The sequence below is a fragment of the Sphaerodactylus townsendi genome, linkage group LG12, assembly GCF_021028975.2.
Source record: "Sphaerodactylus townsendi isolate TG3544 linkage group LG12, MPM_Stown_v2.3, whole genome shotgun sequence".
Classification (NCBI taxonomy): Eukaryota; Metazoa; Chordata; class Lepidosauria; order Squamata; family Sphaerodactylidae; genus Sphaerodactylus; species Sphaerodactylus townsendi.
Window position 1 is genome coordinate 26664307 of NC_059436.1, and position 59292 is coordinate 26723598.

The window sequence follows — 59292 nt, forward strand, 5'->3', positions numbered from 1 at the left end:
AAGAAATTAGCCCTTCCTTCAGGGCTATTAGTTTCAGTACAGGGAGAAGATCGGTACCATACTGATCCCCAGAGGGGGGAAAGCGCCAGGTGCACTGGTGCATCTTCCATCCCTGTCCCACTACACCCCTAGCACATCTCCGGAACATCCTCGCCACACACCCCACAGGGTTGTGCCCAGTGCGTCGTACACCCCCCTGTCCCCTTAGAGCTATGCCTCTGCTGATCCCTCTCTTTTTTTCTCTAGCAAAGCTAACTGCAGTTTCCTATCAGGAACATGGTATAGGAAGGGAAAGATTAAGCCCCTCTTTCCTGCCACACTTACACACACACACTGTAGCCCCAAAACATACTCTAGAAATCTTTTATCTAGAACACAGTTCAGCCCCACATTCACCAGTCTTTCATTTAAGGAATCTAAAATCCGAATTAAAAACAAATCTACATTAAAAATGCAAATTGATGAGATGGAAATGAAATCTGGATGTTGAACATATCTACACATATTTATTAATTCGCAAAGCTAGTTCTGCCTCTTTTAGATAACAAAGAATATTATGCCAGTTCAGGGTTGGGATGGAAATTGGTGAAAGATTGTTGGGGCTCATGGCAAATGGGAGATAGCCATTAGGTATGCAAAGACAAAAAGGGGTCTGGGGAAAGCAGGAAGAGCAATGAAGTGATACCAAGTTATGAATACCAGGCAAAAGTCTCAACCATCCAATTTCCTTTTAATTTCCAAATTTCCAGTTTGGTCATGCTTTCTGCTTCTTCCCAGCAACCATGAGATCCAGAAACCTGATTTTGTTCTAATGTGAAATTTGGAAGCATCCAAGAATTTGCATGAGCTATCATGTTTTGTGTTAAGGTCCTACTGCTAAGAATCATGGTGCCATTGTGGTTAAGTAGACTGAGACCATGAGAACAACAAATCAAAAAGGTACATGAATAGCCTTAAAAGAAAGCAAAATTATATCAGGTAGTTTTTCGTTGAGGCACTGTTAATTTTCAGAAAAACAATATGGGGGTAGGGTAACTGAATTAAGGCACACACTGATAAAAAATGTGGATCTTTGTAATCTCACACTTACCAACAAAAGAACTGGACAAAAAGGAAACAAACTGGAAACAAGAAATTAATATACTTTGAATCTAGAAATCTACTAAAAACAAGTTCTGAAAGTCCTTCTTGCAAAACAACAACAACAAAACCCACACAAAAAGGATTATACACACATATGGCAAGTCAGCCTCTTGGGAAAGAGACCAGACACACAGCAGAGTTAAAGCACTGTTAAAATAGCTCAACATAGTAACTAGAAATATTTCATTAGATTACACTGTTAAGTAAATAACTAGGGCAGGGATTGGCAACTGGGAACCATGGACCAGATCCAGCCCTCGTGGCTGTTTTTTCTGGTTTCCCTGGCAGTACTATCAAAGTTTAATCAAGGTGTAGCAAAAAAAGAAGAAAAAGTTTGATCCATTTCATTTATAAGGAAAAGAAAAAGAAATGTTTACAAATTATGAGAAACAGTCCGCACCTTTAATGTTACACATCTCTTTTGGATTTTGTACACTTCCTGCAAAGATACATAAGCACATGTTCTCTGTCGCTGTGAAGCTATTCATGCTATAGGGAACCATTTCAGAGTCTAACCACTTGGGGGGGGGGGTGACTCGTACAGTGACATACACTTCTTCCTCAATGTCAGAAGAAAAGGGGAGGCTTCTAAGACACAGACGCTGATCCACTCCTCATCTATGATACAAAACTTTCTCTCCCCCACACTGCCATGCTGACCAACAACTCCTATTTCTTTCAGTTTCCCTACCGCTTGCCTTTGCAATGTCTCTTCTAGGAGGCAGGACATAAAGCCACATGGACTTCAAAACCCAATGGCTCTCACTCCCTCCCAATCCCTCTGTTTCTGAACTTCCTCTGCTATTCTGTGAGGGTCCCAACAAAATGGCAATAATTTGTTCCAGAGGAGAGCATGTGGAGATCTTTGTGCATCTCTCACACAAACTCCTTCTGCTGTAATATAAGAGTCAATGAGCTATAGTAAGAGCCCAACTCCACATCTGAAAGGAATAAACAGAATATTTGACTGACCCTTCCAATCCTAGACATAGGGAAATTACAGAAGAACAAAGTAGCTGCTCCTTTCCTCCAGAGTTATGTTTAGGTTGTGGGCCAGCAAAGAGGCCATCACCCTCACAAATCCTATGTGTCTCTGCCAGGGATCAATGAACCCCTGACTTGGATGGTGTAGTAGCAGGGAGCCTCTCCACCTGCCTCATTCCTCCTCAAACTTCATGTTCCCTCCTTTCAAGTATTGTATTGCTCCCCAAGGGGGCAGGGACTGTCTTTTGGAGAACCGCTGTAGCAATACTGGCCTTCACTGAAGGATATGACATTAGTTACTCCTGCTGTCCCAACATCTGCAGAAATTAAGCGTTTTAAGGTTGGGGGGAGGGTTCAAAATGTTTTACCAGTTGAAGTAGAAAGTGGAAATGGTGCTCTCCTTGCACTAGTGGACATGATGGTCACAATCCACCACAGAATTCCCTTCTACAAGCCTCACTGAAATGAATGGGAGCTCATGTTCAGCTCCTGCTCTTTTCAATAGACATTCGTGGTGTCTCACTTCACAGAACTGCACACATGAATGCTCTTGCTGCCTTGCTGACCTCTCCTGATACATATGAATACCTTCTGATGTTCCAAACTACAGGTGAGCCAAAATGGCTTGGTTTTTTTTCCATGAATGGTTCCATCAGCAATTTTCTTGGCACTCCTTCCTAAAAAAAAGTTTATTTATGCTGTCTTTGCTTGTTCCCAGTGACATCATCAAACATCCATATTCGATTGGCTGTGTCATACTGCAATGACATACCATCCCCTGCATGATCCCTGACTAGGTGAGATCATTCAATGTGACTAAACAGGGAAAGGAAGAAGGAGCAGGAGCACCTCATAAACAACTGCGGCAGGGAAGGTGAATATTCACACAATTTCTAAGCTTCTGAGGGATTTCTATTCCACTGAAAATGCTCATTTCTACTGGAAAACTGGACAACAATCAGTGCAGGTCTATTCAAACAAATCCCAGGACAGCCATGTTAGTCTGCTGCAGCCAAAACAATATAAGAATCTTTACTGCACCTTAAATACTAATGAATTTCTTGGGGCAGATGTTTACATGAGCTACAATTTGTTTAGTCACCCTTCATGCATCAGACCAAGTGGCGTGTGGTTCACAGAAGCTTCTGCCTCAATAAATCCATTGATCCTTCAGGTGCCACAAGACTCTTTGTTATTCTATGCAAAGAGTCACTTTGCATATGACCTCAGATGGCAAGACAGTAAACCCCAACCTACCTACATACCTTTGCACAGACTCTTAAAGGGGATGTAATTGGGGCTAAGAAAGGGAAGGGGGGGCACAAGGAAAAGGAAGGTCTATGAACACAAAGAGAAAGAAACACAACAAATTCAATGGAGAGTGTCTGCTATGGCAGAAGGAGCCAAAATGTATAGGCCACCAAGTTAAGATCTGTGCAAGTTCAGGGCCAGCAAGAAGTTCCAAATCTGGCAGCAATCGATCATTTGAAGACTGACTGGAATGTAGGACACTCGGGGGTTTTCATTTTCTTCATGAATTTTTTGAACTCTTTGTTCTTCTTATCCCACTTATGAATAGCCGTCAGCAGGTACTGGGTCTTCACCTTGCGCCCCATGATAAGAAAGTTGTTGTTCAGGTTGTCCAGCTGGTGGCAAGGGCAGTCCGCTCCATTCTTTAAGTACAGCACCAGCTTCTTCAGGTCTTTCTTTTTAATGGTGCCCAACTTCAAAGGCTTCTTCTTCTTCGGGATTATTTTCTTGTCTCCATTTTCTTTTTTTACCTCCTTTATTTTCATCTTTAAAGCTGGAAGACAACAAAAAGAGAAACCCCCAAATGATGAAATTGTTGTTAGTTTCTTGCAGGAAAAACTGGGAAGTGTAACTAACAATGGAACCCTAACCAGAGTTACACTCTTATAAGTCCACTGAAGTCGATGGACTCAGAAGTGTGTAGCTGAACATACAATTGTGCTGCAAAAGACCTCACTGCACCCCCATTCTAAAGAACTAAATATTTAGTCTATATATAAATATGAATTTGTGTCAGTGAGTGAGTATGAGTGTGTGTGCGAGAGAGAGAGAGAGAGAGAGAGAGAGAGAGAGAGAGAGAGAGAGAGAAAATAATCTATTTTAAAATGAAATCTAAATTTAATCCTGACAAGAATGCCAAAGTCTATACTCATAACTTAAAACTTGAATTAATCATCTTTTATCAAATACACTGAGTTAAAGCCAGGTTTTTTTGTATGTAAAAAGGCCAAAAATAGCTGACTTTTGAATTGAAATGTTGTAAATATAACTCAAGAGGTCATGCATTGTATTTATTACTTCACATGTTATGAATATTTATGGCATCAGCCAAAAGGCTTGTATACTTTCCATCTCATGGGAAAATACAATTCTGCTCAGCAACCGTTTGCTCTCACTTGCAGAAAGTTCTTGGCCACTTATCCCAACTGTGTCTTGTGCACTGGGTTGGATCCAGTGATCTGTCAGCAGAAGGAACTGGTGGTCATGGATCTTTCCTGAATTCCCCTTCTCCCAGCAGCCCTTTTTGACCCTAAGAAAGTTTATACCCAGGTTGCAGGAAGCGCATATGGCCACACAAGTCAGGAGTGGGAAAGACATAAAATTGTCCCTTATGCCGCTGCCTTCGGTGCCGTTGAGAGGAAAGGGAAGTTTCCCCTGTCCCCAGTGCAACCTCTCCATTTTCCACATGTGGGTCCTACATATCTAGGAAACCATGAATTACCTCCGGTCCTTACCCCTGAGCAGAAAGGCAAAGAGCATTCCATTAATGTCACTGCTGCCCCTTCTGTAACCCCATTCTAGTGGGCAGCTCGAAAGGCATTGCAGGTTTAAGACGAAAGGTTTTGAATGATGCTCCCCAGTAACACTTTCGTTGCAAACCAATAGTTCTGGACTGTTACAGCAACCAAGCAGAAGGTTCTTTTGGTCAGCCGGGGAATGAATGCAGGCTTAAAACCTAGGTGGAGAAAACTTTTCTGGGGAGTACAAAAAAAACCTTTTCAGTGGAGAAAGTTCCTTCTCTGTACGTTCTACATTTTGGGCATCTGTTGAAAGCATGAGAGCAGATCCAGGAGAATCAGTTGGCAACCTCAGTGCTACTCTTATATCTATATGAAAGGCAGGTGTATTGGTGACAACTCACTTTTTAAAGAGCTGTGCAGGCGTGTGAGCAGAGGAGGTAGGCCACGCTGATACGAGCACATGCAAGGGTTTTGGCGATAGCTCATTTTTCCAGAGCGCATTGTATTGTGTTGCATAACGAGCTTTATTGCTAGTAAGGAATAAATAAGTTCAAACCCCATTTATGTCCCTGCACGGCCTCTCTGCTCAACGGAGGCCAATTTACCGGTGGTCCCTGGCCCCTCGATGATACGGCTGGCCTCCACACGGGCCAGGACCTTCATGGCCCTGGCCCCAGCCTGGTGGAACGCTCTTCCACCAGCTGTCCAGGCCCTGCGGGATCTTACTGAATTCCGCAGGGCCTGTAAGACGGAATTGTTCCGCCGGGCCTTTGGAGGAACCAGCCGTTGATGGTGCCCCCCCACCCCCGGCCCCTTACATCTGTGCCTTCTGCCATCTTGGGGTTTATCGTTCCTCCCTCCTGAAAGAGGATTTAAGAATGGAGCTTCCGGACGCCCCTTCTGCTTATGGTAACTTGTTATTACGTTTAGTTTTATCTGTATCGCTGCTTTTAAATGGTTTTAGTTGTTTTATTCTATATATACTGGTCTGTTGTACACCGCCCAGAGCCCTTCGGGGATGGGGCGGTATAGAAATCGAAAAAATAACTAAATAAATAAATATTCATTACTGACACAAAATGGAGAATGCAGATATTAAGAGGATCACACGTAGCACGCTATCCTGATACACAAGTTTGGAGCACCCAATAACTGTAAAGGGCTCCTCTTTCTTTCAAACCCTTAGTTCCCCACATGTCAGAAACCAAACCATCTATACAAAGCCTCCGTCCCTTCCTCTGACTTCCCTGGGTTGTCTTCCTTCTTTCAAAATATGGATTGTAAATGCCTCAGGGCCGGGATTTGTCTTCACTGTTGCTTGCGTTCTGTAAAGCTTTTAATAACTTGACAGTGCTCTATGACATAAATGATAACAACAAGGAAAAGGCAACAGATTCATGCATTTGGAGCATCCACAAACTGAAAAAAACCTCCTGAAAGACATTAGCATTGGGGGCCATATGTGATTGATCAAGAAAGGAGCCAAGTGGCAAAGAAAGGGATCTTTTAATGTGCACCATATTGTCATCATTTTTACCCCATAAACCAGATTCCACTGTACAGCCACCACAAAAGGAACATTAATTTGGGACTGAAGCTGCAATCAATAACTTGGGGAAAGTACTGAGTCCAAAGAAGGGAATATTTTCCATTGAGGTCACATCAGATTAGCTTTCCTGCTCTCAGGAGGCAAAGCCTGAAACTGCAAACTGTTCCAAACACCTTTGAGAGAGAGAGAGAGAGAGAGTGTGTTTTGGGGGATGGGACTACTTGAGTCTACTAAAGAGACAAGGCCACATCATATATGGCTTTTTCTACAACTGCCCTGCTATGCAGCTGTAAACAAAACCTCTGGAACAATAAGAGGCCCTTTCCGCACACGCAAAATAATGCGGTTTCAAACCACTTTCACAAATGTTTGCAAGTGGATTTTGCTATTCCGCACAGCTTTAAAGAGCACTGAAAGCAGTTTGAAAGTGCATTATTCTGCATGTGCAGAACAAGCCAGAGAGTCTTGTGGTTTGCTGAAAAGTACCTGAATTATTATGGTTCCACTTTGTATGGGCCAAAGCCCTCTTGGTCTAGGAATAGGGTTTTCAATCTCTGGGTCATGGCTGGCAATCTCTCGCTATTACAACAGATCTCCAGGTGACAGAAATCAGTTCACCTGGAGAAAATGGCTGCTTTGGAAGGCAGACTCTATGGCATTGTATCTCATTGAGATCTGTCCTTTCCCCAAATCCCACCTTCCCCTAGCTTTACTCTCAAAATCTCCAGTCATTTCCCAGCCCAGAACTGACAACCCTATTTGAGAAGCCTGTTCCATGGATTCCCTGGGGTGGAAATGCAACTAAAATGGAGAAGATTTAGCAGGCCCCCATTTTAGTATCCTAAGACTGTTCCATTTCATACCACTCTGTGGCTCCAATTCATGTGTATTTTGTAGAGATGTAGCCACAATTTATACCCACTGGGTGCCCCCATCAATAAATCTATATATCTACTTGCAAATTCCTAAACAGAGGCGTGATTCATCTTTTAAGTTATGGCTATATAAATGAGATAAATGAGGTATTACAGTGCATGTAGATTTTCAGAGAGAAAAAAGGGAAATCAATTTTTGTGGTGCTGTTTATCTTCTTGGTAAATTATGACTCAGAAGGTAATTGATAATTTCTTTGTGTTTATTATTATTTATCTGTTACTGTGGGGGGGGGGGGGTTGAGCTAAACTATTGCCTTGTGTTTCATGTGGTTATTTAAAACTGTGACAATTTATGAGGGAAAAGATGAGGCAAATTATGTTTCATGCCTTTTTCTTCTGCCAGTACACACACACACACACACACACACACACACACACACACAGAGAGAGAGAGAGAGAGAGAGAGAGAGAGTTTTAATATATTTTGTCCTTTTTAATTGTAAGTGTCTTATCTACCTTATGCTACTCTATGCCAGTCTATGACCATAATAAAGATTGATTGAGGAAAATTTCGGATTGATTGATGAAAAATTGATTGAGGAAAATGGGGGGGGGGGGACAGAAACAGCCAGTACATTGTCATGGATACAGACTGTGAGATATGGGCCTGCAAGTGATGGAAACTATCAAAGTGTAACCTGTAGATGCGTAGTTGGATCCAGGCTAAATTTTTCCTTCAGCAGAATAGAACACTCTTGCCTTCCCACTGCAACCCACTGATCTCCACAAAATGCTTCTCCTTGGGCAGTGGTAGGATTCAAATAATATAACAACCGGTTCTGAAAGGACTCAGTGGTTGGATTAAAACCATTCTCTGAACTAGACAAAAAATTAGCTATCGGTTCTACCGAATAGGTGCAAATAGGCTGAATCTCACCACTGTCCTTGGGGTTAGAGACCCTGAGGTTCTCTAACAAGAACCCGAAACCTAAAAAATAGTGCTATTCTTGGACTGTGCCCTAGAACTCCACGTAACACTAAGGCAAGTCTGAGCCCCTACCCTTGCCTTAACCCTAACCCTAACTTATTATTTTTGTTTAATTTATTCAGTCATAAATTGTTCCCAAAATTGTAACAAAAACCCGAAACCTAAAACTGACCATAGCACTATTCTTGGACTGTGCCCTAGAACTCAACGTAACACTAAGGCAAGCCCGAGCCCCTGCCCTTGCCTTAACCCTAACCCTAACCCTAACTTATTATTTTTATTTAATTTATTGAGTCATAAATTGTTCCCAAAATTGTAACAAAATGAGTCAGACCTTACACCCTCAGATGCTATGAAGAGGAAATCATATTCTACACCTTTATTGGGAAAATTACCAAAGAGGATTTTTTGACCCGCTACTTAGAGGCTGCGGTGAAATGGTTGAAAGAGAGGCAGCTGAAGTTAAATCTCTTGAGGCCAGAGGTACTGCGGCTAGGCTGGTGAGGTGCGGATGGGATGGCCAACTGCTGACTCTTCAAGGCATGCAATTAACATCTGGACTAGCCATCAAGAGTATTGGTGTTATTCTTGATGCCTCCTTAACAATGGAGTCTCAGGTCACATGTGTTGCTCACCTGGCATTTTATCATCTTCATCAGCTGAGACTACTGTCACCTTACCTACTCCAAACCAACCTGGCTACAGTGATCCATGCAACAGCCACCTCTAGATTGGACCACTGCAACTTGCTCTACACAGGGCTACCCTTGGGTCTACTCTGGAAACTCCAGCTGTGCAAAATGCAGCAGAAAAGATCCAGGCTCATGGTTGAGGGAGGAACGGTTTAACTGTCGTACTATTTTACTGTATAAATGATATGAGTTAAAGTGAGTTTTTAGTTGCCATCTGTTTTAGAATTAGAATTTTTAATGGCTTTTAATCTTTAAACTGTATTGTATTTTTTGATGGATGCCACCCTAAGCCCATAAGGGGAAGGGTGGCATATAAATGTAGTAAATAAATAAATTTTCTGCCAAAGCCAAAAATGTTGAGTTAGGTGCTGCTGTAGCACTGCCTAGCCAAAGGACTGACTGTAACAAGGACTTTGTTGTCATAGTTACAATGATAACATGTGTACTGATTCTGGCATCCACAGAAACCATCAGGCAAACACTTAAAGGAGAAAAGCCGGCTTGGAACTTTCCACTCCCTCTTGGAAAACAATGCCTCCACACACATTCAGCACAGGGGACAGAAAAGTTTCAATACAGCCATTTATCGATACAGAGTGAATCTTGGCTTCCTTTATGTAATGGGGCTGCCAAAGCAAACAGCTCCCCTTCCTTGGAACTCCCTGACTTTTCCATCAACTTGTAAACATCATATCCCAAGTGGGATCTCAAGAGCCCAATGATGGAGAAGCTGGAAATCCATCCAGGTCCAGAGGTGTTTTCCCCTCCTCTCGACCCCCCATCTTTAGCCATTTCCACCCAACTTTTTATTCACCAAAAGAGAGTTCAGCAAGATGCTAATTTGCAACATAGCAAAATAATATCCAGGAATTCTTAGCTAAATGCAGTTGGATACATACATAGAAAGATGATGTGCATATAAATAAGACTGAAAAAGAATGCACTGGGCTGCAGACAATCAACCACAGCAGTAGATGAAGCAGGAATCTAGGCAGGATAGGGACCGGAGGTGGACTGAACAGATCCACTGCAGAGTCAGTCAACTAAAAGGCAGAGTGAAATGTTGGCCACAATCTGAACAGGGAAGGCTGGATGAAGTGAAACATGAATGAAAATCCAGGCAGCGCAATCAAATGGATAGGGAAGGAAGAAATTCTAGGAAGGGAGCAGAAAAGAAGAGCAAGAAGAGAAGGAAGAATAAGATTGACAAGCCAGGATATTTGAAGATGGGAAGCTACCCAAACAAGGCCAGAACCTCAGAGGCAAAGCATGGCCAAATGGCCAATCTGAAAGCCTGGGTAACACAGTAGCTATGAGCTGTGACACCCTTAAGCCAAGCTCTAGTCCTGGTCTAGGAAGCCATGCTTCACCACTAAGCCGAGGGATCAAAATGTCTGTATTATAAAGGTCCAAATTTAATCAGCAGAAAATCTACATTTTCTACAGAGAATAACCCTTTGCAAAAACCAGTTATGCAGAAGATTAGTAATATTGGCTTTTAGGTTTGGGAATGTCAAGATACATGAGAGTAATTGTTGAATAACCTGTGGGGTCTCTTTGACTCCAGGTTTTTATGTGAGACCGTGGAATTCCGAATACAATTTTCATTGTATTGTTATCCCAGGGGGAAAAAAGCTTAACATTTGGAAAGATAGCTCCATATGTTACACACACACACACACACACACACACCCCTTCTGCTTTGGTCAAACAGGCTTTGCAGGGTCTTTTGAAAAATACAAAAACTTATCAAACCTGTTGGCCACAGAGAAAAGCGGGATGAGTGAACCAATTATATGCAATGCTGACACTTTCAAACCAACTTCAACTGCTTGGGGGGAAAATCTGCCTCCAGAGCTGTCCCACCCGCGAAAACACACACGGAGAGATGTTTCGCATACACAGATGTTTCACCAAGGAACTCTCTCTAACATCAGCCAGGCCTCAACAAATGGGAAGTCGTTAGCTCCCTGTGGGGCCAACCATGAAAAGAACAGAATGTAATTGCTGTCCGTTTTTCATGGGCTGCTACGAACAGAGGCATTTTTCAGTTTTTCCCTCTTGCAGCTGAACAAACTATTCTGGCCATTCCTGGGAGATTTTCAACACTTTAGAAGGTCATTGCCAAAAGGATGACAAGGCCCATTCTTCATTGCACTACATGGAATGGAAGACCCTCACACACATGCAAGGCCAGTGTACTACACAGAGAAACTGTAGTTGTTGCACTGTTAACACAACAATATTTTTCCTACAGTGTAATTTTTCTAACCTAAAACTGGAGAAACGCTATACTTTTACAGCCAAAAAGGTTCAGAATGCCAAAATATCGGAATTATTCACCCATGAGAATCCTACCCTTTGTACTGCTGCACAAATCATTTGAGCACACTGGACAAATGCAAACCCAGGGGTACAGTAAAGAAATTAGCCAGTGTTCCATCACCCAAGTTGTTATACTCTTTTCTACCCAAAGATCTAAGAAGAATTATACATTAATCTGCCACTTCTTCCTGGACCTTCTTTGCAGTAGAATGCTCTGTGGGGGTTCTAGTGCCTGCCTTATTCTGTCCCCTTTCCCTGTTTGAATGAAAAAAAATCCCCTTTACCACTTTGTAGACGCTAGAGGATTAGGCCAGCGAGAGGCACACAAAATTACATTTCATTTTTCCTGCTTTCTCCTTGCCTCACCTTAGAGCTCTTACTTCCATTTTTCTAGCTCCCACCATTTTGTGTCAACTTCAGGAGCCTCTGGGCTGCCACAGCCATTTGCAGAATGTTCCTACTGAGTTTCCTCTAGCTTCAGTTCATCTGATGGCCATTTCCCTGTAAAAAGTTGATGAATAAAGTTTGTTCTTCCTGGCAATCCCACACGTGTGTGTGTGTGGGTGCGGGGAGGGGTTTGAATGAGATATCTTCATAGCTTTGAAGACACCATTTGAGAATCGCAGCCGCTTGAAGGGCTGGTCCAACTCCCATTAAGAAGCAATGGGACGACATGTCCAAGATTGACCAGCCCTCCAAGCAATTGTGATTCTGAAATGGTGTCTTCAAAGTTACAAAGATATCTCATTCAAAACAAAAGGAAAGGGAAAAAAACAAGTGCGTGGGATTGCCAGTAAAAAACGAACTTCATTCTTAAACTTTTTACAGTGAAATGGCCATCAGATGAGTTGCAAGCAAAGGAAATTCCTGGGAACATTTTGCAAAGAGACTCCATAGCACAGAGGCTGTTTCCGCACGAGTGGAATACAGCATCCCAGGGATGCTAAAAACAGCGTCCCTGGGGAGGGGTTTGCACGGCCGCTGCTGCTGCATCGCAGCAGCAGCAGCCTCACAACCCTGAGCAGCGCAAAGCCGCTGTTTCCGAACCTCCCTCCCTGAGTGAGGTTTTTCAGAAACAGCGGCTTCCAACCACTGCCATACGAATGGCAGCGACTGGAAGGGGCCATTTTCCCCCCCTTTCCTGAACACCTTACTATCCCTCTGACCTTCCAGCGCGTCGTCCAGGCCAGGGGACACGCCCCCCCTACGACTCCAGAGCTGTCGCGCAGGGCAGGGGTGTGTGTCCCCTGGCCTGGGGGATGCACTGGAAGGTTGGAGGGACAGTAGGGCATTTGGGGGATGGCGCAGCCTCTGCGCAGGCTGTGCCATCTTCCCCTCCCCTACCAGGACCGCCCATGCGAATGGTCCCGGGGGGTGCGTCGGCCAGATACTCCAGAAGCTGACACAAAATAGCAGGCACTAGAAAAAAGAAAGTAAGAGCTCTTAAGGTTGAGGGAAGGCAAGTTTTGCTGGTAGTCATTCGATCCATGATAAATGCTCTTTTATCAAACTACCATGTTTAATAGTGCACAGAATAATGGTTTTGATGAAGGCTGCACTTAAAATTGATTCTTTGATGCTCATAGACATTTGGGACTATTTTTACCTGTGGAAACAGTACTTTCACTTCCGCCAAACAATGACTGACCGCACTTAGATCTTTTGGTGGAAAAGGGCATATAGTACTACAGCAAGTTATTTTGGAAAACAAAGAATCTCCTGCCTGCTTTTGCTCACCTAGTAAACAGGAGATGTCTTCAATGCAGGTTGGGTGGAAAAAGAATCGATAGCGATTTTTGAAAAACCCAGGTTGAGAGAAATAAAACACCCTGAGGATGCTTTGCAGGATAGAGCTGTACAGCCTTCTTCCCCAAAATGCTTTTTTATAACATCCTCAAGACATTTTATTTCTTCTGTGCAGAAAGGACCACTGCTTGCATAAATGTTTCACTGAGACCATGTTTCCATTTCTGTATTTTGCTTTGCAGTTAGCAATTGCTTGCCATACTGCAAGGCTTTGGAACAGGAACTTCCTGGGGAGCTATGCTACTGGTGAATTAGCAGGAGGGGAGATGACAACTGGATATTCTTGTCTGGTGTTAGCAATAATTTAAAAAATCCCTAAAAACTGCTCATCTCCAAGCCAAACTACACATTATATGGAGTTCCAGATAACTTTCACCCATTATTTTGAATGAAAAGCAGCTGCTGGGAGCTGCGACTAGAAGCCAACAAACAGCAGGTGGGGAAGAGTTACTAAATTCTTTCCCTGCAGGCCCTTTTCCCCTCTCAAAATAATACTTCTTCCAAGCTATATAAGTTAGGAGGCCTTCTGCTTTCCCCTGTGAGAAAACAAGCAGCTTGGAGGGGGGGGGGTGGTTGCAGAGGAGGATAGGTCTGCCAAAAAAAAGTTTAAACTATGCTTATCCCAATCGTAGCTTTTTAATGTAGCTTCGCATTAAAAAAACACTGAGGAGAAGTTACATGGGACTTCACATAATGTGCAGCTGGACCCGAAGTGAGCCCCAAGTTGGTTCCCATATTCTTGTTTGATCCAAGTCCGAATCTGCATAAGTATTTAGAGTAGGAAATCTACATCACTGCTCTGTGCTACTGGGGGACTGTCTCTTGTAGGGCGGTCCCCTCCCCAACTCCAGCTTCATCCTGAACTTTGTGTATTTTAGGGAGCAGCTCTTCCACAGGACTGCTCTCCTCCCCTTTAACATTTTGAGACTGAACAAAGCCACACATGTCAAGGAACACCATCACTGTCCACTGATGGTTCTTTTCCTCAGGATTATTATCAGCAGGCCTCAGGCTAGGGTTGAGATGTTCCAGAATTGTGCTGTGTAGTGATCTAAATCCAGGTAACTTTACCATGCAGTTAGAAGGTTACTTGGTTATGTTATGCTGACAGATTCTGGATGACTATGCAAAGGCTCATGAGTGGAGAGGTTTTCAGTTCTGGAAAAAAAGATGAATAAACCATGATAGTGGTTTATAAAATTATGTATGGGTACAGGCAGTGGACAGAGACCTCATTTTTATCTCTGTCTCATAATGCTAGAACTTGGGGGTCACTCCATGAAGTTGACGAGCAATAGATTGAGGACAGAGAAAAGAATATACAAGTAATTAAATTATGGAGTTTACTCCCAATGTACACTGTGATGGCCATGAGCATAGATGGAGGATAGATCCATCAATGGCTTCCAGCCATGATAACTAAAGGGAACCTCCATATCCAAAGACAGCAAACCTCTAAATACCAGATGGACCCCTGCTCTTATGTTCTTATGATGCCACGTGCCTCCTATCTACCCTAACAACTCATTGGTTCTTTCCCATTTGGTAAAAAAACATGAGTCTTGTGGCACAGATTAACAATTGAACAACTTTCACGAGCTGCAGTCTACTTCAGCAGATGCACAAAGTGAATTTTCAATCTGCAGGTAATCTACCTACGTTGAGAAAGAAAAAAATGTTACAAAGAACACCTCTTACACTCCATGCATTTACCCACTGTTCATGTTTTCATTTCCCTTGGTTTTCAATGAATACATCAGTCTGTGGTATGACATTACTCCTTTTTTGTCAGCAAATGGACCAATACAGCTACACCCCAATGGTATTTCTGAACTAGTAGCAACAGCTTCTAGGTCAAGCTGGGACTTTGCTGAGGTAACAGGCACTTGTGGCCATACCTGGCTCTATTGCCTTTCCAAGGGCAGACTATCCAGCTACCCAGGACCCAACACTGCTGACAAATGCAGCTGCTGAATTTTAATTTGGTACTGTGGGTGTCAAAAAATGCCAAAAGAATCCATCCAGCCATAGACAAAGATTTCCACTGTATCTCTGCATATATCAATGCACCATTCGCACCTCTTTCCAATCAGCCTCTGGAAGGGGTGGGGTAGGTAATTCAATCCCTCCTGATGCAAAAGAAACAACAAGACTAGCTTGACCTCATATGAAGCTGCCTTTTGCTTGCCCGAATTATGGAGAAACAGAGGGGGGCGGCTTTTCTGAACGTAGATCATTCTTTCTCTTAGATATGCTAAAACTAAACCTTTTCGAGTCCAAATATGAAGGGTTCCTCAATTTTAATTCAGACTCTTTCAGCAACCAGAAGTAGGGGGAACTCCAGCACAAACTACCTGGCCTGCAAATTAACCATCTTGTTGTTCAGCATTTTGGACCAGGCAACTTTACAGCAGGATTACATGCTAACAGGCTTCAGTTACCTTAAATTAATTAATTACACGAGCATTTCCGGATTTGTGGTCACATGCCGGGTCTTTGGCAGGAAGCACAGTTAAACCTAGCTATGACTCTTGGCCAAAGCTGGAGGGAGGGAAACTCAGCAGGGAGGGAAATTTGTTGTCTGATGCATGGCTTGTTAAGGCTCTCTCTTCCCCTTTCCAAAAATCAATAGCAACTATCAAAAGAAAAACAATGAGCAGAATCGCCAAATAATTCCTAACAGCCATGTCTGCTAAAAGGCCAAGCCAAGTGCAATTAGGACCAGAAGACGGGAGAAGTAGCACCAGAGACCTCTGCCAAACAACAGTAATAATTTGGCTCCAACCCAGAGTACATATGCATCGAAAAAGCCCCACTGCAGGAGGACTATTCCGGGGTAATTCAACAGCAGCCGTTACGGCAGATATTTCAACACTTTCTCTTTGTCAGAATGAGTTAGCACACTTACCTGTGTGGAAGAGCTCTGTATTCAGGAGGGTTTTTTGGCAAAAAGGGTATCACCAAAAACATTTTTATTCATTTTATTTAAACGTTTAAGAACTCAAGAGGCTTACAGACTCATTCCGCACATGCAAAATAATGCACTTTCAAGCTGCTTTCACAACTGTTTTTGCCATTCCGCACAGCTTCAAAGAGCCCTGAAAGCAGCTTGAAAGTGCATTATTCTGCGTGTGCGGAATGAGCCACAGTGTCAATCATCTCTCTGGATCCACAGCAAGATAGTGGCCAAACGTCTTTGAAAGCTTGCCTACTCGTGCCAACCAGCCACTACTATGATAAAGCTGAGAGGGATTGTGAAATGTCTTGTCTAGGGAGCCATTTGCATTCACAAGACATATGGCTCCTAAACCCTTCTGAAATGGTCAGGTACCCTGGAGCAGGTACCCTCTTTCCCTGAAGATGCTTAGAGAGCTCCTGGTCAGAATATTAGTGTGGAAAGAGAATCTGTATTGGGGCTCACTGCTGGGAAGAGGAGTTTTAATTTTTCTCACACACATCCATCTGGTAAGAAATTTGCAGCATTCACTCAAAGCACTCTATGTCCAATCAGAGACCTAAAATAGAGAAGCGTGTTTTCTCTTTTTTCTTACATGGGCCCAAAACAGTTTAGGGGGGCATGTTAACTGTGAAAACAGAACTGGAAGAGGGGAGCTAAAGCCCCTTCCCTAGCACCACAGCAGCCTCAATCCAGACCCCCTATATACACATACCCTGACCCCTGGATGCTTTTTAGGACCCAGTTATATACAGTTGGAGTCGTCATGGAAATCCAGGGGTGTAGGGCTAGCAAAAGCCTCTCCGCCAAAGAGCCAGGGAAGTCACTGCCAGTCACAGTAGAAGGCATTGGGTAAAATGGACCAGAATCTAACGTTTTGTAAGTGAAAGTAACTATTTAAGGACCCCACATAATATTAAAGGCTCAAGCTCTACCCGTCTCCTCCATTTCTAATACTTCCACTCACATTTCCATCTTCCCATGCTCCAGCACCACAAATTCCCACACCAGCCAATTTGCCCATTTGGGTTTGGGGACTCAAAGCACTCATGTTATTAGTTGCAACTTTCTTCAATGTTCATCCATGCTACCAGAAGCCTCTCTGAGGACGTAGCTACACATTACTCAGGCAAATGCCCAGAGTGATTGAAAACAATTATAAACTTCTATAACTTGGTGCCTGATTGTGACATTTATACTGACCAAGTACAAACAGGTGGTTTGATTTATCTAGTTTCAATTTGTATTCTGCAGTTTATCCAACACTAGGTTTTTGTGGCAGCTAACAAATATTTTTTTTAAAAACGTATCATAGAATAAATATATTTAGAACAAGTCAAAAGCTTAGCAAAACAGCAGGTCAGCAAATTATGACAATCCAATCCACCAACCAGTCAACTGCCAACCAAAAGGGTCCTTGACTAAGAAGGGATTTGCAGCATTCACTACAAACCCAGAGGACTAGTCAATTGTGCCTTCCTGGCAGGGAGCTGCAGAGGAAGGGAGTTACCCTGAGAAAACCAGCTGTTGTTCGTTTTACCCAGACAACAAAGGATGATAAGGCTTAGCCTCCTCCAAAGATGTTCAAAGTCAGGGGATGGTCAGAATAGGGATGTTATACATATTTTCATAAACCACAGATAGATATTTACAGCACTCTGTTGCGGAGGTCAGTTGGTTCAGAAATGACAAAATAAAATACTGCTGCACCCTGAGCAACCACTGGAATCCACTGCCAAAGAGTGTGGCCTACACACTCAATGGCTTTTTTAAAGGATTAGGGAACTTCATGGCAGATACATCTATGGGCGGCTATTAGCCATGACCGCTAAGAGGCAGTATAGCTCTGAATGTGAACAGTGAGTGCAAAAAGCCTAGAGTGGCCATCTCACTGAGGATGGCAAACCTCTTAGCTTGTCCTAAGTTAGCATAAGTGCTTTCCCAATGGATCCACAAACATGTTTGTTTCACTGCCTTTAGCTAGTAAACATTACCTTCAAGCCACCAGGCAGCTGGGATTATACGCCGTAAACTCAATAACGGCAGTGACAATGTTTCATCCAACGAAACAGCACTTAAACAAGAGGCCTCTACACAGTTGGAGGAGTGACAATAAATTCAAAGTGGAAACGTGTCATTCTGAATTACTTTTCAAAAGTAAATCTGAGAAGCACTCCTGTTTTCAGTTAGTAGACAGAAGAGTGAGAGGATGGCAGCTGCCAGGCCAAAGAAGAATGTGGTTTTAAAAGTGTATTGTCCAAAATACCTTATTTAGTCCATAAAATGGTTTGGGCTTCCCTTGGGAACTTTAGACCACACTAGAGCCAGCACGCTTGCAGAGATTAGACTGCCTAACAGTGAATCCCTGCTGACTTTGGAAAAATTGGTCCTGCTCTCAGCCTAGAATACACCACAGGATTATTGTTATTATTTTGGTTGTTTAGAGTCTACCTTTCTCACTTAGACTTATCATATTGAACAAGCAAAATCAACAGAAGGGGACATCGAATGAGCAATACAGTTGGGTTTGGACTACAGAAATATGAAAACAAAGAGAAATCTCAAACAGAGCTGAAACAAAGCATGAGCTTTTAAACATGAAAAGAACATAAGAACATAAGAACTAGCCAGCTGGATCAGACCAGAGTCCATCTAGTCCAGCACTCTGATACTCGCAGTGGCCCACCAGGTGCCTTTGGGAGCTCACGTGCAGGATGTGAAAGCAATGGCCTTCTGCTGCTGCTGCTCCTGAGCACCTGGTCTGCTAAGGCATTTGCAATCTGAGATCAAGGAGGATCAAGGCTGGTAGCCATAGATCGACTTCTCCTCCATAAATCTGTCCAAGCCCTTTTTAAAGCTATCCAGGTTAGTGGCCATCACCACCTCCTGTGGCAACATATTCCAAGCACCAATCACAAGTTGCGTGAAGAAGTGTTTCCTTTTATTAGTCCTAATTCTTCCCCCCAGCATTTTCAGTGAATGCCCCCTGGTTCTAGTATTGTGATATATTAAGTCTGCACAATACAATGATATATTAAGTGGTGTAGAAACTACCTAGTCTGAAGTATATTTACAATGTTAGGTAGCAATACAGTAATGTAGATCACCGTTCCTAACCCTTTACCAATGCAACTTTCTGACCATTTAATTATAATACTGTTTCTATATACCTGTGCAAAAAGTAATTCTGTTTTGTATAGTTTATGGAAAGCCAGAGAGTGACCCATTATGTATGGCGAGCTTGCCGTGGTCCCAAATTTGCCACAGAATTTGCCACAGAGTCTTTTGTTTCGGGGTATGTTCGTTATTATTACCCACTGGCCCTTTTCCTCACAGTTTCTCATCCTCTCTTTGCAGTGGGGCAAGCAGGTGAGCTAAAGGGGGAAGGGGATCTGCCATTTTGACAGGTGTCATCTGCATAATGAAGACATCCAGTTTCAAAGTTTTGAATGATTTCGCCAACAGATTTTATATAAAGGTTGAATATTTTGTGTGATAAGACTGCACCCTGAAGAACTCCACAAGATTACTCCCGAACAGAAGATAGGTGGTCTCCAACAGCAAGGCTTTGAGTCTGATTCATGAGGAAAAATTTCAGTGAGTTCAAGGCAGAAACCTGATGCCTCCAAATGCCTCAACAGGATGGTTTGGTCTACTATGTCAAAGGCTGCAGACAGATCCAGAAGGAGCAACAGAGAAGCATGACCTTTTACTTCATTCAGGTGGAGGTCATCAACTAAAGTCACTAGAGCTATCTAAAGCTACAAGGGCCATTTCCTGTAGCCTGGCCAGAAACCAGACTGAAAAAACTCTAGAGCCTGTGAGTTATCTAGGATGTCCTTGAGTTGGTCTACTACTGCTCTCTCAATCACATTGCCTAGAAAGGGAAGATTAGAGACTGGGTGATAATTAGCAACACCATTTTTATCTAGGGATGGGTTTTGGAGTAGTGGACAGATGACTGCCTGAGTGCTTGAGGGAAAGTGCACTGGGTTGGTGACTAATTTATGACGGTCAACAAGAGCTAATTTATGTGTTTTTTGGATGATTTTAGCAGCCAGGATGGGCAACAATCCAGCGCATATGTGGTAGCCTTCATTAATCCCAGGATCCTGTCAACATCCATCACAGTAACTAGGTCAAAATGGTCTATAAACCATAGACCAGATGACGTACAAGGCACTTCCTCTGCCAGCCTATCTTACCAGCAGCATCTATACCAGGGGGTATTCATGTTATTTTATTAGTGAAGGACCTTACAAAGGTGTTATAGCTAACTGTCCATTCCTGAGGCAATAAAGGTTCAGATTTAGGAGACAGCAGAGGATGGGAGTGTCATGACTGGCCTGTAATTTCCTGGTTCCCTCATCCCTTTTAAAAAATTAATGTAACTTTTATAACTCTCCAGTCTTCTGGCCCAGCTGAAAGGCTACATAGTGGTTGCCACATAGTCACTGTGTTATGTCTGCTATATGAGTAAAGTGCTTATCTTTGGCCCCTTCCGCACACGCAAAATAATGCGTTTTCAAACCACTTTCACAACTGTCTGCAAGTGGATTTTGCCATTCCGCACAGCTTCAAAGAGCACTGAAAGCAGTTTGAAAGTGCATTATTCTGCATGTGCGGAATGAGCCTTTGACTCAGTTTTACTTATATTCCCCACAAACATCCCCCCCCCCCTAAATTTAAAAACCATTTTTTCCTTTGCACTCAGAGGTAACGGTTTTCAAGACTGCCATATCATGTTCCTTCTATTTTCTAGCTCTGTACAATGTATTTCTGCAGTGGGAGAACTTTACGGAGTGTAAGTCTCCTAAAGCGTCATGCTTTCCTCGTTCTTTATAAATCTATTGATGAAAATAGGAGCGTGCCAGATGTTATGCACTAGCAAAAAGAAGACATTTGCACCTGTTCTGAGACACAATATTCCTTCATGGATTTGTTGCCTACTGCTCTCGCTTGCTACTATTTACATTACGAGAAAGAAGACACAAACAAGAACAAAGAAAAGGGACAGGACAGGAAGGCAAGGGACAGTGCTGAAAAGCACCAACACAGTTAGCAAGGGTTTAACTGACTCAGGATAGAAGTCATGCTTGAGCTGGCTTGCAGTCTCCCGTTCCACTTTCCTTACAAAGAGGACTAAATACCTTGTACCTATTTCTCCATAAAGAAAAGAGACAGAAACCAGAGAGTAGGGCTGATTCCGCATGGGCCAAAAACAGCAGTGTGAAAACGATGTGAAAACGGTGTGAAAGGGTTTAAAATGGTGTGAAAGGGTTTATACTGTTTTCACACCGTTTTCACACCACTGTTTTTGGCCCATGTGGAATCAGCCTTGGTAAAGAGTATCTTTAAAGGGGGAGGGGGCATACCTCCCCAAGCCCCTTTTAGGCACCAAAAAAAAAAGCTTGCATTCCATGCTTTCAGGCCTTCTGAATGCCTGGCTATGAATAGGCTTTGACTGGAGTAACTGAATGGGCTTAAACTGGAGTAACGGTTCTTCAGATTGCACTGTAAGCCTTCATTGACTGGCTCTCAGCAATCTGGGATGTGGCGTGCAGCAGCACTTATTGCCAAACATCTGGTTATACCAGTATGGAAAGCAAAGAACCTGCCCAAAATCTCAAGCTGGGTGGTGAAAACAGTAAATTCAGCTGAAGACTGGATGTCTTCTTGAAGCAAACAAGCATGACGAAATGTTGGAAAAAGTCTGGAATCCCTTTTAAAAACGTTGCGAATAAGTACTACACTTTTGGTCTGTCTACTCGGGTATCAGAATGCTCTTTCACTCTTCCAGGTACCTCTTGTTTTTTTTTTAAAAAATGTGTTCATTACACCAATTGCGCTGCTGTTATATACAGACATACAAACAGTGCAAAGGTTTATAACTGCTAAAACAATTACTTTTTTGTGATGTTCTGATGCTTTTTTTAACATCAAAGCTCAATGAAATAATGAATAAAAACAAAACAGCAACCCTCAGCACACTTAGAAGGAAGAAGTCCCATTGTGCTCCGTAACAGGAATAACTTGCCAGAAAACATGGTTAGGACTGTGCCACATGACAGGAATGCATGGGCAAGCTAGTACATTTCTTGTCAGCCAGAGCGTTTTTTGTGGAATTATTGACATTCAAGCCTTGGGATGAGGTGTTGGACACAGAGTCTACCCAGAAAACACAACACTCTTGTGATCTTTTATAAAGAGAATGTTCCTCTGCTGCCAAGGCTTTTGGTCCTCACAGGCTCTGCCCCTGTTTAGTCTGTTAGGAGCACAAGTTGGCGTCCTGAATCATTCTGGTTTGGCCCTCCTTTGTGTTTAGCAAATGTCCTGGTGACACATGGAAAAGGAACACCACAAGCATATGGTTCAGCTCTCCCTGTCTTTGTGACAGTCCCTTGCCAGGAAGTCGCCAACGTGCAAACAGAACCAGCATCAGCACTTAACACAACAAATTTTCCTAGCCTTCCAGATGTGTTATGGGTAACAGTGCATCCTTTCTTGGGGGGTTTGTATGTGTGTGTTCTGGCTACTGAACTACTGCACATTCCTGAATGCTGCACCCTCCTAAATTTCCCCTCCAGCTCCTTCACTCCATTTTCATTACTAAGAATTTTTTAATGATTTTCTTGGGACCAGAACAGGATGGAAAATCCAGAAGTTCACCCCTCTGCTCCTTAGAAAGGAGCACGAGTCATCAGGGAAAGCTAGATCAAAACAAACAGGAAATGCACAGCACGGCATAATGCCCCATTAGTCAGCTGAACCCATCTAACTCTCTGTTTGAATTAGCAGCATCCCAAATCGACTACCTCATCTTGCCTCATGGCCAAGCTGCCCCAGAATACTGTTGAGGATCAATTTGCTGCACTGTGGATTCCAGAGACAGTAATCCCAAACTATCTACAGACTACTCCAAGCATACCTACCTACATGAAGATTAACTGAATTAAAAACAGTCTTACCTCTTGGGGAGTTTCAGTTTTTTAGTTTGTTTTTGTTTTTTGGCTTCCTGGTGGGTTCAAAAATTAGGGCTGGCTCTGGAAGTCAGGCTGTGGCCAGGCCTGTAAAACCACGGAAGAACCAATCTCTTTCCCTGACAATACCACCATTCTCCTTTTTAACGGAAACCCACAAGCTAAATCAGAAGCAATGCAAGAATTCTTAGTTTGCATGTCAGTTTACAGATTGAGATGGTCCTCTGAGGGTACTGTACTCAAGAATCCCCACATTATGGACCCAAGTGAGTCAAGAATGGTATGAGAGGGAGGGTCTGACAATCCCACCTCCAGGTGAGGCCTGGAGATCTCCAGGAATTCCAACTGTTTGCCAGACAAGAGATCAGTTCCCTTGGAGAACATGGCTTCTTTTGAGAGTGGCCCTATGCAGAGCTCCTTCCCCAGGCTCCATCCCCAAACTTTCAGGAATGTTCCAACACAGAGCTGACAACCTTATTTCAAGGCCTCATTGAGAAAGGAAAAGGGGATGGAATGCACCCTTAGACCTCTTTCTGCCTCACCTCACATCAGGGAGAAGAGCACAATGTATCCCCTTTAGTTGGTTCCTAACTAATTTTAAATATAGCCACACATGCTCCCTTTCGACTGTTGACCCCTTGTGAGAGAGCTCTCCCCTATGAGTGACAGGGAGTGGCCACCTCAAGCCCCTGTGCTTGGCCAGGATAGATTGATTCTTTCCTTACCCCCTCCCCCAGACTGTTGTCCAATTAGATGGTGGGCCGGGATGCCTCATGTTGCTCTAACCCTAACCCTAACCCTCCCTTCCCTTGCATGCCACCCTCACTTCCTCCCCTCCCTCCCCTTCCCTTGCATGCCACCCCTCCCTCTCTTCCCTCTCCTTCCGTTAGGGTGGGTGGGCCATGTCCAGATGCCGGGCCCCCTTCCCCTGCCTTCCCTTGCATGCCACCCCTCCCTCACTCCTCTTGCATGCCACCCCTCACCCCCTCCCCTTCCCTTGCATGGCTGAGTATTGTGAATTCCCCTGAATTGTCAGGAAGTATTAAACAGGACTGTTAAATGGGCTCATTGTTACACTGTTCCAATGTTACACTGGCTCATTGACTAGAAAAGGAAGTTTTCTTTGGATGCATCCTACAATATCTAATTTCATTACCGGATAGTGAACATGCAACCATATTTATCATTTTGACAGTATGGGACAGCCAACAAGTAATGGTGGCAGGATTTCACAACTGACAGTTGACGAAGTTCTATATATTTACTACCTGTTGAGCGACTAGCAGCTGATTGACACAGCACCTGCTTTGCTTGTGCAGAGTCCCCACTTCAGTGTCATGTTAAATGATCAGGTAATAGATGATTTGAAAGACCTCTGACAAACTCTGGAAAGCCATGGACAGCCACTACAGACAATGCTTACTAAACAGATCAGTGACCTGACTTGATGAAGAGTAGCTTCATACATAACTGCCGAGAGATGCCCACATCCAAATCTGGATGCACAATTTCACAGTCAAATGGCAAATCAAAATTTCACAAGGAAAATTTAAAGTTTTAGGGATTTGCAATTGTATACTTTGGCTCTTCCCTGCAACTCGGAATGGAAAGTTTGCTGCCATTTTAATTCAAAACCTTTTTATTTCCATGCCTGTTTCTCTATCCAGGCTGAACTAGGAATGTTCTTGTGAAGCCAGGACATAGGAGTGGCTGTTTATATTAATTCCCTGGTATAAAAATGTTCCCAGTATCCATCCTGAGCTTGAAGGTATTTGGCAAAGCTGATGTACAGGAACTTCATGTATTCCTTACAAGAGAGGAAAGTCCCGAGCCCTGTCTTGACACAAATATGGCGCACCCAAGTCGTAATTCCCAAGCAATGCACACCTAACCTTTTATATTTGTCCAGGAAAGTTCCATTTGCCAACATGTTGTAAGCATCACTCATTTCTATAAAGTTTCACTGGACATAAATCAGACCTAGCCTCAGCTATGTGGGCATCCTGGATGGGAATCTGCTACTGCACCCCAGCACCACGAAGCCTCATGCTAGATATTTTTTTCTAAAGAATAAGGTGGAGAAAGTGCAAAGAAATGGAAAGGATTTAATTCTTCCTTGAAGTTAAGAGCTGCTGAACCACAACAGCAACAACAAAGAAATTAAATTGGCTAGGGGTTTGTTTGTTTTTTTGCTTTCCACTCAGTTGCCAAAAAAGCAAGGCCGAGGCTGGTTACCATCCCAGATGATCTTTGTTGTTTTCAGCTGTAAACCCTTCTAAGTGAACAGATAGATTTAGAACTAAGTTCTACACATGACTCAGTCTTTTTGGTGGGTTCGCTTTTGCTGATCCAGAGCTCCCAAGCTTCACCCTAGTACTGTAAGGTGACCAGATTGTCACCTTTTTAAACCGGGACCAGGGTGGGCGGGCGCAGGAGGCTGCCGCACTGCCTTCTGGGGCACTCGTGTCACAGGGCGGGAACCGGGAGCACCCCAGAAGGCAGTGCGGCAGCCTTCCAAATATCGGGACAGTAAAAAAAACCGACGGGACACGGGACAAATTGGTTTAAGGCGGGACTGTCCCGCCAAAAGCGGGACGTCTGGTCACCTTGTAGTACTGGGTTATCGATCTTTAGGAATTGGCACTTCAGTGAAGCACTGACAAAATAACCTGCTGGTCCTGCAGAAGGCTTTGATTATTGAATTAATTCTACCATTTTCCAAAGCGCTCTACATTCTTCCCTAAGTAATGTTCTGCATTTTTCAGTCTCTAACAGGGATTTAGTATGAAATCAGGCCATTTGTACACTTGTGTTCTGCCTCATAGCGAGCTTACCTTTCTTTGGCTGTAGACTTTCCTTTGTCCATTTTTTTGTGCTTTCTGAAGCCACCGCAGGGCAGAGCAGAGAAGCTGCACGGTTTCCAAATGCTGGCAAAAACACAACCTTTCCTATTGCTTCGCTTTTCTCCACAAAGCAAAACAACCTAACAGGAAGCAAAATTCTTTATCCTGTTTTGTTGCTCCTTCCTGCCTTCCCTAGCTCACCAAACAGTAGCTTTTACCACTCTTCTGGCCACCATTTTAGAATGATCAGAAGACCTCTAGATTTGTCTGGAGAAATGGACAGGTCTCTGGAGCAAAGGACCAGTCTATTGAGCTACTGGATGCCAGGAAAAAGGGGGGGGGGTGTTGCAGGAAAACAACAAGCCTGCAGAATTTTACTTTTGCCCCTGTTGGACTGGCAGGAGTACTTTAGATAAGAAAAGAACACTTTCAAAATGCAAATGGTGTAGGCAAAAGTGACTCTGCTAGTGTGGTACATTTATTTTGTATATTTGTATAGAATAGAAGCCTCTGCTCCTCCCCTAATATCTGCGTGATTTATTATTATTATTAATTAATTAAATTTCTCTGTTGCTCCCCCCTCGGGGCCTTGGAGCCGCTTCCAACAACAATAGACACATAAGATTAAACAATTTAAAAACATGCAGCATAAAACTTCACAGATGGCAAAACAATTCATATTTTCCGAGGACAGACCAACAATCAAGTGGAGATGGAATATAGAGATTGAATGACATGGAATGGGGGGGGGGGGACCAGATGGAAAAGCCATAGCTGCCTCAACCATATGCCTAGTGGAACAACTCTGTCTTACAGGTCCTGTGAAATTATAACAAATCCCACAGGGCCTGGTTTTCATTAGACAGAGCATTCCACCAGGTTAGAGCCAGAGCCAAAAAAGTTAGGGCCAGTTGGATCTCTCTAGGGTCAGGGACCTACTAGTTTGGTCCTACTGGGTGCAGCTGTTGGTTTCAGCTTCATCTACCAAGCTTGTCACTCTATCAAAAAAAGAGATAAGATTAGTCTGGCATGACTTGTTTTTGAGAAACCCATGTTGACTTTTAGTGAACACAGCATTCCCTTCTAACTGCTTAAAGACTGGGGTGCTGTGTGGTTTCCGGGCTGTATGGCCGTGTTCTAGCAGCATTCTCTCCTGACGTTTCACCTGGCTGGCATCTTCAGAGGCTGGCATCTTCAGAGGATCTGAAAGATCTGCTTAAAGACTATCTGTTTAATGATCTGCTCTAAAATCTTTCCTGGTATTGATGTCAGGCTGACTGGACAGTAATTATTTGGGTCCTCTCCCCCCCCCCTTTTTTTTTTTTTTTTTTGAAGATGGGGACAGCATTAGCCCTTCTCCAGTCTGTTGGGATAGTTCCTTTTCTCCAGGAGTTCCCAAAGATTACAGCAAGTGGTTCTGAGATTACTTCTGCCAGTTCTTATAATATCCTGGGATGTAGTTCATCAGCCCGAGGAGATGAGAATTCATTTAAAGTAGCCAGGTATTCCTGTACTGTATCTTTATTTATTCTGTGCTGAACTTCCCCTACTGTATCTAGTGTTTCATTCCCTCCTGGTTGAGCATTGTTCTCCTGCTGGGAAAACACTGAGGTAAAGAAGGTGTTTTTGAACAGTTCTGCCTTTTCATAATACCAAATGAGATTTTACACTAAATGCACAGGTTCCAATGAAAATCACATCCACTTCCTCACTTCTCTCTATTTCCATGGCATCCAACTTATTAATCATTAGAAAATTCTTAATTTTCCATGCCCACCACATCGAGACCCTTGGAATAGGGCTGGGAAATGCAGAAAATGATAAGCTCTACTAAACACGGAATAAATCCTATTAAACATTATAGAACAGGGAAATATGCACCAGCCTGCCATTTTTGGCAGTAGCTTTGTGCTTAATATAATCTTTAGACATGGTGCTACATTAGTTCTTGATAATAAGCTTCACAAATAAAGGCTCACCAACTGTCAGTTTTCTGGAAAGTCATACCAGAGTTGCCCAAGAGACTCAATGGTACACCCAAGTCTGAGCGACAAGGACTATCAGGACTCCCTTTTGGCATGTGACACAACACTGACATCTAGAGGTGAATCGATGTCATGAGTGACCCATCTGTACGTTAGGAATGAGAACAAGGATCTAAGGGAGGATATCCAAAGCAATCACCACATTAAATGTCATCATGCCTCTCTGAAACGTCAGATTTCTGCATCTTCAAATGGTGGATGAATCAACTTGTTTACCTCCTGGATACAAAAGGAGGATTGTATGCAGGGTCATTGTTACGGATTGTTAATATTAATAAAGCACACAACATTCTGTAGGACACTGTTGAGTGTGTGGGCTTTCCAAAGTTACCACATCATAAACAAACGTTTTCATTTCTCAGAAGAGTTAAGCAATTCATACCACACAAAGACTGTATAACTTTCACAACTCTTAAGGATAACAGATCCATCAAAGTCTGGGGAAGCAGCAGAATGGGAAACCACCCAAGGTCCCTTAAAAAGTCAGTCCAGCCGCGATCATTACAGCATTAACATTCCTTCCTCAGGATTTTAGTTAGAATATCAAACTTTCACGAATGTGTATTGTGTCCAGGCACCATTATGACATACAAAGCCTTAAAATATCAGGGTGTACATTATTTTATGCACTGTTTTCTCCAGTATGGGTCCGCCTGCCATCAGATAAACCACTGAACATGCCATAGCTGCTAAGAACTGTCTTTTGTTTGTTGCCCTGTTACACATGGTTGACTAAGAATTCAGATGGTCCTGTGGCTCAGATCCAGTTTTAGAAGTAACAAGTTCACTTTTCAGTGAAAGAAGCCATGAGTCGTCATGTTACTGTATTGCTTACATGTGTACACTCTTGAAAGGCAAAGGCCCACTGCCAGCTTGGCTCCAGCAAGGATTGTTCAAGAAGCATATTGGTTCATCAACTGGTGATCTAACAGCATCCCCAAGCAATTAAGCTCCATGCATGTGAAACCTTGACTGTCAGTCAAAACCAGGTCCATTCTAGAGCCTGACTAGTTGATTGCCCCAATACCAAGACCTGATTATAGCAGCCAGAGAATCCAGAACTTGTTCATTTTGAGATAGGAAATGTAAAAATCTGAAAGAGGATGTGTTCCTTACCAAATTCACTGGCACACAAGTGCTCAAGGATAGCGTCTGACTTCATCTCGTTGTCACAAGGAGGACAAACAGTCGTGCCTGGAAAGAGAAGAGAGGACAGTTCAGCCCACAACACAAAAGGAAAACTGGTAAGATGGAGAAATCAGGTAGCATCCTCTGAGAAGGCATCTGAAATACAGGTTGGGTGTATATTTAACTTTTTTTGTTTCAAATGAGGGGTTTTACTGCTGTTTTGGCATGTTTCACAGGTAAAATCCATTTGAAGCGCTATTCTGTCATTTATAAGGACAGTGCATCTCTGAAACACACGAAAGTTTGTATCTCATGAAATGGAGAAAAGATTGGGTGTCCACTGGCCAAATTTGACTCTGGGCAAGATAGCCACTTTACTGAAGGGAAGGAGAACTAGGTCCAATTAGTGTCTGGATAGAAGACTGCCCTGGAATTGAAACTTTTTTTCACAGCTCCCTGGAGGAAAAATTGGTTGTGAATATAATAAACAAACACACTTATGGGAGCTGCCTCGTCTCACTTCATGGGAAGACATTCTCCAGTTCAAGGCAAGCACTCCTCTCTCAGTGGCTGTGAGGAATGCAGACATGCCTTGGAAAAGCATCTGCTCATGTTGATTTTCTCATAGGAAATCTTACCAAGGATGCAGGTTGGACTAATTAACCCCCAGGGATCTCTTCCAGTTCTGAGTATGCTCCTTACTGACTTCTGAGTTCACATGTCAGTTTAGAAAAGCAAAATTATACCTTTTGAGTATTAATTTTATGAACTTCAGGCATAAAACAGGCAATTTGTCAATTTTGTCCCCTAGAACAACTCATACACAAGCTAAACTTTCATGTTATTGCCTGTGTTGGTCTTCCCAGGATCTTTACAGCAGTTCAACATTCTCATTTGTTTCTTTTTCATGTTTTATTTGCCTCTTTGCTCAGTCTTTCTCTCCACCCCACCCTAATATGTTGATGTAGCCCTTGAAGTCAGCTATGAAAGAATGTGGGGGAGAGTTATGAGATTTTTCTAAGAGATGCATCCAAAGAAAACTTCCTTTCCTAGTTGAAATCTTAGTATACAAACTAAAATTAAGACACTGGAAGTTCCCAGAATGCAATCAAGGCTTAAGCCCTCTGTAAAAGGGCAGTGCTATCACAAAGCTCTGGAAACTGTTGTTCTCCAACAGAGTTGAGGTTCTCCAACAAAGAATGCATAGAACCATCACCAAATTATGATCCACAGATTTCTTCAGGGAGGATATGGACATTAAGGTTGTTCGAAACCAGATTCAAAGTGATTCACTTTCATAATTGGCCTACAGTGAGATGAAGAAAGGGAGAGTGACTTGTTTTGGGAGTGTGGAGACATTTGTGCTCTGGGTTGCTGCTGTTCTGAGAGGAGAAACTGGATCAAGGTAGATACGCATGTAAGACACAAGGGGTTTCAGGTCTATGTTGTGGTGGGGGTCAAGGAAAGCACAGAGGTCCATGTGTGTCATATTTCTAGCCATCAGGTGTTTGACTTACACTGTCAGTATTTTAGCCTAAGACAAAATATCAGGTATTTTTTTGGACAAACCAGGAATCGGGAGCACTGGGCATTACACTCCCTCCCTCCATTCACGTCACAACTTGATTCACTGAGTTCTATCTGCTGGCATAGCAAACTCACCCCAAACGTTGTCCCTGTGCCTAGCCACTAATACATTTATATCCTGCTAATTGACTAAGTATTTTTAAAATCACAAGTTGGTAACTCTAGGTAGTCATCTTACAGCAGTTCACAACAGCAAAAGCATCAAATACATGAAGCTGTCTCATTCTAAGTCAGACTCTTGTTTCATTTAGCTCGGTGAGGTCAGTTCTGAATGACAAAGACTTTCCAGTGTCTCAGGCTTTTCCCAGGATTGTCAACCTCCATGTGGTGGCTGAAGTTCTCCTGGGATGATAGCTGATCTCCAGACAACAGAAATCAATTCACCCGGAGAAAATGTCTGCTTTGGAAGGTGGACTCTAAGACATCATACCCCAATTGAAGTCCCTCCCCTCTCCAAACCCCACCCTCCTTAGACTCCGCCTCCAAATCACCAGGCGTTTTCCAAAAGCACCAGGCAACCTAGTCTTTCCTAAACTCCTGCCACATGACATCCTTTAACTGGAGATGTCAGGGATTTCGTCATCCAGAAAAGATGGCTTTTAATGCACCAACGAAAGCTATATGCTACAGAGAAGATCTGGACTACCTCCTATAACAGTGGTGGCGAACCTATGGCACTCCAGATGTTCACAAACTACAATTTCCATCAGCCCCTGCTAGCATGGCCAATTGGCCATGCTGACAGGGGCTGATGGGAATTGTAGTTCCTGAACATCTGGAGTGCCATAGGTTCGCCACCACGGTCCTATAAAGTGTATCCATTGAACATTATCAGTAGGCCGGCATAACCCAAAAGGCTAGTCAACTCTACAAACTTTTATCAGCTGTATACTATTTTAACTGTCGTGGATTCCCCAATGAATCCTAGGAACTGCAGTTTGGCAAGAGAGCTGAAAATTCTCAGCTGGAGATTCCAAATCTCTTCTCAAAGAACTACAGTTCCCAGCGTAGAACAGAGTATTATCAAGCCAGTTTAGCAACTCTGTACAGCAGAGAGTGTACCCCCAAGACTTCTTAACTTCTAATAGCCACCTTAACCCAAAAAAGCTGCATTCTGAGTTTTCTCTGGTTTTTTTCCAATCTACTTCCATCTTAATACCTCTGTTGACCCCTTCCAAGCACAAACTTACCCCAGGGCGAGGGAGAGGAATGTGTAACACTCTATTAATTGGCGAGTCCCAATGCATCCAGCAGGTCTGTGGGCTTTGCAGCCCCATGTTTAAGGCCAGAGGAATTTCAGCAGTTCAGCAGTTCAGCGGCAAAAATAAATTCAATTTCTCAGGTGTTAATAGCGGAGGGATGGGGACTGGAATGGAAATGATTTTCTTTTTCAATTGATTTTTGGAGGAACATCAAGATTTGATACTGGTCTCTGACCTCAGTGATTTCAGCACATGAAAACTAGCCAACAGTTGGAACTCTCATCGTGGCTTTAGACAAGTTAGTCTCTGCTTTCCCAAAGCATGCAAATTTCTGCAAGAAATCCCAAGGTTGGAAAATCAAGCAATATATTTTGGCAGACAAGATTAGAGCTCACCATATGCTCCCACTGACCAGTGATAGTCCTTAATTTCTGGCACCCGTGCCTGGAAAATTCACAGATGCTATTTATTTGTTGCCATTCCAAGACTCCCTATTAAAATGTTGTTTGTCTAAGTCCCTAGCATGGTCAATAAGTCTCTGCCCAGAAAACTAAATCACTAAGTGAGAGAAAGATACCGCCTCTAGCTTACATAATTCTCAATGTATGTGTATGAACACTGATGTGCCATGGCATGCACAGTCTACCATTTTCCGCACTTTTCCCTGTGGATGCATGTTTGGAAGTCCTGATAACCTATTAGCTGACCAATTCATTTTTTCTAATACAGGTGCAACCCAAAGAACAAACAGACTTTCTCCTGGATTTATCTTAAAGATTTTTTTAAAATGAGTAAAGGTATATAGTTCCATCCAAGCAATGAGAATTCAGCAATGTATAATGGTGGAAAGGGTGAATTGGGAAGATCCGTTATTTCACCCATCAAAAGCACAGAGGTTTTGGGATAATTACGTAAATGAAATTCACCCCCCATTCCCCCCACTCCCAATAACCTAGCAAATACGTTGCTTAACTGAAAATCTGCCCCGACAAGGAGGTAGGCTTGCCGTGTGGAGAAGCGCTGTGTGTAAATGACCTAAATAAAGTAAACAAACGTTTCCAGATGAACATGTAAGATATTCTGATTGAATACCAAAAAATCTAGATAGTAACATTCTGTCAATTAATAAATGAGAAATATTTCCTCAATTAAAAGGTGCCCTTGAGCAGATTTTTTCAGGGGAGGTGCCGCTGGATAAATCGTATTTCTTCTGAGGGATTGCCTGCTATGCATCATTTCAAAACCTGAGGAACATCCTTCCTCATAAGGTCTGCTTGGCACATTCAGCCTCAGCATTTAAGAGCCAAGCAAAGATCTTTCTGTTCCATCTGGCTTTCAATTAAGTTCTGGTTTTGATTTTGAATGGTGGCAGCTATTATCCACTTGCAGCCATTAGGGATGAGCAAATGGTTGCTATTCCATTTCATCTTCATGCTTGTTTATATTGTTGTCAACAACAATTTCAGTCCTCTGCTTTTTTGCAGTTGGGTTTTTTTAATAAGTTTGCTCATGTTGTAGCATTTTAGACACAATTCATATGGAAGCAATATGCCCAACATACATCATTTATACACAAAATGTACAGAGTATATGATTTATTGACATACATAGCATTAAAATGTGTACAGTGTAAAGGAAAAATTCAATATGTGAAACAGGAAGTTGTGAAAATTATTGTGGTTTAATTTGTAGAAGGAAGAAGTGAAGTTAAAATGGGGGGGTTTAACGTTAAAGCAGCAGAGATGACACATTCAAAATGATTCTTAACTGGTGTTAACCTGCTGTGATATTTTGGCTTACGATTTTATCTGCTGAGTTTAAAACCTGAGGTGGTTCATTTAGTTTATGTGCTACCCAATACATTTAGCTGTATTTTACTATATATTGTTTTATTTTATATTCTAACTCGGTTTTAAGCAAATTTGAAGTGTATTATTTAAGAGAGTTTTTTTTTCTTCAGAACTATTGTGTTATGAATATGAAAATATATGCAGAATGGTTCAATGGAGTAAACCTCATTATGACTGAAAGTGATATCCTATGCAGAATTACTTCATTCTAAATCCATCTGTTTAATATTGCATTGTAAATCTATTAAGTCAAGTGACAGCCCTACTAATAGGAAATTTTGAACACAACACATTCATGTTGCAAACATGTGCAGGTATACTTATTAAGAACTTGCAGCTGACTGAAACTCCTTGTTAGTATAATTTTGGCATCCAACCTGGATTTTCTTCTGTATCATGTGTGATATTACTCTGAACCATCAAAGGAGGTACATGCACATGGGAACCCATCCTAAGCGTACGCAGAGAAGTATACAAGCTGCTCTGTGAAGACCAACATTTCTAACTGATTAAGGAGAATATCAGATTTTCTGAGTATTGCTTGTGCAAAGTGGCACTGATGTACCCAAATTAACATATTTATTTATTGAATTACTTCACATACACCCTGCCTTTCTCCTGAGGGGGACCCAAGTAGCTTACATTGTTTTCCATTTTATCTTCACAACAATTGTGAGGTAGATTAGACTCAGAGTCTATGATTGGGCAAAGGTCATCCCACAAGGTTCACCAGATAAGAGTCTGCTGCTCCTGCGGAGGAGTGGGGAAACAAACTGGTCTTCCAGATTAGAGTCCACCATTCTAACCGCTACATCACTGTGGCGCTCATGCAGGTTGAACATGGAAGAACTTCACGTTTTTGCTCAGGATAAATACACAATCTAAGTACACGATTGAAGCAACCACACACCTGAATCCCTGAATGTCCAGCATTACATGGACTTTCCACATTTCCAACACATTCCCTGAAATGAGTCTCTAGTTAATAGAAGAAGAAAAAATTGGATTTATACCCTGCCTATCTCTCCTGTAAGGAGACCAATGGCAGCTTACAAACTCCCTTCCCTTCCTTGCCCCACAACAGACACCAAGTGAGGTAATTGGGCTGAGAGAGTTCTGAGAGAACTGTGACTAGCCCAAGGTCACTCAGCAGGCATCATGTGTAGAAGCAGGGAAACAAATCCAGTTCACCAAATAAGAGTCCACCGCTCATGTGGAAGAGTGGGAAATCAAACCTGGTTCTCCAGACTGGAGTCCATCTGCTCTTAACCACAATATCATGCTGGCCCTCTAGTTTCTTTATGAACATTAAATTCCCAGTGTGACAAAAAGGGCATATTTATTCATTACAGAATACTAATATTGAATATTTGCATTGCAATAACCATGTTCATAGTATTGAGATTTGTCTTTTAAAGGTCCATGTGGAGAACCTGACCTGAAGAATGCCTATCAATCTACATTAAACATTTTAAAAAGGCAAACCTAATCTATGAGGGAAGTCACCTTCTGGTCCCGCCTCCCCCCCAAAAAACTGTTTGCATGATGTAATGGTCACTGTGAATGCAGAAATTGATTATCCCATCCAATATTGTCAGGACCAGCCTGATCATCAAGCAGGTTAAGATGGCTGCCAATTATCATCTATTTAGTTTCCATAGGAACCTTCTTTACTATTAGGCAGATTTTTGGAGGCCCAGCTCTGTGAGCCACGATGGTACAATAAAAGGATGCTGACAAACGGCAAGGCTTTTTCCGTGATGACAACTCAGTTGTATGACTGAATTAACAATTTATTAACATTGAAGACCAGCCCGCTTTCACAACTATGTAGTTGGTACCTAGTCTGTTAAGTGTTTAGAACCAGCTTAAGACTTTTTGATCTACCCGGGTTCTTACCATAATTTCAGGGAAATGGCTGGCTTCTCTTTTATATCATATTTAATCTGGTGTCAATGAATATCATATTTAATCTGGTGTCAATTTTTCAAAGGAAAACAAAAGACTTATATACTCAATTTATTATTGCATAATTGTTTTGAACTTGTTATTGTTTGGTAACATGCTTTTAATGCTGCTGATTTTCATAAGGTCTTGTTTGTTCTGAAATGGTTTAGTAATTTTGAGCATCCTTGCAAGGGCTTTCAAGTTGAGAGTGTGGCCTAGAAGTAGATTAAAGAAATAAAAACAAACATTATTACATTTTACTTTCATAGGGAGGAGGAGATGTCACTTGGATTTTCTGCCTCAAGGACTAAAAACATATTTATTTTATTTCTGTCTCAGAACATCCAAAACACTCATTTTAGACGCGAAACATTTGTTGTCTCTTAATGATGAATCCAGATCTGCTGCTTCCTATGGCAGGCCAGCTCAAATCTGACATTTAAAATGCCAAACACATAGGTCTGTGTTACTATATGTGAATAGGTGACACATTTTTAAGAAGATGTATACATTATAATGCTAACTATAAAAGTGAATTTTATATAAAATTCTCTATCTGGCTTTGCCTTGGCTTCGTCTCTGATATTTGGTGCACCCCTTTGGAATTCAATTTAAAACATTATTTTAAATATATTAACTATAGAAATCTCGAGCACAAAAACCAGCAAGACACAGGAAGTTATCTTTCAGGGACGGTCCCAGACTAGTCTCTGAATTTTTTGCTTTCATTTTTTTCAAAAAGGAAGTTTCTAGCCCTGTTGCTTTGAAGACATAAGGAAAAGCAACCCTGTCAATTAAAATCATTATTGCTTTGTCAATATACTCCTTTCAAAGCAAAGTTTGCTTGCTCACTTAATAGTAAATTTCTTCTGCCCCACAGTGCTCCAGCCAACTAAGCATACGGTAAGTCAAAGTGGCTATTTATTGTGTATGATTGTTGTTGCCAAATGCTTTGGTTTATCTCATCTTCACCACCACCCTTGAAGATTCTTTTGGTTCTTCATACTGTTTAAATGACACATATATACAACAGAGGCACATTCAAGCACACAATTATACTTTTATACCATTTTCACAACACTCGCACATATTTGATACACACTTAAAAACACATTCATTTTTATGGAGAAAATTCAGCACAAGGAAACAGATGCCGGTGTGAAAAGACAGCCTGGTGAACATATTTTTCACAGGAAGAAGTGAAATAAAAATAGAGATCTTTTAAATCTGTTTATTAAATATGTACATAACCTGGAAGCTAAACAAGGACGTGACTTCCATTGCCAGTGTGTATTTTCCTGATCTGTTGCTGAATTTGTTGACTACGTTATTGTTGGCTGATCTAGGATCATAATGGAATTAAGTATTCAAACAGAACCAGCAAGTTTCCAAAATTCAGCATGGCAGCCAAAGAACACTCGTTCCCTTATTCCCATTTTTCATTGCATAAAATTTAATTTCAGTTATTAATTTTAATTACATCCTAAATAACATTTTTAATACATGCAGGTTTTTAAATTCTGGCTGTTCTGCTCTTATTCCAGCCCCACCACTGCTCTACTGTGATGCACCATAAACACACACACCCCTTCCCTCCATGGAAAGATTTCTTGCTGTGGGGCGGGGTGAAAAGTGGACCTCTCCCAGATTTCAGAGGGTAGAAACAGTGGCAAGTTGTAACAAGATGTAACACCAAAAGTCTGCACTGACGGAGAAATGATATGTCATTTCTCAGAAATAAAGTTTAAAACAAAGCCCACTGCTCAGCCAGTTCACAGCTGGAAGTTGGTAGGTGCTGGGATGCCTCTTGAACTATGTCCGTACTCTTGAAGTTAAAGATATCCCCAGTGGTGGGATCCAAAAATTTTAGTAACAGGTTCCCATGGTAGTGGGATTCAAACTGTGGCATATGGCGTAATGGGGCTAAAGGGCATGACGGGCAGTGACTGGCATTCTCAGCGGGCATCTTCCTGGGCGGGGCTGTGGTGGTAAGGGACACAGCAGCTGGGCGCCATACCGGGTCCTTGGGCGGGAAACGAATTTAACGTAGGGTGAAGGCTGCCACGCACACCGGTGCACCTCCTGCTAGACTGCTTCAAGTTCTGCGCGCTACTGCTGAGAGGAGGGGTGTAACTAAGGCAAAAATCACGGGGCAAAATCACCAATTAGTAACCCCCTCTCAGCACACACAAATAATTAGTAACCTACTCTCGGGAACCTGTGAGAACCTGCTGGATCCCACCTCTGGATATCCCCCATCTCCCTTTGCACAGGAGAGTGTCACTCAAGGCAGACATGAATGCCAAAACCATGAAGGGTGCAGGCCCCTCAGAGAAGTGTGCCCAGTCTCAAAATTTCACTGGCAGAGAGCACTGCAGCCCTCGTGGGTCAGGACTGAGGAACCACATACACACAACACACATACAGAAAGCACATAGAAGGGCTTTGTTTGTTAAAAAGGCAGTTGTGCTTCAGAAGGCTATGCAACGAATGGCATACTTCCCTGTTCAGAGAAATCCTGAAAATGTTGCCTGTAAATCACTTGCTGCCAGGTGCTTTCCACAAAATCCCTGAAGGTTGAGCTCTGCCCCCAACTCAGGGAATCATTGTGTCCAAATAAAAGAGGGAGAGGGGATTTCAGACGTCAGAAAGATCATACATCAAGCACAACGATGCTTTTAATGGGTGAGATAGCTTCTTAAAATTCTGGAAGCGAGTTCTGGGTTTGACAGTTTTCTTCCTCCACATTTTCCACTGTTTAGAACAAAAGAGGCAGAGGCACCATTGCTAGTCAAAGTTCTGATATCTGGGGTCTGTGCAAGATCAGGAATCACTTCTCATCTTCTGTCCATTTCACTTATCACAATGAGAGACTGCCAGATTAATTTCCCCCCACCGCATCCCAGTGCAGCCAATTCCAGCAAGTACCTGTATTGTATGGTTCAGTATACAAATCTAAAGACAACACAACCTGTGAATTGTGTGTCACATGTATTTTCTTACTACTTCTTTACAGTTGAGGACTGAAAAACAATGTAGCTTAAAATAACACTGGGGATCATGTTTCTTAAGTTTTATAAGATAACCAACTAAAATGGTTTAACCTCCCATTACCCTATTTCTGTAAAATGAATGTAAAGATTGTGTTTTGGGGCAGCAGAATTGTACAAGACAGACAATAGCTTTTGAGAGAGAGAGAGAGAGAGAGAGAGAGAGAGAGAGAGAGAGAGAGAGGCAGCTGTGGTCACATGTACATGCACATTTCTTTTGTTCCACTGTCATCCAGAACACTGCAGAACCTGCCAGATCTGTTTGAATGGAGAAAACTCATCCTTAGCAATGCAGGTTGTATCATACCAGACTGTTGATTGTGAGGTATCTGGCGTCAATCGTGCTCTACTATCTGTTCTAGTTTGCCTCCAGTGTCCCCGAAGGTGCAACCATTGGTTAGTATTGGTATCACTTGAGAAGTCCCAGGCTGTAATGGGACACATCTGGATTCAGTGAGATTCCATAGGTCACTCTCTTTTTTCCTGGACCAGTTGAACAGTCTTAGGAGGTTCCTGCACCATTTTCCATCTGCAATCTATAGGTTCCAGTTCAGCCAGCTCTTGTGCCCCTGACTTTCCGCAGGGTGAAGTGTTTTGTGCATTATAAGCCATTAGTAATTGCCGTGAGTCTAGATCTATTTCATGTTCACCTTAGTTTTTCTGGAGTGACTGGTTAAATAAGTCACGTGTTGCAGAGTCCTCTTCTTCAGATGGTGTCCTGGTTGTCATCGCCTGGGACAGATTGCTTGTGAACAGTTCAGCTCCAGAATTGGGTGGTTGGAAAGATGGCTCAATTATTTCCCCTCTGCCTGGTAGATCTGTTGAGCTGTTTGCTGTACTTTCTTGGGACAGTCAGAGGACTTTTCTTAATTTATCCAATCGCAACAGTATCATTTCCTGTTGGTTGGGGGTCAGCATTAGGTAGGAGTCTTTCACTTTGTTATCCAGTGTTTCATAATTTATCACAGGGCATTCACTCGGTTTGCTATTTGAGGTCATTAACAAGCTATCTTGGTTACTTGTTAGGGACTCATTACTTTGCAAGGTGATCTTTTGGAGTGAGCCCTCCACCTCCATGGCTATCTTGGGTGACTTATTACATTTATCTTTGAGCTGTATGATGGCTGTCAGCTCACAGAAATCTCCAGTCCTCAATGATGCTTGCAAATTGTTCCTTAGCGAGAATATTAGCTGTCATGGCCTTACCTTCTGCCATAAGTTCAACTAGGGGACTGTTATTACCATGTTTATGGGTAGGTTCAAGAAGCATTTTGACTCTGTTGTCTTTAAATACTCTAGTTATAATGATGTTAAAGCACTCAAAAAAAACTATACTTCATTTTAAGTAATTGTTTTGGCGCCCTTGGTGATTTAAAAGTAAGCAGGAGCCTGCTATACTTCTTTACTGGGGGAAGTCGCAAATAAGAGACCAATTCAGTATCCTTGGGATTGCATTCCATTAGTCTGCTAATTAAGTTCTTGATAGTGTTGTAGCTGGTCCATCTGTTATGGTTTAAACTGGAATTTCCTACGAGGATGGCCACCTGTTTATTCTGAAGAGACAGAGCTAAGATATTCTGCAATCTTAAACAGGCAGCACTGTTAAGTTCATTTGTAACAGCTGGTATTGGGAGTTTATAGCAGAGGAGTAGCAAGGGGGGAAAGCGCCCAGTGCACTAGTGCGTCCTCCATCCCCATCCCTCCTCATCCTGCCATGCCCCCGGAACGCCCTCGCCACACCCCACAGGGGCACGCGCCCACCACGCCCTTGGAGCTACACCTCTGGTTGATAGTAACTTGATCTGGCCGCAGAAGGCCATTGCTCTCACATCCTGCATGTGAGCTCCCAAAGGCACCTGGTGGGCCACTGCGAGTAGCAGAGAGCTGGACAAGATGGATTCCAGTCTGGCCCAGCAGGCTAGTTCTTATGTTCTTATGATCTGAACTCATCAAATTTGTTAATCAAGGTGGAGATATTTATCAAAAACAATTCAAAAGTTTTTGAGGTCAGAACCTACCAAGTCTAAAGGTAGAAGTGGACTGTTCTGACCATCAGCTTGGCCAGCCTGCTGTGTTGGTAATTCACAGGCCGGGAGTTTGTCAGCACTATCCAAGGAAGCAGTAACACAGCTGCTGAGATCGATTGATAGAGGGGAAATTACAGAGACTGGATTTAAAGAAGTCATAGCCTCAGTACCCAAATCAAGAACTGCGTATTTGTTGGTCTGAGGGAAACTCTCCCAAACACTGTCCACACAAAACTGGTCCATTTTTGTTTGTTTGTGTGTTTTTGAGAAGAATAGACCAGGGAGTTAGCTGAACAACGCAGTTTTCTTGAGCCCATTTCTGCGGGGAGAGTCTTCTCAATGTTGATTTAAGGGATAAGAAGTCCTAGCAGGAAATTCCACTGTGTAATTAGTTTCACAAGAATCGCTAAATAAAATAATGTCCTTGGTCAGGAAAGTCAGCCTGCAGTAGAATTATTCAAGATAATAAAGCAGACTATTCCTTGAGATAAAGGGGAGCGTTAAGAGACGTCCTCGAAACGTTATAGTTGAGGGGGGTTTTTTTTAAGTCTTAAACAACTGGGGGAAAATCATGCAAAAATTATAAATAAGAGAAGTTCAGTAATCTCTTTAAAAGGCAATTTTGAAAAAGGTTAAAAGTTTAAGAGTGGAGCAATCTTACAAGGCTGCTGCACCAGTCGCCATCTTTTTTCCCCTCTCCCTATAAAATAGTATTTTTATGTTCTGCTACAGTCTTTAGTAAAACAGGTTTGGCAGGTTTTTGAAGCACCTCCAATGGAAAGTATACTTCTGAAGTTTAGAAAAAAAAAGTCAGGCTCATGTCTGTCCAAAGATGCTACTCTCTGACCAGGAAACTTTTCTCCCATAAGCTTCCCAGCCTCGGGATTCTCTGTAATTATTTCACAATGAAGGAAATACACTCTGCACTTGCTCAGTGGAACTTCTTACTCTCATTGCTTCACATATTTTGGAGCTGGGCCCTGACAGTGATAACAGTTGCCGGGGGAGGGGGGGGTTCAAGGTCAAACCAATCAAGATGAAGACATTATTTGCATGTTAGACTCATTTACAATAAAGCAGGGAGGTTTGCATTTGACAATAAAAGGTATACATGAGGAAGGGGTACTGGACATTTCCCACCACCACACCTTACCTCCATTCCATCTCAAGGTAATTTTCTCCCTTCCTGCCTGCAAGATCAGAATTGCGCCAGGAACAGAAAAAGGGCAAGAGAAAATAGAGCACATCTCTCTAACAGTCCAATACATATATACACACATGCTCTTTACATGTGAACTTGATGGGCTCACTAAAAGAAATACATGTCCACCAAGTTCACATCTGATTCGTCCCTGCGCCCCAGCATAAATTTGGCCACAGATAAGTCTGATAATAGTACCCCCATCTCTTAAAATATTGTTGTCTCTAATGTCCTCTCTCTTTTTTTGCAAAACCCTTAATTAGAAAACTGGACTAGACTTGTTAAGCATTGGTGTATAACTGAAACAAATAGGTCTTGTTAAAAAGAAAGAGATTTTGGAGCCTGAACTGCTGAGACAGCTACGCTGAAATGACCAGAAACAAATCCCTCCGGTTTTAGACTTTGGAGCAGTTACGAAAATAACTTCTTCCTGTCCAGAGATTAGCCTACTTAATTTTTTTTAAAGAAGTCCACCCTGAAGCATTATGCTAGATGGTTCAGAAATGCTCAGGAATGTGACTGAATGGACCTTTTTAAAACTCTGTGTGTGTGTGTGTGTGTGTGTGTGTGTGTGTGTGTGTGTGTGTGTGTGTGTGAGAGAGAGAGAGAGAGAGAGAGAGAGAGAGAGAGAGAGAGACCACCTCTGTGCTATCGAATTATTTTGTGTATCAGGAGACCGACATCCACTTCAGGAATGGCATTTCAGGCTACACAAATCAGACCCAGGGAAAAATGCATCCTGCACATGTTAAGTGTCTTACCTTTCAAAGGTACACAGGATTCACGTCTTGAAATGGACTGAATGACTGACAGAGGCAAGCTTGCTATCCACGCAAAGCATCCACAGACAGAAATCTGAGCCATGAAATGCAATTCAACAAGAACTTCTCTTGCGTGAGCCTCACTGGAATGAGTGGAAATCACACAAGATTGTTCCTGCGTTTTTTGCTGCTCCCATTCATTGCACTGGTGCTTGACCAGAAGAACTTTCCAAAGTGTTGTACCCTGAACAAATTCGTTAGCAGAAAAGGGCTCCATTTGGATGCTTCTGTCTGCAGAACCTCTTAGGTCAGGGGTGGCCAACCTATGTTCATGGACTACAATTCCCATCAGCCCCTGCCAGAATGGCCAATTGGCTTGCACTTCTGTATCACAGCAAAACGTACATTCTGCCAGGAAAAGACAGGCCTGGAGTGTAACAGAGATCTGTGTGGGGAACCTTTCCTGCAGCAAATCTACAGGTCCCTTAAGACTCTGGTCAGCAGTTAGATTTGCCATGTCTACAGGAGGGAAGGAGCTTGTAGCCAAAGCCCAGTGCCCCAGACCCAAAATGGCTTGATGCCAAGGCCCGTTGCTACCTGTGCTCACCTGCACCATTCATTTCTTGCTAGGACTGGCAACTTGGGGGCTAGAGTGGCACCACTCAACAGGTGATATTCGGCCCAGGTTGCTGTAAGTTGCTGAGCCTATTTGAAAACGACAGCAGATCATCAGAGGCATGATTCCAAAAAGTAAACTTCAATCAATTTTAACTTGCCCAAAGGCACTCAATGTGTCAAAGGCTATCAGGGATTTGAACTTGGCATTTGCTCAGGCAAGGCCAAGCTTGTAGCTAGTACATGTGGGCTTCTGGGCTGCCCTGAGATATTTTGGTGCCTAGGATAGAAAATGCAGCTGGCTCCCCAGTCCCCACTGGTTAGCGACAGGAAACTTTTGTGGACATGTAAGAAGCAGGTAACACTGTGCTAGCTGTTATTCTCAAGATGTATTGCCAATGGGCTTTTAATGTGCTTGGGGGAGTCCTTTAGCTGTGCTAATCCATAGTAGCCACAAGCCAAGGGGATCAACACAAGCCACCAAGGGGGAAAGAGCTGTAGGTACACAATACGCCCCTCTTCCCACTATGCCTGGGAGTATCTACAGTACTCTTCCAAGTGCACTCAAGCTAATATAGCCTAGTTCACACACACAAACACACACACACACACACACACAGTTTCTCTACATAGGCAAGTTCATTGCCAACTTTATCTTCTCGTCATTACAGCTTACTTGAGAAGCAACCCAATGTCTGGCTTTGCTGGAAAGCTCAGTGCTCGGGAGGATGGAAGGTGAAATTAAAAGGCTTAGCAGCAACGGCTTATTGCTGGTCATTACTATGGCAATCCAGTGACGGATGTGCAAACCAGCCCGAAGACACTGAACTAGGCAAGTGCCAAGCCTACCCTCCATCAATAAGTTGACTAAGGAGATAAACAAATAGCCATGCTCCAATTCAACCACAATCTCTCTGGACGGCTCCCAGATGGGTGGCCAGCGTTGTGTCAACCCTCTCCCCATCTTCTGCAGCAAGAGAACAGCAACAATGACCCACCTCTCAGGGTTGTTGTCAAAAGACTGTAGGCAAAGCTGTTCGAACATTTAAAAGTGCTATATAAATGTAGTTGTGTTTAGCTGTTATTAGCTGCCCCTGAGGTAATGGCTTATTTCTAGGTCTGTAGGGCAACCACGAAGCCACATATGTATGGGGAATAGGTTTTAGGTTACTGTGGAGTCAAGGAAAAGCACTTTTCTTGCACTCAGGGGAACAACTGTGTCTTGTGCAATGACTTTCATGTTCCACGGCTGAGCACCATCGCAAGTCAAGTACTGTTCCCTGTGAAAAGAAAAACACCCAGGTACATCTTGTGCCGACAGGCAGTCACCTAAAACTTCTTGATGCTGTGTTTAGGTCCCACCTGTCCTAGAAGGTGCTTAGAGCAGCATTTAAGTTTTCAAAACAACCCTGTGCAACAGGTGAGGAGGAAAGAGAAAGTGATTTGCCTAAGACCACCAACTGAGGTTCAGAGTGGAGGAGGGATATTTACCTTTCATTTCCCAAGCCTGAAACTGCACATAAAATTGGATCCGGAGTGTTTGAGGTTCTTGAGTCGGAAGATCCCAACGACGATGCTAGGACCATGCAGGGCACGATGCAGGAGGACCTTGTCCAGCAAGGGCCTCAGCAACACGAAAGGGAGTTGTGCACAAGCGAATAAATGCACATTGTTCTTTCCAGCGGGATTTATATGGGAGAACTTGATCATATCTGGCATTTATATGTCATGTTCTAGGATTCGAAACGCTACATACGTGACAACAATCTTCTAAGGAAGTATTATCCTCAAACTGCAGATGGGAGAGGATTAAAAACTGTGGAACACATCCCAAACAGATCCCAAGCACATTTTGCTTGGAAGAAAGTTCCGCTGAGAGCCGGCGTATGCATAATTTCTGCAATAGTGAGTTTGGTAGTGAGTTTATAGCAGAAGTGATATTGCCCTGAAATCAGCAGCAAAGTCTCTTAGCCACTACACAACCCCATTCTGCGTCCTAGCTCCCATTTAACCAGTACACCTTTGTATTACCTTTGGCTTAGATCACTTTAAAATTGGATTAGATACGAGGGAAGGGAGATTTATTAAGAAACTACAAAGCACTGCAGATGCACTACCTGTTATTCTTTTATCCCACGCTTCATCAAAGCAGCTCAGGATGGTATACATGGTTCTATGATCCTCATTTTACCTTCATAGCAACCCCGGAAAGCAGACTACGATTGGCCCAAGATCACTCAGTGAGTTTCATGGCAGAGGGGGGATTTGAATTGAGATTGCCAAGATATTAGTCTAACCAGTACGTCACCCTGGCTTCATTGGAACACGGAACAACTATTTACAAGAGGACAAACAATGGAATAGGGGGGTCACCCTCTTGCACTATTGGTGCATTTCCTGGAACCATCTAACATGTCATGTTGAACCACAGGTGTTGGACTAGACGGGCCTTTGATCCAGTATGATCCAGCAGGATTCTTTCTTATGTGTGTGCAAATGACACTATAAGATGTCAGTGGACGATCCCCGATGGATCACATCTGCTACCCTCTTCCATACGTAATGGCAAACAAGTGCACTGCCTGAAGCATCCATCTCACCTTGCTTCAGGGGATGGCCACCTGCCAACATCTCGATCTTGGGATGGACCACAAGATGTCTCGCCTGCCTGAGCTCAGACAGCCAAGGATGCTATGAAATCAGCAAGACTTACCCTGAGGCTTCGAGGCCTCTGTGGCATTGGGGCCCGTCATAGCAATGCACACTTCGTCCTGAGGGAACTGGTCGCATTTGAGCATCTCCGGCCAGTAGAAGCCAAAGAACTGCATGACGGGCTCGCAGGAGTCACGCACAGCCTCGCAGAGCCAGCGGCAAGGGTAGATGGGCCGTTCCAGGCAGACGGGGGCAAAGAGGGAGCACAGGAAGACCTGGGTCCCCTTGTGACAGTTCTTGTTGAGCAGGGGCACCCAGCTGCTGGCTTGCTGCTTCACCTCCGCCATGGTCTCGTGATCCAGCAGGTTGGGCAGGACCATCTTGTCGTAGCCCACGCTGTGGCACAGGCGCAGATCGGCGGGGATAGCCACGCACTGCGGGGGCTTGGTGTAGAACCGTCCACTTTGGTAAGAGCTGATGTCAGACTGGAAGCTCACATAGTCATACTCGTTGGCCCCGGCCGTGCCAGGAGCAAGAAGCACCCCTAAGGCCAACAGAAGCATCCCAGGCACGTGCCGGACAGAGCCTCCTGGGCAGGTGGCAGTGCCCATTCTCAAAGGGCAATCACACCAACTTCCAGGTGCGGGGTCCTTTTTTTGCTCTCCTGCCCTTTGCTTCTGCTCCTGGTTGTGGAGGTCTGCAAAATTAAAATAGAATTTAAAAAACGAACTCCACGTACCAGCCCAAGAAGGGGCAGGCTGGGCAGTCCGCTGTCGCTGCAGCTGCTCCTACCAAGCTTGCCTCCAAGTTGCCTGCAGGAAAACGGGAAACAGCGTCCGGCTGCCCGCCGCTTGAGCCACTCACAAAGCAGCCCGGCCCGAGCGCGGCCACCAAGAGCAATTTCTTTTAAGAGTTTCGGAGCCCTGCCCCGCAGCAGCCAATCAGCGCCGAGCTGCTCCCCCAGACTTCTCTCGCCCCCCCCCCCCCCCCCCAAAAGCATACTTGTCACTCAGGGACTCAAGGAGCCAATCGCGTCCCTGGTGCGGGCTCGTTTCTCTGCTGGGCGGGTCGCCTCCTCTTCAGGGAAGGCAGCGCGCCTTGGCGCTGGGTTGGAGTCCGCACTGGTGCTTGGGGAGGCGAGAGCGCGCTCTCCTTGGCAGGCGGCTCCGAAGCCCATTTACTTGGAAGTCAGCTCACCCCCCACCTCTTGGGCTTGCTTCCCAAATCAGCCTGCTTGCGGTTACCAGGGCTCCAGTCAGATCCCAGGCGGGCTCGCTCGGAGTTGGCTTCACTCCCCGAGTTGCTCCGCACCTGGGTGTTGGGTTTCGCGCCCAGAAGTTTCGCACGCTGAGTTGCGCGGGGCTTTCACGGGGGAAAGCGGGCACGGACTTGACGTGATCTTTAAGGCGCTTGGCTGGGAAGCCAGATTGGTCTCGCAAGCCTGCAGGACAGTCGCTTGAAAGGTCGTCGGGGTTGCATGTGAGAAGCCAGCGCTCTCGCAGCCCGAGCGCCCAGTAGTCTTTTGCGCAGCCCCCTCCAAATCATGGCTTAGCTTTTTTTGGCTCGGAAATGGAGGCGCGGGCTGTGCAAGGAGGAGAATGTGGGGCTGGGTTGCTGTTGCGAGTCCCAGCCTGGTTTTAGCGTGCAGCGCAACCAGGATTATAGTCCCATCGACGCCCCTGAAAAACCCTTACAGGCGGTGCTTTTTTTAATGCATGGTAGTTTGGCCCCAGACGGTTTAGGGCAGTGGTTCTCAACCTTCCTAATGCCTTGACCCTTTAATATAGTTCCTCATGTTGTGTCTCAGTTTCTAAGGCCATCAGAAATATGTGTTTTCCAATGGTCTTAGGCGACCCCTGTGAAAGGGTCGTCCGACCCCCAAAGGGGCCGCAACCCACAGGTTGAGAACCACTGGTTTAGGGCTTTATAGGTTAACACCAAAACCTTAAACCTAATCCAGTACTCAACTGGTTGAATGTGTTCTCACCCAAGGTCCCTGTGAGGACTGTCGCTCTGCATTTTGGACCAGTTGGAGCCTTCAGAGAAGACCCGAGGGTAGCCCTTCATGGAGCAAATTGTAGTCTAATCTGGAGGTGACCATTGCATGAATCACTGTGACTAGATCCGATCGGGGGGGGGGGGCAGCTGTTTCTCCTGGCAAAGATGAAAGAATGCCACACAAGATGTTTGCATCTCTTGACCATTGTGAGAGGCATCAAAGGACACACCTAGGCTCCTGACAGTTGGTGCAGACTTTAGCTGGACATCATCAAGGCCAGGCAGTTGGCACTACCCACCCTGACCCAGCCACAAGACCTCTGCCTTCTCTGGACTTAACTTCAGCCACCACTCCATCCATTCCACTGCAGTTCCCAAACAACTGGCCAAAACATCGAGGGTGCGTGTGTTGGGGTGACTATAACTGGGTATCATCAGCATATTGATGACATCCCAGTCCAAACAAAATTCTTTGCAAACAAAATTCACAATTGATAATTGGAGCCAGAGACATATCTAGGAAAAATTGAGCCCAGGGACAAAATCTGAATTCCCCCTTCCCATGCAGGCGCCCAGGTCTACCGCCTGGAGCCCAGGTCTACCGCCTGAGGCCCACTCCAGAGTCCAGGTCTGCCGCCTGAGGCCCACTCCAGGGTCCAGGTCTACTGCCTGAGGCCCACTTCAGGGTTCAGGTCTACCACCTGGAGCCCAGGTCTACCACCTGGAGCCCACTCTGGAGTCCGTCTGCTGCTGGGAGCCCAAGTCTACAGCCTGAAGCCCACTCCGGAGGTCAGGTCTACCGTCTGGAGTCCAGGTCTACCGACTGAAGCCCACTCCAGAATCCAGGTCTACTGCCGGGAGCCGGAGCTGGCGACAAGGTCTACCGCTCAGAGCTGCCATCAGTGTCCAGGTCTATTGCCCGGAGCTGCTGCTGGCACCCAGGTCTATGTGTGCCCGTGCACATGGGTTACCCCATGTGCCCGTAGGCAGTATGCCCCTGATTGGAGCCATTGATCAGGTCACTATGTCAGGTATTTCAATATTCTCTTTCATTGCTTTCCCCAAGAGAAAAGCAAGACACTGAATTCTCAGAGGGCCACATGTATATCAAATGGTGTTCCATTCTTTCTGTGCAGCATCAGAAGTACTAGTCTCAGGTCCCACAGGTAGCAGGGACTTGCTTTGGCTTCATCACTCAATTTGCCTTGTAGCACTGGCCCAAATGGTGACTTGCAAGAAATTTACTTAGCCCGCAAGAAGCAGAGTGACCAGTTTTGCTTATTCTAGCATTTTACTGAACAAGCACAATGAGAAGCATAGAAAGCAGAAGATGGTGTAATTGCTGGGATACCATAGGCACAGGCAAGTTGCACAGAAAATACAAGAAAATTCAGTTTGTGGCACAAATTTCACACGGTGTGGGGGAGCTCCTCCACAAATCCACCTGTGACTAAGTCAGCTAGTTTTTAGATGGATTCCCCTGTCTCAGCATATATAGGAAATGGATTTTTTGAAAGTTTGTTTACTTTGGAAAATAGGAAGATCTTTTTTAGATTCAATCTGTACCACCTTCCTGAAAACCTCTGTGAGGTCCTGAAACTCAGCCAGGCTGTGGAGCATTATGAATAGGCCCTTGGCCTACAGGGAGGTCGTTCTCCCCCACATACACAGTTCCAGCATTTCTAGTCTCCTCCTGTTCAGAGCGCTCACTGATATAGAACACAGCTGTGAAATGTGCATTCAAAGTCTGAGAACTTGCTCAACTGCAGAACACAGGTCATTGCAGCTGGATGAAAATCGGTGGCTCAGGACAGAAGTGGAACCCCCATGAGACAGCAGAAGGGGGTCTCTCGCTTGCCTCCCACTTACGTTTTGAAATAACCATCACATTTTATCCCTTGATAGAGCCTATTACACATAACGTTGAACCCTCAAAACAGCGGCTTGGATCCAGCATAGTGTTTCTACTGGCTCAAGTATTTCTGCCCAATGAAGAATGACTTTTCCTACCGCTCAGGGCACCCCAAAACACTTCTGGAAATCATGCTCCTGGGGTCCACTTTGCCTCAGAAAAGGGTTTGGGAGGCACTCCAGTGAAGTCGTGACGGGCGACGCAAGGAATAGGTGAGACGCAGCGATATCATCCGGTGGAGAGAAGCCAGTAGCGGGCTAATCTGCCGTACTCTGGTCCCTGGCACCTTTTATTAGGGTTTTCGGGAGGCGGGTTGGGAGGCGGGAGAGCGGGAGAATATTGCGCAATACATGAATCATAGGGGCTGCGTACGTGCGGGAGGAAACGCTCCTGTCTGGGCCTAATCCATACCTGGGGGTATGCACCTTTTGTCCCTTTGTCCAGGACACCTGGTGACCCGTGAGTCATGGGGTCTTGTGATCGGTGAGTCTGCTTGCCCAGAGGGTAATAGATGGCGCAGGCATTCCCGTGCTCTTTCTGAGACCCTACGAGGTTCGCCTGCTTACCCCAACAACTCCAGCTTCCTGTTCTGCAGGTGAAAATGCTAGTCTGCATCCAAGCCAGAGTCTACCTAGCCCACCTTTTCAACTTTCAAACGGTTTTTGGTCAACACACACATCAGATCTTGAAACCAGAGCACAAGGACTGTAAAGCGAGGGATTCAGCCCACTGACTATCATCAAGCTCTGGCTAAATGTCAACGTGGATACCCTAAACAAATGGTAAACCATATAGTAAAGAAGTGTCCACTGATGGCATAACAAACACCTACGTTGGATTTTGCTTTTGTTAACAGAAACAGCACACCAATATTTGGGAAAGCTTGAAATTGATTTATGATTTAAAATTATGTATTCATACTATAATTTTAAAATTGTATTTATATTTTAAGTTGTTGAGATTTTAAATGGACTGATGGATAAGCGTGTGATTGAATTGCTCTGTAATACAAAACAATGCCATACTAATAAATAAATAAATACCCATTTGCTCTTTATCCAATCAGAAATGCAACTACAACACTGCAGTAAGCCCTGATAGAGACGAAGGCAGGTATCCATATATGCTAGGTTTTTTTTCCTACTAAGGCTAAAAACAGCTTCAAGAAAGGGAAATTTTGTCAAGAGCATTGGCATGTTTGATTCTAAAGTAGTGGCTTTTTTTACTTGAGCATTGTTGTGTATGAAAAGGTTTATTTTTTAAAAAAGATGATATTAAAACAAAAGTACACAATATTATGATCTGGTTGGTTATATATATTGAAACACTGTGATTTTGTATCAGTTCCAAATCATTACAACCTGTCCTCAATGTACTCAAATTCTAATATCCAGATATTCAAAACTTCGTAGAATATGCAGAAAGGGAAAATAAGAATGGAGGAAAGACTTGACTAGTTTAGAAAATACATGGGGATTATACAATGTGGTAACATTAACAGCATACTCAACTAATTTGGAATACAATTGACATGGGACTGATTTGTCATTGTATTCTTTAATGCACTGGAATGGCAAATTAGTTTTATTTTAAAAAATCTTTTAATGAGAACTCATTGTGCAATATCTCCTCCGTTTGAATTGCAACTGAGTTGTAGGTTGCAAGGAACGGCCTCTCGAACAAAGTTAATTTTCTAAGCACTCAAAATGTTCTAAATTGTGACCTGTGAATTCTTGCATGGATTTCACACCAGCTGCCTAATTGAACAAATATAGAAAGGGTGGGGTTTTTTTGCTGTTGTTGTCTCAGTCCTACTTGGATTGAGGGATGCTGAATGCCTGATCTTCTGAGTACTTCAAACTTTCCCATTTTCTCCACTGACTTCCAAAACTGAGAAAGTTTGTATTAATTGAGTGTCCTAAATTGAATCACACTTCCAGCCCCATAGGAACTGTAGCTCAATCAAATAACTTATAAACATGTGTCAACATGTTTAATGCTACTGATTGTGAATGTGCAAAAGCAGCACATATATTCAAAATACAGCTGATTTTGAATATTATACGACTTGTCTGTGACGACTGCTGGTCATCCCACCAGTTATCCTAGCATTGTTGTAACCCACCCTGAGCCTTTCCGGATAGGGTGGGATAAAAATGTGACAAAATAAATAAATAAATAATAAAGAAACACATCAACGGTAACTATCCAGTCAGCTGCCACGCTGATCAGTTTCCTTGTTTTGTCTATATTAGGGTGTTTTTCTGTCATTTGTTTGTTATTGCAAGTGTATGATGTGTTCAGTTTGAAAGATCACAGATCCATTGGTCAAGATGTGTCATGCTTCACTTCTCGTTTTTCATGCAAGGATGCTTGAAAAAAAAACCGCTGGAAAATAGGGACAGCTGGTACATATGTTGTCAGTGTGGTTTGAAATTACTGACGCCATGACAGAGGCACCTAACCCAGAAGCCAGGTTTGTCTCGAAATGGCCTTTGAGTTTTGTCAAGGACATCAGAAAATCTGCATGCCAGTCTGAAAGATTTAACGTTGCCTTCTCTCTGAAATGGCAGCTTACTAGACACAGAAATGTTTCTATGGGAAGACATTCAAAAGTATAGCTCCTTATGTGTACTCTGAGGGACAACAATCGAGAATTCAGCCTCCACATTCAAGAGCAAGCATGGTGTAGTAAAAGCCAGCACGGTATAATAGTTAAGACTGACAAACAAACACTCATCTGAAGAACTGGGTTTGATTCCCGGCTCCTACACATGAAGCCTGCTGGGGAGACCTTGGGCTAGTCACAGTTCTCTTAAAACTCTCTCAGCCCCTTCAACCTCTCAGTGCACCTCTTGTGGGTGGAGGGAGGTGATTGTAAGATGCTGTGAGACTCCTAGGTAGATACAAGTGAGCTATAAAAAACAAACTTTTCTCATTCTTCACAGTGTGTAATAGAATAACTCTGAAGTTCCTCTTTCTCTCAGGTCCCTGAATCTACCCAACCAGAACTGATACAAAATGAAATTTTAAAACAAATCCCACCCCCACCCCCACCCCCAAGAGAGAGAAAATGAATATTTACAAACCCAAACAGCATTCAGCATTTGTTTACGGAGCCCAGAGTCCAAATCAGAATTAGCAGAGGTTCTCTCCCACCGTGGAAATAAAATCTGCAGCACAGCAGGTCCATTGAGAGAACTGTTACACCAAATATTACCATTAATATGAAACAGATGAGCCAAAGCCTCATAGACTATGGAGTCAGTATTGCAGAATGACCTGACCTTTGGAACTTGCTGACAGTTGCCTTGAAATCCACCAGAGCACATTGCAACTTCTGTAATGGGTTATTTATTGCAAGCCCATAAATAATATTTGTTATGGATTTTCCCCATCCATCTAGAAAATGCATTAGATTTGGGGTGGGGGGAGGGGAAGGCTGCATATGCCAGTGCTGGGCAGATGTGTCTGAGGAACAAGAGAAGACAAAAAAAATCTTACTGGTGCCTTCTGGATTTTCAGTTCAACCAGATAGATGTAAGATTTATTAAGCGCCCACTGCAGAAAATTTTAATGTCTGTTGTGAGGAAGTGATCTTCAAACCCTTCTCAGCTCTTTCTAGTTAGCATCTGCACAGAGTAAAGAACGATCCCCTCTCGCCACTGCTTGAATAGCACGTTTTAAGTTTTCAAAAATTGCTGATTTATTAATTTGAGCAATTGTTTTATGCTGTGTATTCAGCTTAAACCGAAAAAAAAATGTTTTTCAAAACCTGCTATGGAAGTCTGCAGTTGGGAAGAGACAGGGTTCATGAATTTGCTTTGGGAGTTATTTAAAATAACAAAATTCATGCCCTGAATGTTTTCTCTATGCCTACACAATAAAATTAAATCCAGATTGGACCCCTAGGCTGGGGCATACAACAATGACATCATCACCTTTTGCCAGGAACTAAAAGATGAGATCTGGCTTCAGAAATGGAGTTCTCCTCTCCTTGCCACCCTGCCAATTCCACGTTAAAAATTCCTGGGGATTTGGGGGTGAAACCTGGGGAGGACAGAGTTGGGGGAGCAGAAGCAGCTCAATAGCAATGTGGTGCCATTCAGGTTGTTGACTTCCAGGTGGTACTTGGAGATCACCCGCTATTAAAACTGATCTCCACAGTTCCCCTGGAGAAAATGGATGCTTTAAACTGTGGCCTGTATGGCATTATACCCTGCTGAGGTATCTCTCCTCCCCAAATCCCACCCTCTGCCTCAAAATCTCCAAGTATTTCCCAAACCAGAGGCAGTACCTGTAGATGCCATATAGTCAACACTCTAAAGCTGGCATTTTCTCTAGTGGATCTAATCTCTGTCATCCGGAGATAAGCTGTAATTCTGGGAAAATTCCAGGCCACACTTCTCAGTCTCCGTGTGTCCGTCATACCTGAAGTTCATGGGGTCTTGAGATCACAAGCCCACTGTTTTTTAAACCAGTTACTTCATTTATCAATACAGACCCCTGAAGGTGTGGTTCACTTTGCCTCCCTCAGGGTCATGTTCTCACGTGGATGAAGAACCAAAAAACTGGAACCTGCCTACTTCTTCTCCTGCCATCCTCCTCCTTCCATTCCCCCTTCCTTTCTTTTGACAGCCCCAGCTTCACATATCAAGGTCTGACCTCTTCTTTGCTGTCCCCTGCCCTGTCTCAAAACACCTGGGTCCAGAAAGCCTTTCACCTCGGCAGGCTTACTTCCTCTACACCCATTGAGCTTCCCTGGACCAGACTGCAAAGACTGCCCTTGATCTCAGTCTGCTGAATCCTGGTGAGTTTTGCAGCTGGGCCCATGGTCCTGTTATGTCCTGCCTTATCTTGCTCTGCCAGGCAGTTTGCTTCTGGGTAGGGTACCCCACCTTCATAGTCTCCAGATAGACTTGAGAAGGGCAGTGATAGCTAGTGAGGTGATGCTGCATGTAGGCTTCTGGGGGCAACCAAGGGGCAAAGCAGCCCCCAAGCCCTTACTCCTTATAAGGCTGGGCTGGTGGCTGAAACTGTATGTCTGCATGGTGCAGATCCAGCCAGCTCTGCCTCTGAACACATGAAGTTGCCTTATACTGAGGGTGGAACACCTCCAACAGTGGCAACAGATAATACCCACCATACTGTGTCGCAATCTGTCACCAGTGAGGAACTTCTTGTCTTCCTTCCAAGCTGCATATTACTGCATCTTCTTGCCAAAAGCTGTGGCAGTGTGCCATATTGCACATGGTTCTGTCGTGCCTGTTCATGGGTAAAGGGACGCAGTCATGATTCATGAAAACAGACTCTCTCTGTTTCTCTCTGCTCTCACCCCATCATTCTCACCCCCAGCCACACGTTTGTTTTTCAAGCATTAAGAGGAAATAAAATGAATTCTTTTCCTCCATAGTCAAGTGCACCTCATTCTCGCATTTGTGTTCCTGGAGGTGTTTTAGTCTATTCCAGCACACCTTGGCAACTCAAAGCCGAACTTTTAAAGTGTTGGCACCCAAGTTGATGAGAAGGTGTTTTAAGACATCATTGCCAGCCCTGGAAATCTGGCTATGTTTGTGCATTGTTTTGTTGCGCCGCAGCTGTACGACGCCACTTACCTTCCCCCTCACACACACACACATGTGCAGACACTGCTACCACTGTGCGCAGTTTCAACAAGTGGGAGATAAAATCTGCCTCACTTTGGCCAGATGATACTTCCTTGCTCTTGGAAGAAGGAACAACATGCTGGACAGGAAAGAAATGCAGTCCTCCTCAGTGTGAAGAGTCTGTTACTAGAACCAGGCTGAAATGGCGCACGGTTTTTCACAAGCAACGACAGTGCCGAAAAATACCAATGCTGGGCCCAATAGGTGGCAAGGTTTAGTTCCTGCAGGCTCCAAAATCAGCAAAAACCACCACTGTCAAGGCACTGCATGGTTTATGCAGGAAGCTAAGGTGACACACTGCTGGTGCTTCGCCCAGTGGCCCCCACGTTCTGGAACCGGCACTGAAAAGGTGTCCCACTTTTTGGTTTTTTCTGTTTTAAATATTCTCTGATAAACGGTTAGGGGTTGCTAACTCCAGGCTAGGAAATGTGTGGGGCTTTGGGGGAAGATTCTGAGAAGAGTCGGGCAGGATAGGGTCATCAGCAGAGTATAATGTCGTAGAATTTATTCTCCAAAGCTGCCATGTTTTCCAGGGAAACTGATCTCTAGGAGACCCCCAGTGAGATGTGGGCAACCCTGTAAATGGTTCTTGTTCTCCCTCTCAGATGATTTCACCAGACTTCAGTGACATCATCACATGTTCAAGCTGATTGGTTGGGCAGCATCGTGACATTGTACTGTACACTTGAAGAAGAAGAGTTGGTTTTTATACCCTGCTTTTCTCTACTGTAAGGAGTCTCAAAACAGTTTATAACCCCAATCCCTTCCTCTCCCCACAATAGGTACCTTCTGGGATAGGTGGGGCAGCCAGAGTTCTGAGAGAATTGTGACTGGGCCAAAGTCATCCAGCAGGCTTTATGTGTAGGAACAGGGAATCAAATTCGGTTCTCCAGATTATAGTTCATCACTCTTAACCTCTACACCACGCTGGCTCTGCATAACCATAACATTACTGCACGATCTTCATTGGTGGGTATCTCCATGGCTCCTTCTGCACAGCACAGGCAGAGCGGGCTGCAGTCGGGATAAAGTAACCTGTTCACATGCCTCCGTGCAGGCAATGAATGCACCTTCACATGGAGGCGTGATTTTTTTTCCTCCCTCCCTCCGCTGAGGCAGGCATGGACCCCCACGTGCCATCTCACAATGGCACGAGATGTCCCTGTGACCCTGCGTGGCCTGCAGCTGTGAGGTGGGGATATTAAGGAAAAGGGAAGTGTGGCCGATTAAAGCTCTCCCGGCCAACCATTCATTTGCAAGTAGCTGCAACCCACATTAAAACCAAAGAATCGTGGATAGCACGATTCTCGAATAACCAGTTTCGGGGGACTTAACATGGGGCAGCTTTGTTTTAGGGGCAGAAGCCTTCCGAAATTCCCCCTCGAAATGTTTTCCCCCCATCCCAAGCCCGGGTTTATTGGCCCGTGCGGAAGGGGCCTGTGTCTTGCCTTCACTTAGTTGGTGCAACCTGCTCTCATTGATGCCATCTGTGTAGTGTTACATTTATGCATGATTCCTAAGTAACTGGAATTGCCCATGTGAATGAACCAAGCAGAAGAAAGCATTGGCTAAGTGGGAAATGGCAGCAATGTAGCTACAGTCAAGGAAAATGATTGCTCTGAACAGACCTGGAGAAAAAGATAAATAACTGCAAAAGTCTTTTATACATACTTCACCAGCTTGCTATTTCCATGCGAAAAATTTAAACTTAAAATATTTAACGCAGCCCCTTTGCTCATTTATTCCAGGGCCATACAGGGCAATCTCAAGGCCATAAGGACCCATTTGAATGCACTTAGACATCTTGCTGGACTTCCAGAGTGGTCAGAAGCAACAAAAAGGGGCCCCGTGGGATATCTGAGACAGCAGCTATTCTTCAAGCACATATTGATCTGTTTGTGTCAAGCACTGGGAGAGATTTTTCTTGCAAACAGTCATGGAAGAGGAAGATATGCACTTCCAAGACTGGCTCAAGTTATTATGATTGAGGTTAAAAGCAGGAGACACACAACACCCTCCCAAAGCATCCAGTGGTTCTCAGCCTTCCTAATGCCGCGACCCTTTAATACAATTCCTCACGTGGTGGTGACCCCCAACCCTAACATTTAGCCATTTTACAGATGGAGAACACTAATGCAGAGAGTCTTAGGTGACCCTTGTGAAAGGGTCGTTCGACCCCCCAAAGGGGTTGTGACCCACAGGTTGAGAACCACTGGCATAGCCCGTTATCTCCTGGGAAGGTCCGAGCTTTGTGAGAAATGTGGTGTGCATCTAATATATTCAAGCCGAAATTAGCTATTTCAGGTCAAGTCAGGAACATCCAAAATGACCCCAAAAAATATTGGGAACAAAATTTACAGAATTTTGGAATGTTTTGGTCTTGGGTAGGGTTAGGCAACAGTGGAGAGGGAAGAAGAGAAAGCTGGCCTGACAAGCAGCTGTTAGTCAAGGGGTGGGAGAGATCTCTGTGCCTTTAACTTTAAGTGGACTAGAAGCCCTGCCTAAGAGCTGATAGTTGGGTAGCACCTTTGAACACATGGATGTCAGGGATCACAACCTGAGACATCCCCCTCCATGTTTTCATGTGTGTCCGAATGAACATATGAAGAGGGCAGGTGTTAGGCAGAATGTAACATTTAATGCATTTAATGCAAGACTGGCTCTACCAATAGCAGCTGCCTAGGATAACACTGTGTGAGAGAGAGAGCCCTATTGCTACAGAAGAAAACAGAAGGAGATGCCAACAATTTCTTAATGGAATGATGCCGGGTCTTTTAAGATTTGGCATCATTCATTTCACTGAACCCTAGGCAGAAGATTGAGCCCTGTGGGCATTAGTGTGGATGAGCATGTATGCCACTGGGCTTTTCCAATGAAATGTACACCCCTGGCACTAGATGATGTACACCTACACCTCTCACCAATTACCTATTTTGCATATGTTTGTCAGAAAGACAGCTGATCAATGTGTGCTGGAACAATAGCCGCTGCTCCGGAGTTCAGCCGTCTGAGAGCTCCCTGGCAAAGTTTGACATGAATGATTTGATGTGGCTCCATCCTTTGTTGCTGGGTCTTGCCCTTTCCTCTTTGGCCTTTGCTCATCTCCAAGGGCGGCAGAGTGGGGGGGGGCTGTGTTGCCACAGATCATGCACAAGCGAGGGGTAGGTCATTGCTCTCGTGGGAATTGAATGCACCTTTTAGGAGATACCTTCAGCTGGAAGTCAATTTCTGTACTGGCTTGTTCAGCTTCCATTTGGGATAAGGGCAGGCTGCATTGCTGGGAATTCTGCCTGTACTGGCAGCATGCTCAGCATGGCCTCTTGCAGAGACACGGGCTGTTTGGATTGGCGTTTCCCACCCCACCTGACAAGGCATATCTGAGGTCCTCCAAACAGGTTCCTCTTGTTTGTCCTGAGTTTCTCTGTGAGATACAGGTCTTTTAATGGCTTTTGAAGTTTGCAAAATATGTATTCTCTTTATCCAGCATGATAAAGAGCCAGGGTGGTGTAGTGATTAAGAGCAGGTGGACTCTAACCTGGAAGACCAGGTTTGCTTCCCTGCTCCTCCACATGAGCAGTGGAGTGGACTCTTATCTCCACTCCTAGACATGAAGCCTGCAGGGTGATCTTGAGCTAGTCAGAGTTTGTTCAGAACTCTCTCAGCCCCGCCTACCTCACATGGTGGCTGTTGTGGGGAGAGGAAGGGAAGGAGTTTGTCAGCCCCTTTGAGTCTCCTTACA

General features: G+C 43.9%; 1 protein-coding gene across 1 annotated transcript; it reads right to left on the reverse strand.

Moving 5' to 3' along the window:
- Positions 1 to 480: 480 nt before the first annotated feature.
- On the reverse strand, positions 481 to 46874 carry SFRP1 (secreted frizzled related protein 1). The gene is made up of 4 exons (XM_048512609.1): positions 46770 to 46874; positions 46039 to 46674; positions 29074 to 29151; positions 481 to 3931 (listed from the first exon to the last, which is right to left on the reverse strand). The coding sequence occupies exons 2-4, from the start codon at positions 46586 to 46588 to the stop codon at positions 3609 to 3611; spliced, it is 951 nt and encodes a 316-aa protein (XP_048368566.1). The 5' UTR covers positions 46589 to 46674; positions 46770 to 46874; the 3' UTR covers positions 481 to 3608.
- Positions 46875 to 59292: the final 12418 nt, after the last annotated feature.

Excerpts from the sequence above, each read along its gene's own strand:
- SFRP1 (XM_048512609.1), bottom strand. The coding sequence starts at position 46,588 with ATGGGCACTGCCACCTGCCCAGGAGGCTCTGTCCGGCACGTGCCTGGG. Across the intron at positions 29,152-46,038 it reads AGAGGCCTCGAAGCCTCAGG|GCACGACTGTTTGTCCTCCT; the intron begins GTAAGTCTTGCT and ends TTCTCTTTCCAG. Across the intron at positions 3,932-29,073 it reads CTTGTGTGCCAGTGAATTTG|CTTTAAAGATGAAAATAAAG; the intron begins GTAAGGAACACA and ends GTTGTCTTCCAG.